General features: G+C 46.4%; 1 protein-coding gene across 1 annotated transcript; it reads right to left on the bottom strand.

Moving 5' to 3' along the window:
* Positions 1-33,565: 33,565 nt before the first annotated feature.
* Positions 33,566-68,032, bottom strand: LOC141116366 (protein S100-A1-like). Its single transcript, XM_073608601.1, has 4 exons — positions 68,010-68,032; positions 67,853-67,930; positions 67,208-67,336; positions 33,566-33,776 (listed from the first exon to the last, which is right to left on the bottom strand). The coding sequence occupies exons 1-4, from the start codon at positions 68,010-68,012 to the stop codon at positions 33,633-33,635; spliced, it is 354 nt and encodes a 117-aa protein (XP_073464702.1). The 5' UTR covers positions 68,013-68,032; the 3' UTR covers positions 33,566-33,632.
* Positions 68,033-72,089: the final 4,057 nt, after the last annotated feature.

Below are 72,089 nucleotides of genomic sequence, written 5' to 3'. Positions count from 1 at the left end.
CCAATGAGGGATGATCTCATATGTAAACATATGAGATCATCTCTCATTGCCGACTCTTCCTCCTCACACAGAGACAGAGTGTGAGGAGGGAGAGCTTCCGTGCTGCAGTGTGAGTGAAAAAAATCAGGTACACTAACACAACACAGTGCCATCTGTCCTCAGTGCCACCTATCAGTGCCACCTGCCCCCAGTGCCACCTGTCAGTGTCACATGCCATTAGGGATGAGCTTCGTGTTCGAGTCGAACCCATGTTCGACTTGAACATCGGCTCTTCGGTCATTCGCCAAATTGCGAACGATATGGGCCGTTCGCGCCAAATTCGTGTGGCGCGTCACGGCCCATAATTCACTGCGGCATCGCAGTGCATTGCTTGCTGATGATTGGCCAAGCATGCACTATGACCCGCATGCTTGGCCAATCACAGCGCCGCCTTAACAGAGAGCCATAATTGGCCAAAGCCAAGGAGGCTTTGGCCAATTATGGCTCAGGGGATTTAGTACACGCCCCACACTATATAAGGCCACCTGCACGGCGGCCCTGTGTAGTGTGTGTTCCGGCGTTCATTGAGAGAGAGAGAGAGACAGACAGTGACATTTGATTTGAGTTAGATAGATTAGGCAGAACAGTCAGTCAGTTAGCTGCACTTATAGTGTATTGTGTATATATATGCATCCCAGGTGTTGCATATATATATATACACTGTATTCAGTTTAGCTAGATCCGTTCCTGCTATCTTCTTACTGACAGGCAGGCTTGTCTTGTTACAGTATATAAAGCTACCTGAAGAAAATTGCTGGTGTTCTTTTGATCCTATTAGTACCACAGTCAGGCAGCTAGACTATTTACAGTTAGTGCAGTGCGTCCTGCTCACAGCAAGTTAGTGGGGTGCGTCCTGCTCACAGTGTTCAGCTAAACCTACAAGTTAGTGGGGTGCGTCCTGCTCACAGTGTTCAGCTAAACCTACAAGTTAGTGGGGTGCGTCCTGCTCACAGTGTTCAGCTAGATCTGTTCCTGTTATCTTCTTACTGACAGGCAGGCTTGTCTTGTTACAGTATATACAGCTACCTGAAGAAAATTACTGGTGTTCTTTTGATCCTATTAGTACCACAGTCAGGCAGCTAGACTATTTACAGTTAGTGCAGTGTGTCCTGCTCACAGTGTTCAGCTAAACCTACAAGTTAGTGGGGTGCGTCCTGCTCACAGTGTTCAGCTAAACCTACAAGTTAGTGGGGTGCGTCCTGCTCACAGTGTTCAGCTAAACCTACAAGTTAGTGGGGTGCGTCCTGTTCACAGTGTTCAGCTAAACCTACAAGTTAGTGGGGTGCGTCCTGCTCACAGTGTTCAGCTAAACCTACAAGTTAGTGGGGTGCATCCACCTCACAGTGTTCAGCTAAAGCTACCTGTAGAAGGTTGGTGGTGTTCTCATACTACAGGCAGGCAGTTGATTTTGCTAGCTGCAGTATCAGTAAATATATATATATATATATATATATATATATATATATCCCAGCTTAGTGCAGCTACAGGCCATTAGTATGTCTGGAAGGCCAAGAAGGAGAGGCAGACAGTCACAAGCCAATAAGAGAGGGCAAGCAGGCTCTGTGTCTAGTGCTGGTCGTGGAGACGGTGCATCCTCATCAGCACGTGGCCGTGGGACACGCTTGGCCTTTTTTTTGGGCAGCTGGCCATGTTGAGCCGCAACATGCGGAAGACTTGGTTGAGTGGATGACCAAGCCGTCCTCATCCTCCTCATCCTCTCTCACCCATGCCCAGGGTACTTTGTCTGGCAAAGCAGCGGCCACTTCCCTCGGCTCAATGTCATCAGTGACTCCGTCCCTAGCCCCACCATGTCCTCCTGAGGAGTCCCTCGAACTGTTTGACCACAGTGTTGGGTACATGCTCCAGGAGGATGCCCAGCGTTTGGAAGGCTCTGATGATGATACTGAGCTCAATGAAGGCAGTAACATGAGCACGGACAGAGGGGGTGCCCAAGAAGGACAGCAATCTGGCAGTCATGCTCCCCCTGCTGCAGCATACTGCCAGGTTTGCTCCAGTGATGAGGAGGGAGGGGATGATGAGGTCACTGACTCAACATGGACCACCTCATTAAAAACAACCTTCTTGATCCCCTTCAATCTGGATTTCGCCCTCAACACTCCGCAGAAACTGCTCTTTTAAAACTCACAAATGACCTACTAACTGCAAAAACCAACGGACACTATTCTGTACTCCTACTTCTGGATCTTTCAGCTGCCTTTGACACGGTTGACCACCCCCTCCTCCTCAAAAAACTTCACTCCATCGGTCTCCGTGACTGTGCTCTTCAGTGGCTCTCATCCTACCTATCCCAACGCACCTTCAGTGTCACTTACAATTCTACTTCCTCCACTCCTCTTCCCTTCTCTGTCGGGGTCCCCCAAGGTTCTGTTCTTGGACCTCTTTTATTTTCAATCTACACCTCTTCCCTGGGTCAGCTGATAGCCTCTCATGGCTTTCAATATCATTTCTATGCTGATGACACACAAATCTATCTCTCCACCCCTCAACTCACTCCATCAGTCTCCTCACGCATCACTAACTTACTAACCGACATATCTGTATGGATGTCACACCACTTCCTCAAACTCAACTTGTCCAAAACCGAGCTTATAATATTTCCTCCCCCACGTGCCTCTTCCCCTGACTTCTCTGTGAAGAGCAATGGCAAAACCATCCACCCGTCCCCACATGTCAGGGTGCTAGGTGTTATCCTAGATTCTGAACTCTCCTTTCAGCCCCACATCCAATCACTTTCCAAAGCTTGCCGCCTCAACCTCCGCAACATCTCTAAACTACGTCCCTTTCTAACCAATGAAACCACAAAGCTCCTGATTCACTCCCTGGTTATCTCTCGCCTCGACTACTGCAACTCACTCCTCATTGGCTTACCTTTAAATAGACTATCCCCCTTCAGTCCATCATGAATGCTGCTGCCAGACTCATCCACCTTACAAACCGATCAGTGTCTGCTACCCCTCTCTGCCAATCCCTCCATTGGCTGCCACTCGCCCAACAAATTAAATTCAAAATACTAACAATAAGTTACAAAGCCATCCACAACTGTGCCCCCAGCTACATTACTAACCTAGTCTCAAAATACCAACCTAAACACCATCTCCGTTCCTCCCAAGATCTCCTGCTCTCTAGCTCCCTCATCACCTCCTCCCATATCCGCCTCCAGGACTTCTCCCGAGCCTCGCCCATCCTCTGGAATTCCCTACCCCAATCTGTCAGACTGTCTCCAAATTTATCCACTTTTAGGCGATCCCTGAAGACTTTCCTCTTCAGAGAAGCCTATCCTGCCTCCATCTAACAACTGCATTATTTTCTCCATTAGCTCATCCCCCACAGCTATTACCCTTTTGTATAACTTGACCCTCCCTCCTAGATTGTAAGCTCTAACGAGCAGGGCCCTCTGATTCCTCCTGTATTGAATTGTATTGTACTTGTACTGTCTGCCCTAATGTTGTTGTAAAGCGCTGCGTAAGCTGTCGGCGCTATATAAATCCTGTATAATAATAATAATAATAAAAAATAATAATAATAACATGGGTGCCCGATAGGAGTGAGGAGGAGGAGGCACATCACCAACGAGGCAGGATGCCCTCCAGGGGCCAGCCTAAGGGCAGCACATTGACTGCATCACACCGCAGAGCTCCGCATGTGCAGGGCGCTGCAGTCTCTGCACGTTATTCCAAAAGTTCTTTGGTGTGGGCCTTTTTTGAGACGAGTGCATCAGATCGCACCGCTGCTATTTGCAACATATGTCTCAATCGTATCTCGCGTGGCCAAAACATCTCCCGCTTGGGTACCACATGCTTGACCAGACATATGTTGACCTGCCATGCAGTTCGTTGGCAAGCGTATCTAAAAGACCCACACCAAAGAACAAAGAGGACCTCTCCTTGCTCCTCATCAGCTGAGATTTCAAACCCCACTATACCTTCAGTCCTCTCTGAGACCTGCACTGAGAGGAATGAAGGTGTAGAATTAGGTGTGTCACAGCCAAGTACTTGTGGGCAATCTGCTTTTGGTACACCGAAGTCAGATTGTACCAGGCAAATTTCCCTGCCCCAGCTGCTGCACCGCCGAAAGAAGTTTGCTCCCAGCCATCTACATGCCCAGCGGTTGAATGCTAACTTGGCAAAATTGCTAGCACTTCAACTACTGTCTTTTCAGTTGGTAGACTCTGCCCCCTTCTGTGAGTTTTTGGAATGTGCGGTTCCTCAGTGGCAGGTACCCAAACGCCACTTTTTCTCACGGAAGGCGATTCCGGCTCTCTACCGGCATGTGGAAGGCAATGTCCATGCCTCGCTGGACAGGGCGGTCAGCGGTAAGGTGCATATTACCGCTGACTCATGGTCCAGCAGGCATGGACAGGGACGTTACCTAAGTTTCACGGCGCATTGGGTGACTCTGCTGGCAGCTGGGAAGGATGCAGGACAAGGTGCAGTAGTGTTGGAGGTTGTTCCGCCACCACGCCTCCAAAATGCTAATGATTGTGACACACCTCTCTCCTCCACCATCTCCTCTTCTTCCTCCATGGCCTCTTCCTGTGCTTTGTCCTCGGAACCAGCAGTGCTCCATAGCCGTTCAAGGGGCTACGCAAGTACGCATGCCAAAAGATGCCATGCGGTGCTTAAGCTGGTGTGCTTGGGGGACAGGAGCCACACTGGGGCAGAGGTTCTGTCAGCTCTGCAGGGGCAGGTTCAGAGGTGGTTGACGCCACGCCAACTTAAGGCAGAAATGGTGGTTTGCGACAATGGCACCAACCTCCTCTCTGCCCTCCGACAGGGACAAATGACCCATGTGCCCTGTTTGGCTCACGTCCTTAACTTGGTGGTGCAGCGGTTCTTGGGCAGGTACCCGGGCTTACAGGATGTCCTGAGGCAGGACAGGAAAGTCTGTGTGCATTTCCGCTGGTCATATAATGCCAGTGCTCGGCTGACGGACCTCCAAAAGGAGTTTAACCTGCCCAAGAACCGCCTAATCTGTGACATGACCACCAGGTGGAACTCAACGTTGGCCATGCTGCAGCGGCTGCACACGCAGCAGAGGTCCATCAATGAGTACCTGTGCGACTATGGCACCAGGACAGGGTCAGGGGAGCTTGTTTTTTTTTCCCCATGCCAGTGGGCCATGATCAGGGATGCATGCACTGTCCTGTCACCATTTGAGGAGGCCACGAGGATGGTGAGCAGTGACAGTGCATGCATCAGTGACACTGTCCCCCTTGTCCACCTGTTGGAGCACACGCTGCGTGGAATAATGGACAGGGCACTTGAGGCAGAACAAAGGCAGGAAGAGGAGGACTTCCTTAGCTCTCAAGGCCCCCTTTATCCAGACAGTGTTCCTGCGTGCCCGCAGATCACACAGGAAGAGGACGAGGAGGAGGAAGATTGTGTCAGTATGGAGGTGGAGCCTGGCACTCAGCATCAGCAGCAGTCTTTAAGGGATCAGTCCCAAGAAACACATGGACTTGTACGTGGCTGAGAGGAGGTGGCTGCGGACCATGTCGTCCTTAGTGACCCAGAGGACTCCGGACCGAATGCCTCAGCAAACCTACGCTGCATGGCCTCCCTGATCCTGCAAAGCCTGCGTAAGGATCCTCGTATTCGTGGTATCAAGGAGAAGGACCAATACTGGCTGGCAGCCCTCCTTGATCCACGTTACAAGGGTAAGGTTGCAGACCTTATCTTGCCATCGCAGAGGGAGCAGAGGATGAAACATCTTTGGGAGGCCTTGCAGAAAGGTCCGTGCAACGCGTTCCCAGAGACTGGGAGGTTACAAACTCCTGTTTCTGGACAACGTGTTGCTGAGGCTTCGGTCAGTCAAAGAAGGAGCGGTGGAGAAGGTGGCCGTCTGACCGATGCATTCAGACAATTTTTTGGTCCGCAGCCCCAAGGTATGATCGGTTCCAGCAACCATCGCCAGCGTCTGTTTTACATGGTGCAGGAATACCTAGGGGCAAGATCAGACTTGGACACCTTTCCCACCGAAAATCCTCTGGGTTACTGGGTCTTGAGGATGGATCACTGGCCAGAGCTTGCACAGTATGCAATTGAGAAACTGGCCTGTCCTGCATCCAGCGTTCTTTCGGAACGCACATTCAGTGCTGCTGGAGGCGTGGTAACCGATCACAGGGTGCGTCTGTCCACCGACTCGGTTGATCAACTGACCTTCATAAAAATGAATCAGTCTTGGATCACCACCAGCTACCAAGCACCTGATGCTGATGTAACTGAATAATTTTTTTTGAAATCTCAGATCCCTTCAAAGAATGCCTATGCTGATGCTGAGTGACATTCCATTAGTAATTATCCTCTTCCTCCTCAATGATCACGCTGATAGCTTGTAAGAACATTTTTGGTTCTGGGCGCCACCACCAGTGCCTAAGGCCCAATTTTTCTGCCCCTGTTTAACAGGGGCGTGTAATTACAATTTTTGATGCAATACTTTGCAGCAGGGCTCGTTCCTGCGTTCCAACTAGAGTGCCTGTGAGGGGTTGCAGTGTTGTGGCACCAGCACCAGTGCCTAAGGCCCAATTTTTCTGCCCCTGTTTAACAGGGGCGTGTAATTACAATTTTTGATGCAATACTTTGCAGCAGGGCTCGTTCCTGCGTTCCAACTAGAGTGTCTGTGAGGGGTTGCAGTGTTGTGGCACCAGCACCAGTGCCTAAGGCCCAATTTTTCTGCCCCTGTTTAACAGGGGCGTGTAATTACAATTTTTGATGCAATACTTTGCAGCAGGGCTCGTTCCTGCGTTCCAACTAGAGTGTCTGTGAGGGGTTGCAGTGTTGTGGCACCAGCACCAGTGCCTAAGGCCCAATTTTTCTGCCCCTGTCTAACAGGGGCGTGTAATTACAATTTTTGATGCAATACTTTGCAGCAGGGCTCGTTCCTGCGTTCCAACTAGAGTGTCTGTGAGGGGTTGCAGTGTTGTGGCACCAGCACCAGTGCCTAAGGCCCAATTTTTCTGCCCCTGTTTAACAGGGGCATGTAATTACAATTTTTGATGCAATACTTTGCAGCAGGGCTCGTTCCTGCGTTCCAACTAGAGTGTCTGTGAGGGGTTGCAGTGTTGTGGCACCAGCACCACCACCACCACCACTACCACCAAAGGCCCAATTTTTCTGCCCCTGTTCAACAGGGGCATGTAATTACAATTCTTGATCTAATATTTCACAGCAGGGCCCATTTCTGCACCCACCAAGAGCAAGTGAGGACTTACAGTGTTGTGGCCACAACAACACCTAAGGCCCACATTTCTGCTGAGTATATAGGGCAGGCCCCTACTTTCAAACATCCAACTTACAAACGACTCCTACTTGCAAACGGAAGGAGACAACAGGAAGTGAGATGAAATCTACCCCTAGGAAGGGAAATTCTCTCCTGTAAGAGTTAATATGGGAAAAACATTTCTCCTTTCCACTGATGCTTTCCAATCCTTGTTCCACAAAAAAACCCAAATTCTCAAAAAACATTTGTTATTGGGACAAAAAGTGAGGTGAAATCTTCTAAAGAGGAGGAAAGACAGCAAAACAAATGTCACGGGGGTGATAACCCTTCCCTATGTTTTCCAAAAAGCTTAAAAAAGATTTTTTGGCTGGAGCTAAACACGTTCAAAATGTACCAGTTCAAAATGACAAACAGATTCTACTTAACAACAAACCTACAGTCCCTGTCTTGTTTGCACCGCCTGTATACTGCTGTTCAGAGTATATAGGGCCTGGTGGCCCCACACCTTTCCTTATTTTAATTTGGGTGCGGGGTTCCCCTTAATATCCATAGAAGACCCAAAGGGCCTGGTAATGGACTGGGGGGTGCCCATGCCGTTTGTCTCACTGATTTTCATCCATATTGCCATGACCCGACATGACATTAAACCCACAAGCAGTTTTAAATGAGATTTTTTCCTTTAAAAATGACATTTGGTGCAGGGACTGTTCTAAACACGGGAAACATGCGCCACTTTACAGGCATACTATAGACACCCCCCAGGTACGATATTTAAAGGAATATTTCACTTTTTTTTTTTTTACTTTAAGCATCATTAAAATCACTGCTCCTGAAAAAACGGCCGTTTTTAAAAGTTTTTTTTGCATTGATACATGTCCCCTGGGGTAGGACCCGGGTCCCCAAACCCTTTTTAGGACAATACCATGAAAATTAGCCTTTAAAATGAGCACTTTTGATTTTGAACGTTCGAGTCCCATAGACGTCAATGGGGTTCTAACGCTCGTGCGAACTTTCGGTCTGTTCGCAGGTTCTGGTGCGAACCGAACCGGGGGGTGTTCGGCTCATCCCTACTGACTAGTACTTGGTTGTCAGCGGTTGGAATATCTCATATCTATATTCAGACTGGGAGGAAGCAGTATAAGACAAAAGCACTCAAGCAGAGTGTGGGACGTTTTGTTACAGTTTATTCTATTTTATTCTGTTCTATTCCTTTATTTGCTATTCTATTTTAGTCTGTTTTACTCTATTCTTTTATTTGCTATTCTGTCCCCTTTTTTTCTATTCAATTTCTTTGTATTCTCTTATTTTGTATTCTACTCTATTGTACTCTATTATATTATATTCTATTCTTTTATTTTTTATGATATTCTTTTCTATTCCTTTATTTTCTATTCTCTTTGATAATTCGAACACTATTTGAATTTGGATTTCGTCAGAAATTTTGGTTCGTCATATTCGCTTAAATTCATTAATTATTGTAATTCGGACATTAAGATACATCCAAATTTCAGAACAATGAACAATTTTCCCCCCGCATCCCAATTTGAAGTGAAACTTGCCACCCATGTCCTTTACTAAATAAATGTGAATGCAGACACAGAATAGGTCAGGATGATGAGTATGTCTATAGGACAGGGAATCCTCGCAGTGAGGATGGATCAGATCAGAAAGATATGGTTAGTATTGTACCCTTTAAATAAACAGACAAACAAAAGATCCACAGTAACTCCCCGAGAAATACCAAAATAACAAGAGTGACCAAGAACAAGGTCCTTCTGCCAAAACTGCACCACATAGAAGGTTCCAGAGTTCCCCCAACTACCGGCAATTATTTGGTATTATCGGTAATAAATCTCCATGTGATATTGGTGGATTTTAATGTCACAATGTTACCAGAAGATTAAAATGAGGGCTTCGGATTTAAGAACTGAGAGTCGGTTGTTATTCAATCTCCCCGATCTCACCCTCTGGAAATAATAATTATAATTATATGATGATTGAACTTTCCATCAATGGCCCGGGGGGGGACATCTTCCTGACCTTTCACAAAGTTCACTCCAAATAAGTTGATAATTACTCCTCACTGTAATCGTGAGAAGAGGACCGGCCACCACAAAGATGGTTATTCAAAGACCCAAAGGTTGTACAATCAGATTACATAGTGTATGGTCTCACTGAAAGGAATCTGAATCCTCACAGTGAGGATGGATCAGATCAGAAAGATATGGTTAGTATTGTACCCTTTAAATAAACAGGCTGTCAGAGAAATAACAGAAACTTTGTTTGCCAATACCGGCATTTCCCTGTACGCCTGCGTGGCAGAATGGCGAATTGGCGCATGCGGGTACGCGATTCAGCGGACCGCATCACGACACAATGGCACACATAGACGTGCGAGTCAGCGGGCCGCGATACGGCGAAACGGCGAAATGGCGTAAGCATGTACGCATCTTAGCCGCACACGTGAGTTCCCCTGGTGGCCCTATAAAAGGCAGCCCAGCTCTCTGGCTTATTGCTGGTTTGTCATTTCAGCTCCTGTGTTCCTGTGCCTTTGTTCTGCTATTGACTCCTGCCTATTGTGACCCGGATTGCCTTGACCACCCTTGAACTTCTCCTGCACCTTGACCTCGGCTTGCTTAACGGATTCCTCTTAAGTCTGCTCCAGTGTTTGAACCCCGGCTTCTCTTTAAAGACTTTGCTACTGCCTGCTCCAGTGTTTGACCCCGGCCTGTCTTGGACTCTCCCATTTGATTGATTCCTGTGTATGACCTTGGCTTGTTTAAACAGACTTCTTTCCTACCGGCTTGCTGTGTTTGACCCCCTGGCTTCTCTACATACTTTGTTCCGGTTGTCTACTTCAGGACCAAGGTGTTGGAGCCCCAGTCTGCTTCCTCTGCCGATAACCGTCTGGGTTTACTCTGCACAGACTTACTACCAGATGGAAGTTCAACACGCAAGCCCCTACTAGTGCCTAGCGACCCATGCCTCTCTGTGCCCGATACCCCCTGTGCCACCTCCAGGGGTATAGCGCACTCAGCTGCAAGGGAAGCCGCTCTCAGCATCTCGGCCCTGGTGAGTACCCTGACAGTACAAACCAGCCATGTCAGAGCCCGATAGAGCTGGTTTTCCCCTTGAGACACTCTGCTAGCAGGTGACAGCTCTTACTCAGGCTGTCCAAAGACTCCAAGATGGCTACTTTCAAATTGAGGGCCGTCTCCAGCACCTGATGTCTGCTCCAGTTCCTTCGGATACAGCCTCAGCCAGCGGGGTGGCCTCTCCCCAAGATCAAGTCACCCCAGCACCTTCAGTTGTAATGACTCTCCCTGAACCCAGAGTCCCCACTCCAGAACAATTTTCTGGAAACCGGAAGAAATTTAGAGCTTTCAAAAATGCTTGCCTATAATATCTAGCTCTTCAACCCAGGACTTTCCATTCAGAATCTGTAAAAGTGGAATTCGTTATTTCCCTATTATCTGAAGAACCACAATCTTGGGCTCATAATCTTCTTGAACAGAAGAGTTCTTTATTAGACTCAGCTGAAACTTTCTTTACCGCTATGGCTCAGTTATTTGATGACCCGCAATGCACAGCTACTGCTGAATCCATTCTGCACACCCTTACCCAAGGAAAAAGACCAGTAGAGGATTACACCGTGGAATTTCGTAAATGGTCTGGAGACACCACCTGGAATGAGGCCGCCCTTAAATACCAATACCGTCAGGGTCTCTCCGAGACACTTAAAGATGAATTAACACGAGTGGATACCCCTGACTCTCTGGAAGATCTGATTCAACTCACCACTAAGCTCGACAGACGCCTGCGGGAGCGCCGTTCTGAACGCTTCCAGTCTTCCCGGCCTACCTGGATGTTACCCCGTGTTCCTCCGGTGCCTGTCGCGGGTCCCTCAGCTTCTACTGACAGTGAGCCCATGCAACTGGGACTGGTCCGGTAACCACTCACTCCTGACGAGAAATTGCGATGGCGTCAAGCCAATCTTTGCCTCTACTGCGGACAAGCTGGCCATTTCCTACGTAACTGCCCTGTGAGACCCAGTAAGTACCGCTTACGGCATGCTATGAACTTTCAAGTTGCTGATTCAACCCAATCTCACCTTATCCTACCAGTCTCATTACAAGTGGCGGAAGAGGAAATTCGGCTGCTGGCTATCGTTGACTCCGGAGCATGTAGCTGTTTCCTGGATGCATCCCTTGCCCAAAGTCTGCACATCCCTCTTCAAGATAAGAAACAGCTCCTTCAGATCTACCTGGCAGACGGGTCTCTACCCAACTCAGGACCTATCACTCAAGAAACCAAGCCCATTCTTGTCTCCACAGACTCTGGTCATCAGGAATTTCTTTGTTTCAACATCATCAACTCACCCATGTTTCCCATCATCTTGGGGTTCCCGTGGCTAATGGCACACGACCCTCAGATCCTTTGGAGTAAAAAAGAAATTCTCTTCAGCATACTGCTCCCAGCATTGTTTTGTGCCAACCTCCAATAAGACTGTCCCCTGTTTGTCCATACAACCAGTGCCAGATATGCTTACGCATGTCCCTGCAGCATATCACGAATTCCTGGACGTTTTTGACAAAAAAAGGCCGATAGCTTACCACCTCATCGGCATTATGATTGCCCCATCGATCTGTTGCCCGGCTCCGAGATCCCATTTGGCCGAATTTTCCCCTTGTCGGAGACCGAGTTGGAAGCTCTCCTCCTCTACATTGATGAAAACCTTGAAAAAGGATTCATTCGTCCTTCTTCCTCCCCAGCCGGGGCTGGTATCTTTTTTGTTGAGAAAAAGGATGGATCTCTCAGGCCATGCATAGACTATAGAGAGCTGAATAAAATCACCATCAAAAATCGATACCCACTTCCCCTCATTCCTGAACTGTTTTAGCGGTTTCGATCTGCCCAAATATTTACCAAATTGGATTTACGAGGGGCATACAATCTTGTTCGGATATGTGCTGAGGACGAATGGAAGACAGCTTTCAGGTCCAGATCCGGTCACTTTGAGTATCTGGTGATGCCTTTTGGGCTCTGTAACGCCCCAGCTACGTTCCAGCATCTAGTCAATGATATTTTCCGGGAATTCCTAGATAACTTTGTCATTGTCTATCTTGATGATATTTTAATTTTCTCTACCACTATAGAATTACATCGAGACCATGTCAAGAAAGTCCTATCAGTCCTCAGAAAGCACGGCCTGTTCTTAAAGGGAGAAAAGTGTGAATTTGAAAAGACTACCATCCAGTTCCTTGGTTTCATCATCACTACTGAAGGGGTAGCCATGGATCCACAAAAAGTTAAAGCCATCCAGGAGTGGCCGGCCCCCTCAGACAAAAAAGGAGTCCAGCAATTTATTGGCTTTGCCAATTTTTATTGCAGGTTTATTAGGGGGTTCTCCTCAATTATCTCTCCCATCACTCAGTTAACCCACCAAGTCAAATTCCGATGGTCCCAGGAAGCTCAAGATGCCTTTGCCAAACTAAAGAATCTGTTCACGTCAGCTCCCATACTTCAGCATCCGGATCCCACTCTACCTTATGTACTTGAAGTTGATGCCTCGGAATCCGCCACAGGAGCCATCTTGTCCCAGAGAAGTGGTATTAAAGCACTTCTCCATCCAGTAGGCTTTGCCTCCCGCAAACTAAGTCCTCCAGAGAGAAATTATAATGTTGGTGATCGGGAATTATTAGCCATAAAGACTGCCCTTGAGGAATGGAGATACTTACTGGAGGGTGCGTCCCAGCCCATCATGATCTTCACGGACCACAAGAACCTGGAGTATCTCCTAACAGCCAAATGTCTTAGGCCCCGACAAGCCCGGTGGGCATTATTCTTCTCCAGGTTCAATTTCCATATCTCCTATCGACCTGGTTCAAAAAATGGGAAGGCGGACGCACTCTCCCGTATGTTTCCAGAGGCCAATGATTCAACAGAACCTGAAACCATCCTATCCTCTCACAATTTTCTTCATCTCATGCAACCTAACCTTCAATCTGCTATTGAACAGGCCTCTAATCAATGCACGGAATCCGAGATATCCTCCTTAGAAAAAAGAGATGGTTTGCTGTGGGCCCAGGACAAGGTTTTCGTCCCCTCCTCTGTAAGGCTTAGAATTTTACAGACTTTCCATGACCACAAAATGGCAGGACATTTCGGAGTACGGAAGACTTCTGAATTAGTTCACCGCTCTTTCTGGTGGCCGGGTTGGAGGCAAGACTGTAAAAAGTACGTTCAATCCTGCATTACCTGCCAACGCAGCAAAGGGTCAAACACTAAAGCTTGGGGCCTCCTTAGACCCCTATCTATCCCTGAAAGACCTTGGAGTGAGGTTTCTTTGGACTTCATTGTTGATCTACCTCCCTCTGAAAATGTTTCCACCATTTTAGTAGTGGTTGACCGCCTCTCAAAGATGGCACACTTTCTGCCCATGATTGGTACTCCTTCTGCTTTGGCTACAGCAAATGTTTTTATTAAAGAAATAATAAGACTCCATGGTGTTCCCCACAACATCACCTCTGATAGAGGAATTCAATTTACCTCAAGATTCTGGAACGACCTTTGTAAATCCCTGGAAATCAAAACCTCTTTTTCTTCAGCATACCATCCCCAAAACAATGGCCAAACAGAAAGGACGAATCAGACCTTGGAGCAATATCTCCGTTGTTTCTGCTCTAGCTCTCAGGATAATTGGTCAACTCTTCTCCCCTGTGCGGAGTTCGCCTATAATAATGCCACACATTCTGCCACCAATCAGACGCCTTTTTGGGCCAACTATGGGTTCCACCCATCTTTTCTGCCAGACTCCATCCCAGAAGTCACAACCCCCGCAGTTCAAGATCGAGTAAACCTCATCCAATCTAATTTTTTACAGATCCAAAAGGCCATGAAGGAAGCTCAAGACAGCTATAAGGAATATTACAACAAAGGGAGAAGAAACAATCCGGAATTTAAGATTGGAGATAAGGTTTGGCTATCTGCTGTCAATCTTAGATTACACTGTCCCTCACGCAAACTTGGCCCAAAATTCATTGGTCCTTTTGAAGTAAAGAGGGTAATTAATCCTGTGGCCTTCGAACTAACCTTACCCAGTACCCTTAGAATCCATCCGGTGTTCCACGCATCCCTACTAAAACCAGTAGTTCCCAATTCTTTCTCAGGAAGGGAGGAACCTCCACCTCCACCAGTGGAGGTAGAGGGTGAAGAAGAATTTGAGGTGGAAGCAATTATGGACTGTAGAAAGAGGGGTAGGCAGACTCAGTATCTGGTGAAATGGAAAGGGTACCCACCAGAAGATAACTCTTGGGAACCTGCCGGTAATATACATGCACCTCGTTTGGTTCAGAATTTCCACAGGCGACACCCAGAGATATTAGCCAGGTTGGGCATCCGGAGGCTGCCCCTCGGGGGGGCACTGTCAGAGAAATAACAGAAACTTTGTTTGCCAATACCGGCATTTCCCTGTACGCCTGCGTGGCAGAATGGCAATTCGGCGCATGCAGGTACGCGATTCAGCAGACCGCGTCACGGCGCAATGGCACACATAGACGTGCGAGTCAGCGGGCCGCGACATGCAAAACGGCGTAAGCATGTACGCATCTTAGCCGCACATGCGAGTTCCCCTGGTGGCCCTATAAAAGGCAGCCCAGCTCTCTGGCTTATTGCTGGTTTGTCATTTCAGCTCCTGTGTTCCTGTGCCTTTGTTCTGCTATTGACTCCTGCCTATTGTGACCCGGATTGCCTTGACCACCCTTGAACTTCTCCTGCACCTTGACCTCGGCTTGCTTAACAGATTCCTCTTCAGTCTGCTCCAGTGTTTGACCCCCGGCTTCTCTTTAAAGACTTTGCTACTGCCTGTTTCAGTGTTTGACCCCCGGCCTGTCTTGGACTCTCCCATTTAATTGATTCCTGTGTATGACCTTGGCTTGTTTAAACTGACTTCCTTCCTACCGGCTTGCTGTGTTTGACCCCCTGGCTTCTCTACATACTTTGTTCCGGTTGTCTACTTCAGGACCAAGGTGTTGGAGCCCCAGTCTGCTTCCTCTGACGATCTCCAACCGGGTTTACCCTGCACAGACTTACTACCAGACGGAAGTTCAACACGCAAGCCCCTACTAGTGCCTGGCGACCCATGCCTCTCTGTGCCCGATACCCCCTGTGCCACCTCCAGGGGTATAGCGCACTCAGCTGCAAGGGGAGCCGCTCTCAGCATCTCGGCCCTGGTGAGTACCCTGACACAGACAAACAAAAGATCCACAGTAACTCCCCGAGTAAACACCAAAATACCAAGAGTGACCAATTATGGTCTATGGCTGCAGGTCCCTCTGCCAAAACTGCACCACATAGAAGGTTCCAGAGTTCCCCCAGCTACTGGCAATTATTTTGTTATTATTGGTTATAAATCTCCATGTGATATTGGTGGATTTTAATGTCTCAATGTTACCAGAAGAATAAAATAAGGGCTTCAGATTTCAGAACTGAGAGTTGGTTGTCATTCAATCTCCCCGATCTCACCCTCTGGAAATAATAATTATAATTATATGATGATTGAACTTTCCATCAATGGCCTGGGGGGGACATCTTCCTGACCTTTCACAAAGTTCACTCCCAATAAGTTGATAATTACTCCTCTCTGTGTAATGGATGTGATTATGAGTGTTATGGTGAAATGCCTATTTCAAATATAACCATATAGATATAAGTGCTTATCTTTCTCTCTCAGCTATCAGCCTTAACCATATTCAATTAGATGTCTGCCAGCTTACCCCCCCTTCATGTGGAACAGAATTGCAAGAGTTAAGAACAAGTTAAAAGAAGATTGCGCCTGTTTTCAAGAACTGGAAACAAGACACCCTATTTAGCTACGATAGTCTGCTATTCCCTTATATAGATATAACCCAGCTAAAAGCTTATACTTTGTCACAATAATGAATATGTATATCTTGCGGTCTGCATACGCTTGTCTTATTTGATATTTGATTTGATAACAAAATATCCGTCTCACGGTATATTAGGCGGGGTCCAGGAAGTAATAAAAGCAGAAGTATCAATCTACTGAACTCGTGTATGTGTCAGTAATTTGCTTCAAGTGTGCACACTTTTACATTGAAGGTTAATTTGGCCAGGGGGACAGAAACAAAAGTCCCGAACGGTTCTGGTTCGGTCCAAAACAACTGTAATAGTGAGAAGAAGACCGGCCACCACAAAAGATGGTGTATGGTCTCACTGAAAGGAATCTTTCTGTGAGAGCTGAGAATGGTCTTCCCCATTAAGGAGATTCCTCCTCTATATTTGCCCTGGTGACCATGATCATTGAAAGTAACTTTGCGTAATTTTGGGTTGTCACCAGAACAGGAATAGAGGGGAAATCTTCCAATGGGGCCACCAAGGATATTCTCTCACATCCTGTTTTGAATGTGGAACAGGAAGTGAAGGGAAATCTTACCAATAGGATGTAGCCCCTCCCCCTTATTTTATCCAAAAACATAACAGAAAAGGTTTTGCCTTTAGTTCTCCTTTATTGAATTTGTAATTTTCATTCATTATTGATTTTCATTCCTTTGTATTTTATACGGTGGATTTGGTTGTTGCCGGGAGACATAGCGGCACCTTCCATAGCCGGCCTCACTTTTGGGGTTTGTACTTCTTATAGCATGCGGCGTTGAGTTGTTGCAGCAGAAACCTCACAAATTTGCTCTTTTGTAATATTTCGACATTGAATTTATCTAATCCAAAGACGCTATAAAATTGAAAACAAGATACGGATACTGACCCTGAGAAGACACAAAGTATCATTACTTCAATATACTGAATACACAACGTTACATTGCACCCTTTTCATCCACCGAGCCTGGGAACTGCAACATAGAAAGGGGGCTTCTCTGCTGAAGAGTTCACCTGGGGCCCCAGAACAATGACACCCTGACACTTGGGGGCCACAGAACAATGCAACACTGACACTTGGAGGTCCCAGAACAATGACACCCTGACACTTGGGGGTTCCATAACAATGACACCCTGACACTAGGGAGCCCCAGAACAATGACACCTTTACACTTGGGGGTCCCAGAACAATGACACCCTGACACTTGGGGTTCCAGAACAATTACACCCTGACACTAGGGAGCCCCAGAACAATGACACCTTTACACTTGGGGGTCCCAGAACAATGACACCCTGACACTTGGGGTTCCAGAACAATGACACCCTGACACTTGGGGTCCCAGAACAATGACACCCTGACACTTGGGGGCCCCAGAACAATGACACCCTTACACTTGGGGGTCCCAGAACAATGACACCCTGACACTTGGGGGTCCCAGAACAATGACACCCTGACACTTGGGGGTCCCAGAAAAATGACACCCTGACACTCGGGGGCCCCAGAACAATGACACCTTTACACTTGGGGGTCCCAGAACAATGACACCCTGACACTTGGGGGTCCCAGAAAAATGACACCCTGACACTTGGGGGTCCCAGAACAATTACACCCTGACACTCGGGGACACCAGAACAATGATACCTTTACACTTGAGGGTCCCAGAACAATGACACCCTGACACTTGGGGGTCCCAGAACAATGACACCCTGACACTTGGGGTTCAAGAACAATGACACCCTGACACTTGGGGTCCCAGAACAATGACACCCTGACACTTTGGGGTCCCAGAACAATGACACCTTGACACTTGGGGGTCCCAGAACAATGACACCTTGACACTTTGGGGCCCCAGAACAATGACACCCTGACACTTGGGGGGTCCCAATACAATGACACCCTGACACTTGGAGGTCCCAGAACAATGACACCCTGACACTTGGGGGTCCTAGAACAATGACACCCTGACAGTGGGGGTCCCAGAACAATGACACCCTGACACTTGGGGTTCCAGAACAATGACACCCTGACACTTGGGGGCCCTAGAACAATGACACCCTGACACTTGGGGTCCCAGAACAATGACATCCTGACACTTGGGGGTCCAGAATAATGACACCCTGACACTTGGGGTCCCAGAACAATGACACCCTGACACTTGGGGGCCCCAGAACAATGACAATCTGACACTTGAGGGTCCCAGAACAATGACAACATGACACTTGGGTCCTAGAACAATGACACCCTGACACTTGGGGGCCCCAGAACAATGACAACATGACACTTGGGGGCCCCAGAACAATGACAACCTGACACTTGGGGGCCCCAGAACAATGACACCATGACACTTGGGGGTCCCAGAACAATGACACCTTACACTTGAGGGTCCCAGAACAATGACACCCTGAAACTCGGGGGTCCCAGAACAATGACACCCTGACACATGGGGTCCCAGAACAATGATACCCTGACACTCGGGGGTCCCAGAACAATGACACCCTGACTGTTGGGGCCCCAGAACAATGACACCCTGACACTTGGGGGCCCCAGAACAATGACAACATGACACTTGGGTCCTAGAACAATGACACCCTGACATTTGGGGGCCCCAGAACAATGACAACATGACACTTGGGGGCCCCAGAACAATGACAACCTGATACTTGGGGGTCCCAGAACAATGACACCTTACACTTGAGGGTCCCAGAACAATGACACCCTGACACTCGGGGGTCCCAGAACAATGACACCCTGACACTTGGGGTCCCAGAACAATGACACCCCGACACTTGGGGGGTCCCAGAACAATGACACCCTGACACTTGGGGGCCCCAGAACAATGACACCCTGACACTTGGGGCACCAGAACAATGACACCCTGACACTTGGGGGTCCCAGAACAATGACACACTGATATTTGAGGGTCCAGAACAATGACACCCTGACTGTTGGGGCCCCAGAACAATGACACCCTGACACTTGGGGGTCCCAGAATAATGACACTTTGGGGTCCATATTATAATGTAAATGATTTTCTTACTTTGACAGTATTCAGCTTCAAATATTCCTTCACGTCATTTTCAGTCAAAATTTTTGGATTTCCTGCCTTCTTTGCTCTCTCATTTAATTCTTCCACTAAACTCTTTATACTCTTCTCCAGCAACAGGGCCTGTACAAAGATATGAGGAGGTTCCATCATCTGATCTCCAACCTCCCCATCCACTAATATTATTATTATACATTTATATAGCGCTAACATATACTGCAGTTCTGTACAGAGATCACCGAGCCAATCACATCAGTCTCTTTACCAGAGGAGCTTACACTCTAATGTCCCCTCCCCCACAGTCACATTTTTCTATGCCTCCTATTAATAACATTTGTATTATTGTCCTCCGCAATGAGGAAAGGTAGGTACTCCCCCTGGTAACGAGGAGAGGTAGGTACTCCCCCTGATAGTGAGGAAAGTTAGGTACTCCCTCTGTATAAATGAGGGAAGGTAGGTACTCCCTGTGACAGACCTAGCCGGGACAGAGGCTGTTGGAGAGGACTGAATGCAAGCCTGTTGCCTTTTGATTATGGGCCCTGGATTTTCAATGGAACAATACTCTTTGTGATGTGAATGAGAAATCCAGTCTGAACTGTACTAATCAGACTCATTTGTATATATATAAATATGTATATATTGTATGTTGTTTGATTCTGTTGGGGACTCTTTGCTGTGAGTTTGTGTCCCTGAAGAGGGAGGGGGGATTCCTCCAGCAGCCCCCTGCTCATAAGACTGATTCATTCTGTTGGGACACATCCTGTGAGGAGATGCTGGTGTCATCAACTCCAACTACCTGTGTTTATGTTAATTGAATGAGCTGATCACATTGTCCTCTATACAATGTAGGAGACGGGACGACTCCTATTGGAGCTGCAGCTATTGTGTTTATACTACTGTGTGAAGCTCGGTGCCCACAAGTCTGTCATCTGGTCTGGGTAAATTTTTTAGTTAATTAGCTCATGTTAATTATGTTAATTAGGTTACAGTTGTATTGTTAGAGGAGGTTCCAACGGCATATAAAGTCTTGTAACTTTGATTCTATATAAACAGTTCATGGTAGCAACAAGCAAGTGTCGCCTTGTTTTGTGCTCAGAGAGGTTGGAATATCTGATATCTGTATACAGACTGGGAGGAAGTGGTATATGACGGAAGCACTCAAGCGGAGTGTGGGACATTCCGTGACACTCCCCCTGTATAATGAGTAAAGGTATGTACTCCCCTTGTATAATGAGGAAAGGTAGGTACTCACCCTGTATAATGAGGAAAGGTATGTACTCCCCTTGTATAATGAGGAAAGGTAGGTACTCACCCTGGTAATGAGGAAAGGTAGGTACTCACCTTGGTGCTGTAGGCACAGAGGAGACTCAGAAAGATCAGAAGACAGAACATTTTGTTGGTGGGTTTGAGGATTGCAGTCTGGGGATGGGGAGAAGAGAACACAATGATGATGGGTGAGGACGGGTAATATAAACTCTCTATAGGTAATATAACTTACCATGGTGATCGATGTGACGGCACACACTATGCTGGGTACAGGTGTGAGGAGACTTTTATATGAACTGAAATCTGGTCAGACCCTCCTCTCCCCACCCCCTTTATGTGTATTATATTCCTTGTGTGGACACACCCAGCTCTGTACTGATACCTCTATACAGGTGATCCACACTCCAATGACTTGTCCTGCAACTTGGGACTGCAAAGTCACATGACAAGTCGTTCCCCATGATTTCCAATGACAACCATTCATATTAGTATGACTTCATGTCGTGCCGACTTCAAAGTAGTCCCTGCACTACTTTGGTCCGACTTTGATGTGAGTTACAAAATTGTGGCAAAATTGCGTGACTTTAGAGTCACGGTAGTGTGAAAGGGGCCTAACTAGCTTGCTAAAACATGACCTGTGAAGGACTTAAACCCACAGTCCTCTTAACCACCCCCTTAGACATAATCAAAAACCCCTCCAATTCTCCCCACAAAAGACGTGACAAGGTGCTGGAGTAAATGGCCTTGACGGCCTTTTATTAATAAAATATAAAATAAAATAAATAACATTTTAAATAACTTTTAAATAACTTTTTAATAATAAACTTTCTCAGTACTTATTAGGGTCTTGGAGGGGAACCCACCCACAGGTCACTGCAAAAACTTTGTAAAAAACTTTTTGGTCTCCAGTCGCAAACCCCAGACTGTGAGACAGTAAACAACCTTCCCCAGTGACCTAACTTTACCCCTTCCTGGCTAACACCTCGTACCCGGAAGGTACATAACAAAGCCCATATTACATATGGGTACCAACCATGTAAAATCACCATAACATAAATCTCCTCCTCCTCACAGACCCAAACCACTGCCACCGCACGCAAGGGGTAAAGCCTTACCCTTGCACGCACCTCCAAACCCTCAAAGCACGCTGTACCCCATCCTGCAATCCTAACACCCAAAGGTCAGTACCTACTTCAGTAAGGTGCACCCCATCACTCCTAAGGTATCTCCACGTATCCACCTCTAACTCCCTGTGTCGCATGGTAACCCCCCATTACGCATAACGAACCTGCTGACTTCCTTGTTTACCTTAACTCGGGCCCTGTCAACCTTTTTATCAGACAACGCCCACCGCCATGTCGTCCTCCCCACTATATCTGACCACACTATAACCATGCCAGGAAATGACGCCTGTAAGCGTAAAAAATCACACTTGATGTCTCGTATAAGATCCCTCATGGACCTAACCCCCATGTCGTTCCCCCCCACATGGAGCACTAAAACATCTGGAGCCTTGTCCCAACGAGCAAACTTGTGGACTTCTGACCTTACCCTGTTCCACAGCATACCCGGAAGCTCGATCCACCTGACCCGTGCCTCCTGTCTCGGGATACCTAGTTGCCTACCGTTCGGCTGAACGTCGGCCCTTTTTGCCCCCCAGAAAACGAAGGAGTGGCCCAAAATCCAAACCAGGGGAACAGAGTCACCTGTAAAGCAAGATTGACAAACAACACAATAAGTAACCCCCAACCTTAAACTCTATACCCTAAATGAAAAACCTCCCAAACTCAAGACTATAATAAATGTGGACTGATATAAAGCCTAAACCTATCTGAGTCCCACCTGCCAATGCGCTTCACTGTTTCAAAACTAAGCCCCGCCCTGGCAGCCTCTGTAGCAGCCCCTATGCGGAAAGAGTGGGATGAGTACCTGGCAGGATCGTGACCGGCCGCCGCTAAACATATTTTGAACACTGCTACAAATTGAAATTTTGACAAGGACGATCCATCTGCATGAATCAAAAACGAGTCCGGCAAAAACGGACGCCTATCCCTGAACCATGTCACCACTGCTACCGGACAAATGTGGGACCCCGCAATCCGGAAAACCTCCAATTGTGCTCCCTTCCCAATCTGATCAGTTTTTGACCTTTTAATCCATATCCTAATCGGTCGAAAACTCCAGATCCTCACATTGAAGCCCCCCTGAGGCCCGTTTGGACGGGCTGACCAATTCACTTACCCGTAACGCCCCAAAAAACGCTAACGCAAAAGCTGGCCGGAATAACGCGCTTTCAAACTCAGAACTACAAATATACGATACCTGTCGAAATAGGCCGTGTAACATGTCAAAAGACACTGGGCGCCGACCATCGCTCTTCCGATGCTCTTTCCTGTAGCCTTTCACTGCTTGTTTCTTCCAGAAATCTTTTGTGTGGTCACGCAGCCCTTGTAACTTAAAAAGAAAGGCCAAACCTGCCAGTTTCTTATCGATGGCAGCTGCCGAGATGCCCCTCTCAAAACCCATATTAATAAAATAAAGAATCGCCTGAGGTACCTCCCGGCCCACAGGGTCGATTTCTAGCCCCTGTAAGCATGCCAACCAGTCTTGCCATACCTTGGAATAAGCGTCCCAAGTGGCCTTACTCACGGAGTGCTGAATCCACCTTGCCACATTCCCAAGGCAACCTTCCACATCCAGTCCGGGCAGGTAACCCACTGCTGCTCCGCGTCTGGTGCCAACTCCCGAAACCTGTCCCACTGAAAACGAGACAGTGCGTCAGCTAAAGTGTTCTCGACCCCTGGTAAGTGTACAGCGTAGATGAAAACATTCAATTTCAAACAGCACAATACTAAATACCTCAGCAACCTGACCACCGGCATGAACTTGGCTGACAAACGGTTAATCACCTGGACAACACCTAAGTTGTCACAGTTGAGCCGCACTTTCAGGTTATGGAAAGACTCCCCCCAAATTTCCATTGCCACCACAATTGGAAACAGTTCCAGTAGAACCAGGTTCTTCAAGAACCCAGCCTCCACCCAAGTAGGGGGCCAGCGGGCAGCACTCCAAGTTCTTTGGAAAACAGCCCCATAGCCCGTAGAACCGGCCGCATCCATAAACAATTCCAGATCCCAATTACTGATGGGACCTGATATCCAAAGAGCACGCCCGTTGAATGATTCCAGGAATTCGTGCCATACCCACAAGTCCTCTCTATGGTCGCTGTTAAGCATCACAAAGTGAGTAGGGGCGGTGACCCCCGCCATCGCTGCCGACAACCGCCGGCAAAAGACCCTGCCCATGGGGATTATTCAGCAAGCAAAGTTTAGCTTGCCCAATAATGATTGTAGCTGCCTCAATTGCACCTTACGCTTCCCAATGGTGCCCCGCATCTCAGCCTTGAGCGCTTCAAGCTTGTCCAACGGCAGACGGTACTCCATTCCCATGGAATCTACCTCAATTCCCAGGAAAACAATGTTGGACATGGGGCCAACTGTTTTTTCCGGCGCTAACGGGACCCCAAAACGCTCTGCTATGTGCTGTAACGTGCCCAATAAGACTGCACAGATGTTGGAACCAGCGGGGCCAACACAAAGAAAGTCGTCCAGGTAGTGGATGACAGAATTGATCCCAGAAACGTCCCGTACCACCCATTCCAGAAACGAACTGAATTTTTCAAAGAAAGTGCAGGAGATAGAACACCCCATCGGGAGGCATCGATCTACATAGTATGCCCCGTCCCATATGCAGCCTGGCAAATGGAAACTTTCCGGGTAAACTGGCAAAAGCCGAAAGGCAACTTCAATATCCGCTTTCGCCATGAGTGACCCCCGACCGTAGCGACGGACCCATGCTATCGCTGCATCAAAGGAAGTGTACGTAACTGCACACTCCTCTGGCACAATCGCATCATTGACTGAACCACCCTTCAGGAAAGAAAGGTGATGAATCAGCCTGAATTTATTTGGCTCCTTCTTTGGAACCACTCCCAATGGGGATACAACCAATCCCGGAAGTGGGACAGAAGTAAAAGGGCCGGCCATGCGCCCTAACTGTATTTCTTTTTCCAATTTTTCTGCCACCACCGTCGGATACGTGAGAGCCGAGCGTAAATTTTTTGCTATGGGAGGTGCAGCCTCCAAGGAACATGGTATTTTAAAACTGCTTGTGAATCCTGAGTCTAATAACTGAGCCGCAATTTTGTCAGGGTACCTATTGAGGAAAGGTCGCATCCTTTCCACCCGCACCGGCGTCGTCCCTCTTGTTCGCAGACTCTCCGCCACGCCGCTTTCCTCTTCTAAAGCACTTTGACAGTGCGTGAGAGCCCCTGCAACCAGAACATGTGTGCTTGAATCGACAGTTTGTTCCGAACTTACAGGTGCCCTCATTAAACTGCCAGCAGAAGCCCCATTTCTTCTCGGTCGGTTGTCCTGGAGCAGCATTACCTCCGACTCCTGCCTGAAAAAACTGGTTCGGAGCCCTCGTAGCGGTCATAAGTTTCATCCACAGGCTGATATCCTTATGATCCCAGCGTAGTGAAGGTCTGACGGCCATCCGTTGCCTGAACTGCTCATTGTATCTCAGCCATGCCACTCCGCCGTATGTCCGGTGCGCCTCACTAATGGCATCCAAATAAACAAACAAAGCTGAGCAATGTTCGGGGGACTTTTCTCCAACCACACTCGCCAAGATAGCAAAAGCCTGCAGCCAATTAGAAAATGTGCGTGGAATCAGCCTATATCGGCATTTTTCCTTGTCCTCTTTCTTCCGCTCTTCCGGTTTCAATCTATCCAGATTGAATTTCTCTAACGGGAGCAATGTGAATATCTCTTTTCCTTCACTTCTGTGTTGAGGTGGGCCCCCAATGGGCCTTCAAAACAGACATAGACCTCACTCTTTGCGGAGTCTGCCAACCTGACCGACTCCGTCTTCTTTTCCCCTGTTTTTTCCTGGCTGTCCAGGACCGAACCGCTGGTTGATGGTCCAATCGGGTCAATCACCGCCGTCCCAGCTCCACTTGCCGGTGTAACCGAATCCACGCTAACCGCGACCATTAGTGTAGGCGTAATCACTGCAGCCGCATCCCTTTCCTGCGGCGTCGCCCACGCCCGCGCTGGTGCCGAATTGTCCCCCTTGGTCGGCTCAAAGCGCTGTACTAAATCCCGCAAACCAGCCAATAAATCCTGCATGCCTGTCCTGCTCGCCCCCTCTCTTGCCTCCCTGGGTTGTTCTGCGGGTGGCCTAACCACACTCCCATCCTGCCAAATTACCATCCCCCGAGGGACTCCTTTTTCTGCTTTTCTCTATTAACTTTTCTAACAAAGAAGTAATAGATAAAGTAGAGCTGCACTCACCAGTGCAGTGCGCTGGTCTCCCCCATCCCTACACTCCGGCCCCTCCGCTGTGTCCTCTTGCCGTCACCTCTTCTGGCTCCTCGAGCCTGCTGATCACTGGGGGGCGGCTGGATCGATCCTCCTCTGGCATTCTGCTGTGGCCCCTGCCCCCTGGGAGCGGAGTCAGGGCTGAAGCGCTCTGGCGGCCTGGAACGGCGTGCACGGGGAGCCTCCATGGCCCCCCCGCTCGTTGAAGCTCTGTCCTCTGACCGGATGGCTGCCACCTGAGCCTGTAGCCAGTCTGCCCCTTGTGCTGCCGCTGCTGCTCTGAGCTGTGTCAGTATCATTGCCGCTGTGAGATCTGCCATATTGAGGGATAATCAGTGGAGCGATGGGAGCGCATGTGAATATTTTCCCCGTCGCTCTCCACTGATGTCACTTCCCCCTTCTTCCTCCTAATCTTCTCCAGCACATCCTGCCCTGCTTCAGCCACTCCCCCTTTTCTTAAAGGGGAAAACAGTGTAAGACAGCGTGACTGTGCAGTCCACACATGTCATGCTGTCCCTGCGCTGATCCCCTTCAGTCCTCTGCTCCGGAACCTCCTTTCTTCTCCCCACTGAGCCCAGCTCTATCTCCACAGGAAGGAACCTTTTATAGTGTGGGGTGAGACTATGAGCACTGAGCCATGATTGGGCAAAAGTCATAACTTTGCCCAATCAGAGCTCTCATGGTGCTCCTTGCCCTGACTGGGAAAAGCCTTGCATCTGACCGCTGGTCAGGTGAATTGCTTTAGCCAATCAGAGCTGTTAAAAATGCAGTGCATTGTGGGATGCTTGGAGAACATGCAAACACCCGAAAGGGCGATGTTTGGGGCTGAACTGATGCTTGGCCTGAACAGCTCATCTAAACACCATGGTCTACAGAACAAGCAGGAGAATAAGAGAGCTTGGTTAGGGTCGATTGACTTCCAGTTGGCTTGTGTTTCTTTTCTTTTGCCGTCAGCCACATCTGGGTTTTACCTGGAGTGTGGTGGCTGCATCATATGACACATTACGGGTAGAGTTGCCACTTCATCCTTTAAACCTGAACACCTTTGCATTACACATGTTCTGAGGCTAATTAAATGCAGATAAGGTACCAAGTGAGTTTAATTACCATCTTGATCAGCCACTGAACCTGTGTAATTAATATGTGTTCAGGTTTAAAGGGATAAGGTGGCAACCATAATCACGGGACAGGAAGCCCGGAGCAATACACAAGGAAATAAGCGGAGGGCGGGCATGACAGGGTTCCCGGGCATGACAGGGAACTTGGTAGGAAAAAAGGTAGTTGTAAAGTGTGTGTGATTGGTTAGTTGGGGGGTTGGGGGTGGAGCAGAGTTAACTGAGCTGTGGGAGAGATCCCGCCCCAGCTCAGTTGTGTTGGAGAGGAACAAGCGTGCAGCATGGCAGCCGTGGAAGATCTGTTTGCCCGACTGAAGGCGGAGGCGGCGTCCAGGGGGCCTGGATGGCTGGAGGGTCGGTTGGTGGCGGCGTTGGGTGAGTCGGACTCAGCGGCCCCGGGGGGAGAGAGCGCAGTGGTGAGAGGCAAGCGATCCAGGCCGACTACTCGCTTCTCGCCCGATGCCACTAGGCCCCTCCCTGGGAAGTCACAGAGGCTTAGGATGAGTGCGGGTAGGCCGGTCTCTGGGCCTCCCGTGAAGCGTGTAGCAACACAGAATGGGGGGGTTACAGTACGGCCGACCCCCCTTCTATTATGGCACATGGGACAGATGAGCAGTGGGAGAAGGCGGGTCAGGTTGCCACAGGGCTGCCCATGAAGAAAGCGGCGGCACAGCACAGAAGAGGACACTCTATCAGTCCCCATCCCCCACGATCGGTAAATGCAGGACAGCAGGGCAGGGCGGGTCGGCCTGTTACAAGGCTGCCTGCTAAGCGCACGGCGGTGCAGGAGGTGGGGAGGGGGGGCACAAGCCAGTTATCGGCCAGGGCGGCGACAGTAACACTACAGATAGGAGAGCCAGCAGTCCTATTGCGGATGCTGGTGAAGAAGGCTCAGGCTCTGAAAGCCAGGCCCCAGGCCGCCATACGGCAGGGGTGGGTCTACAGCGGAGGAGGAATGTTGCTGCGGCAGCCGGTCACTCAGGTGCGGTGGTCGGTGGCCCCAAGAGGAGAGATAGGCAGGAGGGGGACACTGGCAGTGGCTGCAGGCGGCACTGCACGGAGGAGGTTGTTCAGCCAAAAAAGGCGAGCAAAAAATCGGTGGGCGGATCTTCAGCGTGGAGGAGGAGGGAAAGGCTCAGCAGATCCTCAGCATCCAGTGATGAAGCTGCTGGAGGGCCATCAATGATCGGTGCAGAGATGGGTGAATACAGATCGGAAGGTGAGCTGTCGCAGTCGGACAGCGATGGGCAGCGAGAATAGTCGGTGGCGGTGGAGACGGGACCATAGGCTGGTGGACTTCCTCCCAGGCATTGGGGTAAGAAGAATTGTAATGATGTATGTGATGTGGGGTGTGATGGGGGGGGCGGGGGGTAGTGGGGGAGGACAGGGCTCAGCGGGGCGGTCCGTAACGACCGTGCCTGTGAATCCGGCCGCGTAGGTAGCAGACTGCGCATCGGCGGATGCAGGGCTGCAAGGGTTTGTAACGGGTTTGAAGGAATTATTGAAAAGGTTTGAGCCAGGGCCAAGCGGGAGTCAGTCTCTGGCGGCAGCATGGGTTGATCCAGGGGAGGGGCGGGGGAGCCGAGAGGGCTTGGTCCCAGACACCGGGACTCCTTCGAGGCCTATTGAGGAGCGAGCGGCGCCGGCGACTGTGGTCGCGGGGGTGGCAGTGCAGGCGGAGGTTCCTAAGACAACTGAAGGGGCAACGGGTGAGGGGGCGAAGAAACAAGACTTAGTGCGGTTAGCAGATGCTGCAAAATGCGAGGTGTATGTGTGCTTTGAGGGGCCGCTAGGGGCGCATTTGAAGCTAGAAGTGAGGGAAAAAATTTGGAAAGGGGAGTATGTAGAGATTTTTTCGCTCTTACCTCTGGAGAAGTTTAATTTGGATAGAGTTAAGCCGGAGGATAATAAGAAAGAGGATGAAGAAAAAAGAAGGTATAGGCTGATACCCAGGACATTTGCGAACTGGCTGCAGGCTTTCGCGATCATGGCCAGTGTGATAGGGGAGAAGAATCCTGAGCACTGTTCGGCATTATTTTGCTATTTGGACGCCGTTGGAGAAGCTTATAGAGTCTATGGGGGCACGGCATGGCTGTGGTATGATGAGCAATTCCGACAGCGGAGGGCCATCCGCCCAGCATTGAGGTGGGACCATAAGGACATCAGCCTATGGATGCGCCTCATGACTTCGGCTAGGCTGACGGGTCAGTTTTTTCAGGGGGGGGCGGTGGATCAGCCAACTCCGGACAGTTGGCCACAACAAAGAAAGGGGTTTGTTGGCAATTTAATGAGGGGTCCTGTAGATTTGGAGGGTCGTGCAAATACAAGCATGAATGCTCCGGTTGTGGGGGGGGACACCCGGTGTCGCGGTGTTTCAAACACGGAAAGGGCCGTGCTGGCGAGTCTGTTGCTAAAGGGGACAACGCCGGTGAAAGTGGGAAGGATGGAGCCCTTCCTCGATAGGTACCCTGACAAGGTGGCAGTGGGGTTGTTAGCCCAGGGTTTTTCAGAGGGGTTTAGAATCCCTTCTCGCTTGGTCGATACACCACCGATGTCTCGCAATTTGAAGTCAGCGTTGCTACATGGGGACGTGGTTAGGGAAAAGTTGCAAAAAGAAGTTAGGTTGGGCCGCATGAGTGGCCCTTTTGCAGAATTACCGATTCCGGAGTTAGTGGTGTCCCCGTTAGGTGTGGTGCCAAAAAAAGAGCCTAATAAGTTTAGGCTGATACACCAATTGTCATACCCAAAAGGGGGGTCGGTGAATGATGCCATTGACCCAGAGGAGTGTGCGGTATCTTACACGTCCTTTGATGCAGCGGTATTTTGAGTTAGGAGGTATGGGCAGGGGGCACTGTTGGAAAAAGCGGACATAGAGTCGGCCTTCCGTTTGTTACCGGTGCATCCGGAGAGTTTTCGTTTATTAGGTTGTTGTTGGCAGGACGAATTTTATGTAGATCGTTGTTTACCTATGGGGTGTTCGATATCCTGCGCTCTGTTTGAAAAGTTTAGTTCCTTCATTGAGTGGGTAGTACGGGACATCGTGGGATTGATCTCTATCATCCACTACTTGGACGATTTTCTCTGCGTGGGTCCCCCTGGATCGGGAGTCTGTGCGGTCTTGTTGGTGACGTTGGAACATGTTGCGGAGAAATTTGGCATCCCGCTGGCCCCGGAGAAGACAGAAGGTCCAACTACGGAATTGAGTTTTTTGGGTATTATTCTAGACACCAAAGCAATGGAGTGTAGGCTACCCGAGGACAAGTTGACGGCGTTGCAGGAGGAAATTAAGGGACTAATCGGAAGGAAAAAAGTTCAACTAAGGGAGTTACAATCATTACTAGGTAAGTTGAACTTTGCGTGTCGAATTTTGCCTATGGGAAGAGTATTTTGCAGGCGGCTGTCTGCAAGTACGTCGGGGGTGGATTCGCCAAGGCACTATATTCGTTTGTTGAAAGCTCACAGGGATGATCTGAAAGTTTGGCACACGTTCCTGGCTAAGTTCAACGGCAGGGCGCTGTGGATGTCAGGGCCAGTGAGCAACTTTGATCTGGAGTTGTTTACAGATGCGGCGGGTGCAGCAGGTTTCGAAGCCTTTTTTCGGGGTAAGTGGAGTGCGGGGCCATGGCCACAGTCGTGGAAGGAGGCAGGTCTGCTGAAGAACATGCTCCTGTTGGAACTGTTCCCGGTGGTGTTAGCAGTAGAGTTATGGGGTGAGTTGTTTAGGAATTTAAAAGTTAGGTTTCATGGTGACAACTTGGGAGTGGTGCAGGTGATTAATAAGGTATCGGCAGCGTCACCGCCAGTGATTAGGTTACTTAGACACCTGGTCTTGAGATGCCTACAGCTAAATGTGTTTATATATGCTGTGCACCTCCCAGGAGTGGAAAACGTAGTGGCTGATGCACTGTCTCGCTTTCAGTGGGACAGGTTCCGGGAGTTGGCGCCTGGGGCGGAGGAAGAAGGGGTCCCGTGTCCAGACTGGCTGTGGAGGATTGCCTTGGAGGACTAACAGACTGGATAAAACGGTCGGTGAGCGATACGACGTGGGCTGCATACAACAGGGTATGGCAGGAATGGGTATCTCTGCTGAGACAGGTGCAGGTAGGACAGGAAGAACAGGATCTCCGGTTGTTAGTTTTATACTTCGTCTCCAGGAATTTAGAAGATGGGGTGTCGGTGTCGGGGATGGAGAAGAAGTTGGCAGGTTTGGCGTTTTGGTTGAAATTTCAAGGTTTACCGGACTTTACAAAAGATTTTTGGGTCAGGCAGGGTATGAAGGGTTATAGGCGGGCTAAGCCAGGGAGGGACTCCAGGCGGCCTGTTTCGTTCCAGTTGTTGGGTCAGATAAGATCAACCGGGCCAGGAAGAAGGTCAACAAGGAGGTTAGCAGTTTTGTAGTGAGGAATGGAGGGCTGGCCATACGGCACCTGGAATTAGAGGTAGATACATGGAGATATTTGAAGAGCGATAGAGTACACCTGAATGATGTGGGGATTGATTTGTGGTCATTGGGCCTGCAAGATGGGATACAGCGAGCTTTGAGGGTATGGCAGGGCACACAAGGGTAAGGTGTTACCCTGGTGTGTGCTGTGGCGTGATGTTGGTCTTTGCGGGTGAAGGATTAAACCCCAGCTATGTAAGAGATCGAGACCCATCGCTAGTATGAGGCCCGTTGGTGAGATTTCAGCTAACAAGGGTTTTAGCTTGAATTGGTTATTGGGGCACTGCGGGCTATTGGTTGTTTGTCTCCGAGCTAGCTTGTCAGCTGGAGGCCTAATTTTAGTATAATACCGCAGTGCCTGAGTGTTTTTGAGTTTTAAGTTTGGTGGGTTTTTCCCTGCAAAGACCAACGGATTTTGTAGGAAAAAGCATGTTTCAGGTGTTTACAGGATTATGTTACTGTTGAGTTAAATTATTATTATTATTATTATTGGTTTATGTTTAATAAAGATTATTGGCTGCTACGGCCAATATTTTACTCCATATGGTTGTGGTCTCAATTATTGGGGTAGAAGGTTGGGGGATGCAGCGATGGGAGTAGTTGGTAAAAGGGGGTAAGCAAGTGACATCTGTTATACAATAGTCATGCATCCTCTATTTGAAATCAAGTGGGACATTGTGTCGGTGCTTGAACACGGAGTCCATGTTCCTCTAGAACTTTTGTGCCTGCAGCTCCTCTGAAAGGTACTGAAGCGTTCCTCTACAACTGTAAGACCTTTAAACCTCCGTAGCCCCCTGCAACTTCCACTAATATACACAGCAGTCCCTTTTGTGCCTTGCCATCCCCATCTGCCATCCATTGTCTGCAGCACCACCTCTGCACCCGCAGTCTCCACTACATCCACAGTCTGAACCTGGGCTACACCCAATACCAGGGCAAGACCTTCTAGAACCCAAGAAAAATGAAGCCAAAATGTGCAGTGTTGAGGCAGGTGAAGCTTTATATTTGCACCTAGAGTGGCCGGGACGGCACAGGGAACATAATTGGCCACCACTGTCCACCAGGCCTAGTCTTGACACTTTCCGGTCCATGGAAAACCGAATAGAAAAGGGAAAAAGATATGACACGTTTTCACCAGTGTTGTTTAGCTATCAGGAGCTTTGGGAAGCCAGGTTTTCATTAATGTTATTGGAACCAATTTTGGTTTTATCTGTAAACTAGTTATAACTCATAAAAAGTGCAAATTGTATTCTTTTGTAAAGTGACTAGAATGAGGTCTGTGGTACAGATTCTGGTTCTGTCTATTTTTGTTATGTGACAGATCACTGTGCTGGTTCTGTTCCCCCAATGCCTATTATGACTAAATCTCAATCATGTAACTATGATAGACCACCCCCATCCCGTCCTGCAGATATACAAGCCTTCTCCGTCTCACTGATAGGGACTACAAGGATTACACCGGGACTACACCGTATGATGTCAGCCTAATGAGGATGTTTTTTACTCGGGATGTATGATTTTGGCAAACAGGCTCAATAAATCTTTATATGAGCATCTTGCTGTACCCAAAGGTCTACCGCCTGCTCCTGTTCTCCATTCCACAAGATAAATAAAACCAATACTTACTGGGAATTAATGAATTGTTCTGCCTGCTCTTCTAATAATGAATGCCGGAGATCCGGGACCTCAGGCGAGTTCTGAACAATCGGTGATCTTTACCTGAACAAACTAATAGTCACAGTACAGTCCGGCCTCACAGTACATCTCATCCTCATTGAACTGTTTATCTGCGTTTGTCAACATCAACGTCACGCCACACGTCGATGTTTGTCTGTAACCCGTAATGTGGCCTGTACATAACAGAATGCATCTAAAAACCCAAGAGAATACGGGACATTACATTAACAAAAGGGTATAAGCCCTGTCACTTGGGGGTCCCAGAACCATGGCACCTGGACACTTGGGGGTCCCAGAACCATGGCAACTGGGGGTCCTAGAACAATGACACCTGGACACTTGGGGGTCTCAGAACAATGACACCCGGACACTCAGGAATATTGGTATTGGATTATGGTCATTGGTATTCTATAGATATATTGATGCAGAAAACAGAAACACAGAAGCATTTAAAGGATACATTTCTAGTTTATTGAGACGTCAGTCTTTGTACAAGGGTCTCCTCCATGGCGGTGGAATGAACGGTCGGAGTGGCTCAGCTGCTCTCGCAGAAGAAGGTGTTGCAGGCCACGGTCAAAGAGGCCACCAAGATGACAAACTCCTGAAAGTCCACCTCCCCATCTCCGTTCTCATCCAGCTCCTTCAGGATCCTGTCCACGGAGGTGGCGTCTTTTTGCTCCTAGAGAAGGAAGACTTAGATTTAATCAACCATCGTTTTCCCATCTTTCCCCGGTTCCTGCCTACATTACACCGAGATTCCGTTCTAGAAGAGTATCCCACAGGAAATAAAAAGTGTATCTCACAGGTGATAAAATGTAATTAGATTTGAAATTTGAGGCTTTCGTGGTAAAAATTCTACACATCTGTTTTTTTCATCTTTGTAGTTTGTGTATCAAGATTATGTGGTCCTCTTTAGAATTAGTCAACGCTATGCAACCCTCAATATATTTTTTAGATAATGATTTTTGAATGTCAGGTATCAGCAAAAAGACTTTTCAGAGGGTTCCCCAATCACCAATTTGGCTGTTGATTGTGTGTGACTTGCTTTAGAAAGTAACTACATGCAGTATCTGGAGTAGAGTTAAAAGATATTACTTTTTATGTATTTATTCTGGAGTCCTTGTCCCTTTAGAGCCGGTTCACACAGGGGGGCTTCAAAGTCACCCGACTCTGAAACACCCCCGTACAGCCCGACCTGCAAAACTACTTCTGTATAGAAGTCAATTCAAGCCGCTCTGAAGTTGCCCCAAAGTAGTACAGGAACCTTTGAGTTGAGTTTGACTTGAGTCGCTCCTATTAGAACGGTTCCATTGTAGAGAATGGAGCGCGACTTGTCAGGCCGCTAAGTCACCTGACAGGTCACCCCTGTGTGAACAATGTCTTTCTTCTTGTCACTCTTCCATAAAGGGCAGATTTGTGGAGAACACGACTAATAGTTGTCCTGTGGACAGATTCTCCCACCTGAGCTGTGGATCTCTGCAGATCCTCCAGAGTTACCATGGACCTCTTGGCTCTTCTCTGATGAATGCTCTCCTTGCCCAGCCAGTCAGTTGAGATGTTCAAAGCTTGGGATATTCCTTTATAACCTAACCCTGCTTTATACCTCTCCACAACGTTATCCCTGACCTGTCTGGTGTGTTCGTTGGCCTTCATGATGCTGTTTGTTCTCTAAGGTTCTCTAAGAAATCTCTGAGGGCTTCACAGAACAGCTGTATTTATACTGAGATTAAATGACACACAGGTGGACTCTATTTACTAATTAGGTGACTTCTGAAGGCAATTGGTTCCACTAGATTTTAGTTAGGGGTATCAGAGTAAAGGGGGCTGAATACAAATGTCCCCCCCCACACTTTTCACATATTTATTTGTATCATTTATCATTTTCCTTCCACTTCACAATTATTACCTCTGATGTATGATGATGATGAGGATCAGATTAGGTCCCCCTTCCTAGTAGTGGGTTGACCCTCTTTTGCCTTCATTCTTGGTGGCATAGATACAACAAGGTGTTGGAAACGTTCCTCAGAGGTTTTCCTCCATAGTGACCTGATAACATCACACAGTTCCTGCAGATTTGTCGGCTGCACATCCATGATGCCAATCTCCTGTTCCACCACATCCCAAATGTTTTCTATTGGATGAGATGTGGTGAGTGTGGAGGACATTGGAGTCCAATGACCTCATTGTCCAGTGGTGAGATGATTGGAGCTTTGTGACATGGTGCATTATCATGCTGGAAGGAGCCATCAGAAGATGGGGACACTGTAGTCATAAAGGGATGGACATGGTCAGCAACAATACTCAGGTACCCCATCCCCCACACCATTACACCCCCACCACCAGCCTGAACCGGTGATATCCCATCCCCCACACCATTACACCCCACCACCAGCCTGAACCGGTGATATCCCATCCCCCACACCATTACACCCCCACCACCAGCCTGAACCAGTGATATCCCATCCCCCACACCATTACACCCCCCACCACCAGCCTGAACTGGTGATATCCCATCCCCCACACCATTACACCCCCACCACCATCCTGAACCGGTGATATCCCATCCCCCACACCATTACACCCCCACCACCATCCTGAACCGGTGATACCCCATCCCCCACACCATTACACCTCCACCACCAGCCTGAACCGGTGATATCCCATCCCCCACACCATTACACCCCCACCACCAGCCTGAACCAGTGATACAAGGCAGGATGGATCCATGCACCAAATTCTGACCCCACCATCTGAATGTTGGAGATGAAATCCAGACTCATCAGAACAGGCAATGTTTTTCCAATCTTCTATTGTCCAATTTTGGTGATCCTGTGCCAATTGTAGCCTCAGTTTCCTGTTCTTAGCTGATGGGAGTGGCACCCGGTGTGGTCTTCTGCTGCTGTAGCCCATCTGCTTCAAGGTTGGATGTGTTGTGCAGTCAGAGATGGTATTCTGCATACCTTGGTTGGTTATTGGAGTCATTGTTGCCTTTCTATCACCTGGAACCAGTCTGCCCATTCTTCTCTGACCTCAACAAGGCATTTTCCTCCACACAACTGCCGCTCACTGGATATTTTCTCTTTTTCGTTCCTTTCTCTGTAACCCCGAGAGATGGTTGTGTGTGAAAATCCAAGAAATGCTCAGACCAATCCGTCTGCCACCATCAACCACGCCACGTGCAAAGTCACCAAGATCCCCTTTCTTCCCTTCCCTTCCCTTTCTAAAGTGGTATATATATATATACAGTATATAGTACATTCACATCAGTCACTGCCCTCAAGGATCTTACAGTCTAAGGTCCCTAACTCATATTAATACATACATTGGGGCTAATTAACCTCCCAGCGTGTCTTTGCAGTATGGGAGGAAACCCACACAGGCACAGGGAGAACATGCAAACTCCAGGCAGGTAGTGCCCCCTGGTTGGGATTTGAAGTGATGACCCCGAGTGCTGCCAGGTAGAAGTGCTAACCACTTATCAACATTGGAAAAGACTAAGAAATTACAAAAAATGGACTTTGTAGGCACACACGTAGGATAGAAAATATTAGAATTTTTAATTGGATAAAGTTATAAAAGGTAAAATGTAGAAAACATAAAAAGAACAGACATCATACTAATGATGACATAGAATACATGACCCCGGGGACTCCAATAACACCTCCAAATATTATCATCTAATCCAGTGGGATGAGAAATAAGATCCGGTATAACCAGTAGCGGCATCCAAGAGGAATAAAGTGCATGGAGTAGTTGAGTCGCAGTGTGAGGTCACAGGAGGATTTTCCCCTCTACATGTTTCACACAATTGTGCTTCTTCAGGAGATTACAGATCTGATAAACATGGAAAAAACATCAAATAAGTATATATATATATATAACATCCTATCCAGTACATAAAGCAATATAAACAATGAAATGGTCATTTCAATGGGATCTAGCAGGATGGAGCCCAAGTTCGGTGACCACCGGGGGAGGGGGGGCAAAAAACAACAATCCTCCCATGGGGACGCAGCCACACATTACACAAACTAATAAATTAACCACTTCAGCCCCGGACCTATAAACAAAAAAAGAGCGACAATTTTGGAAAAAAAACAATATTTTTTTACTTTTTGCTATAATAAATATCCCCCAAAAAATATATATTTTTTTTTCTCAGTGTAGGCCGATACGTATTCTTCTACATACTTTTGGTAAAAGAAAATCGCAATAAGCGTTTATTGATTGGTTTGCACAAAAGTTATAGCATCCCTAAAATAGGTGATAGTTTCATGGCATTTTCATTAATTTTTTTTTTTTGGCGGTGATCAGCAATTTTTATCGTGATTGTGACATTATGGCGGACACATCGGACACTTTTGGCGCTATTTTGGGACCATTCACATTTATACAGCGATCAGTGCTATAAAAATGCTATAAAAATGCATTGATTACTGTGTAAATGTGACTGGCAGTGAAGGGGTTAACCAGGAGGGGGCGCTGAAGGGGTTAAGTGTGTCCTAGGGGTGTGTTCTAACTGTGGGGGGAGGGGCTACGTGTGACACGATACTGATCACCGCTCCCGATTACAGAGAACTGTGATCAGTGTCCTGTCACTAGGCAGAACGGGGGAAATGATTGTTTTACAGCATTTCCCCGTTCTTCCTCTCCGTGAGACGATCGCGGGTATCCCCCCAGACATCGAGTCCACGGGACCCACAATCACACTCACGGAGCTCATGGCGCCCGCCAACAATGCCGCGTCTTAAAGGTCCGTGACATTCTGCCGACGTATATCGGTGTGAGCCAGTCGGCAAGCGGTAAAAAAAGTTTTATGCAAGATATATTCCATAGAAATAGATACTTACATAATATGAAGATTTTTAAGGTAATACATTGTAGGGGTCATGTATGAATAAATCACACAAAGAATCCCCAATATTGAAATAGTAAAATTCTGTAAAACAAAAAAAATAAGAAGGGAAAGAAAAAAGATAATCGGTATGGTACCTAGAACTATGTATATACATTATGTATGCCAAAAAAATTATATGGCCAGTAAATAGAGAATATTGGATATATAAGGTATAAAAAATATATAAGATATACAAAAAAAAGCAGAGGGCTTACCAGGGGCTAAAAAGGCCTATAGATAAGAATGGTTGATAACATGAGAACCGGGACTTGTATTGTGTAAACGCACTTTAGATAGAGGCTCGTCTATCACCGCCGTCTAAGCTGGAAATTATCACTGTAAAATATATTAATGTTAGGGGTACAGTATTTATTTTTTTGGTATACATAATGTATATACATAGTTCTAGGTACCATACCAATTATCTTTTTTTCCCTTTCTTATTTTTTTTGTTTTACAGAATTTTACTATTTCAATATTGGGGATTCTTTGTGTGACTTATTCATACATGACCCCTACAATGTATTACCTTAACCACTTTAGGACCGAGCCTCTTTTTTAGATGTGGTGTTTACAAGTTAAAAACATTTTTTTTGCTACAAAATTACTGAGAACAACAAATATTATACATTTTTTTCTAACACCCTAGAAAATAAAATGGTGGTCGTTGCAATACTTTCTGTCACACCGTATTTGCGCAGCAGTCTAACGAGCGCACTTTTATTGGCAAAAAATACACTTTTTTGAATTAAAAAATAAGACAACAGTAAAGTTAGCCCAATTTTTTTATATTGTGAAATATAATGTTACGCCGAGTAAATTGATACCTAACATGTCATGCTTCAAAATTGCGCCCCGCTCGTGGAATGGCGTCAAACTTTTACCCTTAAAAATCTCCATAGGCGACGTTTAAAAAATTCTACAGGTTGCATGTTTTGAGTTACAGAGGAGGTCTAGGGCTAGAATTATTGCTCTCACTCTAACGATCGTGGCGATACCTCACATGTGTGGTTTGATCACCGTTTTCATATGCGGGCACTACTCACGGGTGCGTTCGCTTCTGCGCACGAGTGCGTCGGGATGGGACGCTTTAAATATATATATATATATATATTTTTTTCTTATTTATTTTACTTGATTTTATTTATTTTTTCACTGTTTTTTTTTTAAATGGGTCACTTTTATTCCTATTACAAGGAATGTAACCATCCCTTGTAATAGGAAAAAAGCATGACAGGACCTCCTAAATATGAGATCTGGGGGGTCAAAAAGACCTCACATCTCATATTTGGACTTAAATGCAATAAAAAAATTGGCATTTGAAAAAATGACAACAGAAAAATGTGCCTTTAAGACGTATGGGTGGAAGTGAAGTTTTGACGTCGCTTCCACCCTGCTATAGTATGGAGATGGGTGGGGGCCATCTTCCCCTCACTCCTCTCCATACACAGCCACAGACAGGTCCCGATCCCCTCCGCCACTGCCGACGGCTCCGGTAAGCGGTGGAGGGTGCGGGAGAGCAGTGGGAGGGGGGCGGCACCTCTCCCGCCACCAAAAACGGTGATCTTGAGGTGAATCCACTGCAGAGACCACCATTATCATAAACAGGACCGCCGGCTCTAAAGATGGATACTGCCGACGTTCATCTAAATGTGGACAGCAAACACAATCCAGGGAGTTATTTTGTTTTCTGAACGTTCTTCTTACATAAACTGAATGTGTCCTGTGTTGGGCTACACAGGTGATAAGTACAAGAGGGTTAGTGTGAGGATTGCAGATCAGATTAGTATTAGGGTTACAAGAAGCAAAAATGGAGGAAGAGGGGGCAGGCGGGACTTTTAAGGTACCAAGGGATAGAATAAGCAATCAATTTAGAAAAACATCAATTTTATTTTAAGAATTCTTTAAAATCGCAATAAACATTTACAAGGATCACATATTATTTCTTTTGACGTGTACAACCACTTCCTTCTCTACATGTTTCACTCAAAGGAGCTTCTTCAGGAGATTTTTGAAAATGTTGCATGAAGTAATATATACTATAAGAAAAACAACAATTGTAAATGATTATGTTTGAAAATTGCCATGAATAAAATCACATGACATGTCAATAGGACATGCCTATGTATATTTAATAGAAAAACAATATTCATACATTATACAAAATAAATTTTATACAAAATAATGATGAACTGAAGATGAATGCCTACAGGATGCTTGTGTTCAAGAAGTATTCATTATTGATTCCTAAACTGAAGCCAGGATTTACAAAATGAGAAGACCTTTGGTAACCAGAGAGAGAGGATAAAATACCAACATGTTGGATATGGTTGTCAGATATGGGGACTCACCGAGGCCGAGAGGCTGAGAGCGGTAACCTCTTGTGACTAAGCGCACTCCACTCCTGGAGATGGTACAGGGGGTGAAGGGCACAAAGAGGCATGAGTCACCAGCAGGCAGGGCAGGTATTGTGTAAAGGTCACCGGGAAGGAGACAGCTGTGCAGGACTGGGAGATGCTGAAGCTCAGGGAGGTAGATGAGCAGCTAGTCCAACAACAGGCCGGGGGTCAAACACTGATGACTGGCAAGAGTCTCTTAGATGGGCAGAACAGTCTTGTGCTGGAAACTGATAGCAGGTCTGTAAACAGGCTGATGATTAAATGCTGATGACTGATAGGAAGTCCATAAAACAGGCTGAGGGTCAAACACAAGTAACTGGAGGCAAAGTCTGTGAGCAAGCCAGGGGTCAAGCACTGGAGACAAATAGCAGAGTCTGAGAGCAGGCCGAGGGTCAATCACTGGAGACAGAAAGCGATATCTGTAGACAGGCCGAGGGTCAAACACAGGAGGCAAGTAGGTCCAAGAGGCAAGCTGAAGGTCAGATGCAGGAAGAGATCAGCGTAAGTCAAGGTCAGTCCGGGTCACAACGGGTAATCAAGAATCAGGATACAAGCAGGAAACACACAGGAAGCTGAAAGACAATCCAGTAACTTGGCCATGGCACAGAGTGGCTTTTATAGGCAGTGGGAGGCTCAAGTTGTGCGTGCGCTATTGCGTACGCTCATTCCCATTCTGCTGAATTGCGCACGTGCATTTGCCGTTTTGCTGTATTGCGTACGCGCATTAGCCCTTCCGCTGTATTGTGCCCAGGGATGAGCCGGGGTGCCGCTCTACTGCGCATGTGCGTAGGAAAGCGGTGATATTGGCGAGACTGGTACTTGCTTCTTTCCTGACAATGGTTCAAAATAATAATACTAAAGAGTATAGGGTAGTGAGTAGGGCAAAAACATTTACCTCAATTCTAGATAATGAAAAGAATAGAACCAATTTGATCTTCCATCCCTAAAATGAGGGGATGATCTGATGATACTGACAGTAAACAGGAGGACCGAGAATGGTGAATGCCGCCCCTTATTTTTATCCCCACAGTGCCCAGAGACGCACCCGTGGCATGCTTGCTGTTGGGTTCTACTGTTTAGGGAAGGTCCCAAAAAGAATGGTTGTAGGAGGGAGAAGGCGGCGGGATGGAGAGAGGCATAAATGGTGTCATTCGTACATCTTACTCTGATAGGGAAACATTACGAGAGAGAGAGAGAGAGAGAGAGAGAGAGAGAGATGCTTCGCTGTCTCCCCCCTTCTCCCTCCTTCAGCCATTCTTTTTGGGACCTCCTCTACACTAGTAAGTACTCATTGGAACTTATACTTGTGTTTAGCCTTTCATTGTGGGGACTGAATTTCCTTGGTGTTCAGCAGTGTTTCCAACCTACCAGATTGAAATTTACTGACACAACACCCAAAATTTACTGGTTACAAAATGACAGTTTTAAGTGCAAATTTCAATATTTAGGCTACAAACAAGTAACAAGAAGCACGGCACTGGATTGAGAGAGGCACCATGGCTCTCTCCTCTTCCTCCTTCCCCTGCGCACTCCGGTATCTCTGCTGTGGCTCCTTAGCTGATGTTCGGGGAGGGAGGAGGAGAAAGAATGGTGAGGCAGAAAGCTCTGCAGTCCCATAGCCAAGTGCCCCCAGCACCCACGTGTCCTCCGGGAACCGGCACCGCCTATTATTGTGAGTGACAGGCAGGCAGGCAGGGAGAGGTGCTGGCTGCCTATCACAATTACACTCCACAGAACCGACAGACCCTAGATGGAGGGACATTTGTGTAGACAGAGCCACGCTGATCTGAGGTCTGTAAATGTAGGAAGGGGAGATATACACGGGGGGTTACATTAGGGGGATTACACAGGGCAGGTTACATTAGGAGAATTGCACAGGGGGTTACATTAGGGGGATTACACGGGGGGAGGGTTACATTAGGGGGAATTACAAGGGGGAGGGTTACATTAGGGGGGTTACATTTCAAAGAAGTGCGTTCCAGCACCAGGATGGCTCCCGGTGATCGCATGGTGGCTGCTCGGGGGTATAATACAACTGCCAGGAGCACCCCAGGACCTAAGCTTCCAAGGAACCAGGGGGAACGATGTGAGGTTCACTGTTGGTCTTGCCATCAACTGGGTCATCTGGCGGCCCAGTGCCCAAGTTGGGAAGAATCAACGGCGTGCGACATGGGTCGCGGTCGCTCCATGTATGCCCATGCATTATGTGCTGCAACCAGCCTGAATTCGCATGAGTGTGTGGTGAATGGTCAGTGGTCAATGGACAGGAGTCGGTAGCACTCCTTGACTCTGGGAATGTCGTCACCCTGCTCTGATTGGACAGGTTGCCAAGAAAGCTGGTACTAAGGGAACAGGTCGGGGTCATATGTGTGCATGGTGATGTTAAAAAATATCCTGTGGCCTGTGTGACCCTGTGTACACCAGCAGGAACTAATCGGGCGAGACTGCCCCATGTTTTAGGACTTCTGTGAGCAAAAGCTCAAAGGTTCCGGGTTTTCCCCCAAAAAGCAAGAACCCACAGAGGTGGTAAATAATACTGTGTTGCAGGAGGTTGTTACTAAGGATCAGTACCAGGTTGCTGAACCTGCAGGAATTGAGCCCGGTCCTCTGCATGTGTTTGCAGGATTGGAAGCAGAAAGTACCTCCTCTGCGCCAGATATGTCAGATCTCAGGGGCTCCCAGGAAGAGTTGCTTAGTGCTCAGATGAGGGACCCCACTTTGATCCCCACCAGGGAACAGGCCACAGTCTTAAACAGTGAACCACAGCAACCTGGGGCGGATGTGCAGTTCCCCCATTTTGCTGTGATTCATGACTTGTTGTACCGAGTAACTAAAGTCGATAAAGAAGTGTTGGAACAACTGGTGGTACCCAAACCTTTTAGGTCTAGGGTGTTACATTTGGCTCATAGTCATGTACTTGGGGGTCACCTTGGAGGGGCTAAAACTTAGGAACGGGTTTTACATGTTTTTTTTGGCCCGGTGTATATCAGGAAATGAAGGACTACTGTGAGTCCTGCCCTACCTGTCAAAGAACCGCTCCAACTCCACCATTTTCGCAGTCTGCTGGTACTGCTTCCAATTATTGAGGATCCCTTTGATCGCATAGCCATGGTCTTGGTAGGCCCCTTACCCAGGTCTAGAGGACACTAATACATTTTAGTTGTCTTTGACTATGCCACCAGGTATCCCTTTAAGAAATTGCTCATCCAAGGTCATCGCATGGGAGTCGTAATATGTTCCTGAGAACAGGGCTCCCAAACGAGATCTTGACAGACCAAGGTACCCCGTTCATGTCAAAAGTGATGAAGAAAATCTGTAAACTGTTTAAGATTAAACACTTGCGGACTTCAGTGTATCACCCACAAACTGGAGCGGTTCAACAAAACCTTAAAGGGAATGCTAAAGAAAGCAGTTGAGCAGGATGGTCGGGATTGAGATTGCTTGTTGCCTCCCTTGTCGTTTGCCATGAGAGGTACCCCAGACCTCCACAGGATTCTCCCCCTTTGAGTTGGTTTATGGGAGACACCCCCATGGACTACTGGACATAAGGAAAGAGGCGTGAAACAAGAAGCTTCCCTGTATTGGAGTATGGTAGAACATGTCTCTCAAATGCAGGACCGAATAACAAAAGTTATGCCCATAGTACGGGAACACTTGCAGGCTGCGCAAAATGCCCAGAGTCGTGTATACAACCGATCTGCCAAGGTTAGAGAGTTTAAACCTGGGGATTGGGTGCTGGTGTTAGTTCCTACCGTGGAGAGTAAGTTTCTCGCCAAGTGGCAAGGACCCTTTGAGATAGTTGAGGGTGGGCAAGCTCAACTATAAAGTCCATCAGCCCACCAAATGTAAACCCTACCAGATTTACCACGTCAACTTAATCAAACCATGGAAAGATAGACAGGTTTTGACAGTCAATCTGAAGGTCCCAGAAGATCCTAACGCTCAGATTAAGAAGGTAGGGATTGCAGAGGCTCTCTCCCCTTCTCAAAACAGTTTTTGCAGAGGAATCGAGACATTTTTTCAAACCTGCCAGGCCTAACCTCGGTAATTGAGCATAATGTCATCACAGACCCTGGCGTTCGAGTACACCTCAAACCCTACCACATACCCGAAGCTCGCCGGAATATTCTCTCGGTCAAGTTTAAAGCCTTGTACACACAATCATTCATTCACAATCATTGAAACAAGAGGTATAGGTTAGGACTTTATATGAGACCATGACCATCCGGTACACAGGTCTCCATCCAATTATATCTGAGAAAAATAAGGGGACTAGGGGAAAAAAGGGGGACAATGGGGACTTTATATGAAACACATCACTAGGGCAGGCTGAGTCATCAGATGTAAAAAAATGTAAATTTATTGATACCACATGAGAAACAAGTTGCAATAGATGATACTCGCATATAGTCAATAGATAAGGTACAAAGTATGTAAAACATGGCAGTAGAACATATAATAGTAGCATAGTAACATGTTATACATTGTAACATAGGTAGATTGCAGCATCATCAAAATTACACCCCACATGTGTATACGTAATTCATATTGTATTAAAATCCAACTGATGGCTAAAACACTAAAATGCCCATGATAGATACATATTCGTTGTGACATGTCAAGAAGTTATGAATGTTCAGTTGTATTGCTCGACGCGTTTCGTGGAAGTTTGTCCACTCATCAGGAGCAGCTATCTGGAAATATCTAGAGTAACGTATAAAGTAGTAATTAATAATATTTAATTACAACAGGAAGAGGGGAAGCAAAACCGCTAGTCCTAACACTCTTACCTGTAGATATAGGGTATAATAGTAGTAGGGCATATATAGGAAAGTTCATGATGGTAGGAGATAACCAGGGGTGGACACAACAACCCCACGGGAGCTGAGGAGGCAACCAAGAGGCGGCAGGGCGAGGCAGCTCAGGACGCCGTAGAGCAATGGGTAGTGAAAAAGTTCACCTAGGTTTCCAACAAGGTGGTGTAAGATAGAGCATTGACCCAAGGTAACTGTAGATAAATAAAATAAAATACGTATAGGTAAAAAACAAGTAATGTTGGATGACCACTAGGTGGAAGATCAAGTGTGGGACAAGGTGAAGTGACAGTGAAGTGTTTTACATACTTTGTACCTTATCTATTGACTATATGCGAGTATCATCTATTGCAACTTGTTTCTCATGTGGTATCAATAAATTTACATTTTTTTACATCTGATGACTCAGCCTGCCCTAGTGATGTGTTTCATATAAAGTCCCCATTGTCCCCCTTTTTTCCCCTAGTCCCCTTATTTTTCTCATTCACAATCATTGGTCAACAAAACCGTGGACTTTGGTCCGAAGGGCGTTGGCCCAAACTTGTCTTGCATACAAACGGTAAGGAATTGTAGGCCAACAAATACAAATGTAGTGACATACTCCTCCTGATGCTAATTTCGTGTTAGTGGAAGTTTAGTGAGTGTTGATTTGCGCTTTTCATTTTGCGCTTTTCATTTCACGCTTTTCAGTTTGCGCTTTTCAGTTTGTTTCTTAACGGCCGTTCGTCAACCAGCCATGTTGCAGAATCGGATGAGATAACGTGTTATTTATTATTGGCCTTGGAGTTATTGCTTTGACATTGTTTTTTTGGTTGAATAATGATTTGATTTCGTATATTTTCTATAATTTTGGATGCATAGAATGCACTTTTTGGTTAAGTTCTATTGGCAGATAGCATGTCTATTTTTATTTGTTTTCTTTTTTAGTGCACAATAAAAAAAATTGTGGAGAATAATACTTGGCTGTGTGTTTAACTTCAAATGACAGTTTGGGAGTCGGCAGTTACATTTAAAGAAATACAATGTAAAATTGACAAGGGACACCAATATAGTTGTATCTTTGATCTTAAAAACTACGGGATAATGGTAATGTGGTAACTTGCCCAAATAAAAAAAAGCATAATAATATTATTCTTGATATCACTAGAAAAAAAAGCCTTTGAAAATTTGTTTGCAATAACTCCATCAGTATCACCGGCAAAGCAGCTTCATTATTATCCCATTAAAGAAGAAGAGAATTGTGCGCTGCATTTCCAGATTTCATAATTTGCCACGAACGCCAGTTTACAAGACCAACCGCTTCCAGCTTGTTCCTTGCTTCCTAGCATGCATGTTTGTACTTTGGACTTTTGTCTGACGGATTTGTGTACACATGCTCAGAAAATCCAACAACAGACATTTGTCTGCAGAAAATTTAAAAACCTGCGATCCAACATTTGTCCGCGGAAAATCCGACAATTGTCAGATGGAGCATACACACGGTCGGATTTTCCGCCAACAGCCTGTCATCACATATTTACCTTTGGAAAATCCGATCGTGTGTACGAGGCTTAAGAGTATGTTGGACCTTGGGATCACTGAGGAGTCTTCAAGTAGCTGGTCCAGCCCTATAGTCCTTGTACCCAAGCCAAATGGAACCTGGCGGTTCTGCAATTTCACAAGTTAAATGAAGTCTCCAAGCCAGGCGCGTATCCCATGCCCCGGGTTGATGAGTTAATCAAGAGATTAGGACCGGCCCGGTACATCACCACTCTTGACTTGACCAAGGGATACTGGCAGATCCAGCTTTCCTAAGAGGCTAAAGAAAAAAACTACATTTGCCACACCAGAGGGGTTATGGCAATATGCCCGAATACCGTTTGGGTTACATGGGGCCCCAGCCACTTTCCAGAGGGCCATGGACTTTGTCCTGAGACCTCATAAGGAATTCTCAGGAGCCTACCTTGATGACATTATCATCTTTAGTCAGGACTGGAAAAGTCACATACCGAAGGTCCAGTTGGTCTTGAATGTGCTCCGAAGGGCGGAGTCCACAGTAAACCCGAAAAAGAGCAAGGTTGGGTTGGAGGAGGCCCACTACCTGGGGTATGTTGTAGGCAGGGCTGTGATTAAACCCCAACTAAACAAGGTGGAGGCTATCCAGAAATGGGCCCCGTCCACTCACAAAGAAATAGGTGCCTTCTTTCCTTGGCATTGTGGGCTATTATAGGATGTTTGTCCCCAACTTTGCCAGTCTAGCAGCGCCTCTGACTGATCTCACCAAGGGAAAGAATGCAACTGTTGTTCAGTGGAGTGCAGAAGCAGAAGCAGCGCTCTACCGGTTGAAGCAAGCTTTGTGCCAGGAACCAGTGTTGGTAGCTCCCGACTTCCAAAAAGAGTTCCTGGTACAAACAGGTGCCTCAAAGTTGGGTCTGGGTGCAGTACTGTCCCAGATGGTTGGGGGGGTGAGCACCCCGTTGTGTACTTGAGCCGGAAGCTCATGCCAGCTGAGAGGAATTATTCCATTGTGGAAAGGGAGTGTCTCGCACAGGGGCATACCTAGTGCATTTGGCACCCAGGGTGGATCCTATATCTGGCATCCCCCACCTTAAAATGTAAATACACCCCACTGTGCCCCTTGCATACATCTGCACCCTTTAATATCTCCTTGTCACTACTGTGTACATTACACAGCACCTCTGGACCCCTTTACATTACACAGCACCTTGCACCTAAGGAACTCTTTACATTACACAGCCCTTGTACCTCTAGACCCCTTTACATTACACAGCACCCTGCACCTTTGGACCCCTTTACATTAGACAGCACCCTGCACCTCTGGACCCCTTTACATTACACAGCACCCTGCACCTCTGGATCCCTTTACATTACACAGCACCCTGCACCTCTGGACCCCTTTACATTACACAGCATCCTGCACCTCTGGACCCCTTTACATTACACAGCACCCCACATCTCTGGACGCCTGTATGTTACACAGACACCCCCTTAACAGCTCTGGACCCCCTGCATTTTATACAGACCCCCCCTACAGTGCAGACACCCCCTAAAGTGCAGACAGCCCCCATTCAGTACAGACCCTCCTACAGTGTAGACCCCCTACAGTACAGACCCCCCTACAGTACAGAACCTCCCCTACAATACAGACCACCCTAAAGTGCAGACCCCCTACAATGCAGACCTCCTACAATACAGACTCCCCTACAGTGCAGACCCCCCTACAATGCAGACCCCCCCTACAGTGCAGACCCCCCTCTACAATACAGACCCCCTACAGTGCAGACCCCCTCTACAAAACAGACCCCCCTTCAGACCCATAATGTACCTTGGGCATCGGCTCAGATGATCAGCGCGGGACCTGATCCACAGTACGTGTAGACTACACGGAGGAGGTGGCTTCACTGTATGAGACAGCCGAGACAGATCAGAGCTGCAGCGCATCCACGAGAGAAGGGGATCATTGTGGGGCCCGGGTGCGCCGACGGGTGTCACTCGGGTATCACTCTGGTGCGGCAAACATCCCCCCATTTGCAAAGCCACTACAGGCTCTCCATGTGTGTACTGTGTTCTTACCTGCCGCTGCCTGTCACCGTGCCGTGCCACTGCGCTGCTTAAATCCACCCACTGTCTCCGCTTCAGTCACGGAGGGGGGGCGCCGGCTTGACACCCCCCACTCCCACTTAGTACGCCACTGGTCTAGCAATAAAATGGGCTTTGGATACACTCCGCTTCTACTTGTTGGGCCGACCCTTCAAGTTAAAGATCATGTACCCCTTACATGGATGGCCCAAAATAAAGACAAAAACTCCAGAATCACCTGGTGGTTCCTTGCTCTACAGGACTTCAAGTTTGTAGTGGTACATAGACCGGGAAAGGTACAACAGAATGCGGGACTATTGCCACTTGATTGGTGGTGTGCAGACCCCTGGCCTGGAACAGGGGGGATATGTAGAGGGTCAGCCTGTATTTCTCCTGAGGTTACCTGTGGGTTTTTCTTTGTATCCCGAACAGTTCCTGTGGCAGATCTTTCTTGATCTACCTGATCTTGGCTTGGTATCAAGAGATCCTCAAATGTTCCACTTCTTCTTATTTGATTGAACAGTACTGACTGGCATATTCAAGGCTTTGGATATCTTTTTATATCCTTTTCCATCTTTTTAAAGTTTCACAACCTTGTTACGCAGGTCTTTTGACTGTTCTTTTCTGCTCCCCATGGCTTAGTGTCTAGGCTGCTTAGTGCATCCATGTGAGAGCTAACAAACTCATTGACTATTTATACACAGACACTAATTGCAATTTAAAAAGCCACAAATGTGGGAAATTAACCTTTAATTGCCATTTTTAACCCGTGTGTTCCTCCTTCTGTGTCTGTAACAAGGCCAAACCTTCCAGGGTATGTAAACGTTTGATCAGGCCATCTGGGTGATTTCTGTTATCACTAGGGTTTAAAAAGGATCCAAAAAACTAATGTGATAATAAATGGCTTCGTGTGATTACTATCCTTAAAAAAAATATATATATTTTTTTTGGCTCGATCAGTCATATTTTCAATATTAATGCCAGAATTTCACAATTTCTGCCAGGGTATGCAAACATTTGAGCACAACTGTATATATTGTATATTGTCTCATACTATGGTATGCTCTCTGCTGGGTCGTTTGGGGGTGTGGCTGTATTCCATTGTTCTATTGTGTCTGTTTGCCTTGGGAGAAAGTATTATGGGATGTGTATGTGTATTTGCTGTGAGGAGGGAGGGGGGAATTCCTCCAACAGCTCTCCCTGCTGATTGGACAGTCTACTCTGCCCTGAATGCAATGGGAGGAGGTATTGTCCCGAGTGTTACCTCTGTGTACCCGTGTTTCAATAAACAGTTCATGTTCAGGATTTCTCCAGAGCTTCTCCCATCGTTTGGAACTCCCTACCCCAATCTGTCCAACTGTCCCCTAATCTATCCATCTTTAGACGATCCCTGAAAACCCTTCTCTTTAACCACTTCCATACCAGGCACATATGCACCTTCCCGCCCAGACCAATTTTCAGCTTTCAGCACTCTCACACTTTGAATGACAATTACTCAGTCATGCTACACTATATCCAAACAAAATTTTTTATCATTTTCTTCTCACAAATAGAGCTTTCTAAAAGCATAAATTGCACATATCCTTTCTCAACCACCTATTACAATTTTGAAGGCCCTGGAGCACCAGGGCAATGGAATTTTACACAAAATAACCCCATTTTGGAAAGCACACACCCCAACATATAATCTATGAGGCATAATGAGTCTTTGAACTTTTCATTTTTTTCCAGAAGTTTTTGGAAAATGTGGAAAAAAAAATGAAAATGCATTTTTTTTACACAAAGTTGTCCATTTTTAAGATATTTCTAACACATAGCATGTACATAGCAAAAATGACACCCCAAAAACTCCTCCTGAGTATTGTGATACCACATGTGTGAGACTTTTACACAGCCTGGCCACATACAAAGGCCCAACAGTAAAGTAGCACTTTCAGGCGTTCTACAAGCATAAATTGCACATATCCTTTCTCAACCACCTATTACACTTTTGAAGGCCCTGGAGTACCAGGACAATGGAATTGTCCACAAAATGACCACATTTTGGAAAGCAAACACCCCAACATATAATCTATGAGGCATAATGAGTCTTTGAACTTTTCATTTTTTCCAGTTTTTGGAAAATGTGGAAAAAAAATGAAAATACATTTTTTTACACAAAGTTGTCCATTCATAAGACATTTCTTTTTTTTTTTTTTTTTCCTTCAATATTTTTTATTAAGTTTTGCAGAAATAAACATGTTACAAAGCAAGAGAAAGAAAAAAGAGGATAACACAGTATACACAGTCAAGAAATAACTTGGTGAAGTAACCTCTGGTGTTGTTGAGATCATTTGGGCCATATGGACCAATAGTTGTCAAATGTTGTGCAGTGTAGGGAATTTATTGCAATAAGGCATTCAAAGGTGTAGTTTCTGTGCACATTTTTGGTAATGTCTGATAGGTTTATGGCTGTTGTGGACTTCCAGTTGCGCAGTATTAGTAATCTCATCTCTAATAATATGTTGGTTATGACTGGTCTGAAATCTACGTGGAATTTGTCTATATTTAAGTGAAGAATTGCTAGAGCTGGATCTGGGGCTGTAAGCATTCCTGTTAGGGATGATATCAATTGGAATACCTGGTTCCATAGACTTTTAACTGTAGGGCAATGCCAAAGCATGTGAAGAAGGTTCCCAATTTGACCGCAAGCCCTCCAGCAGTGTGGTGATGACCCAGGGAAGTAAGGTGAGATTCTGTATGGCGTGTAGTGCCATCTGTTTGCTAATTTAATTGTTAGTTCCCAGTGGTTAACACAGTGGGACGCTCTATGCGTTTCTTTAAATGTGCGTTGCCATTGTTCTTCTGTGAAGGTAGTGTTTAGATCTTTTTCCCATTTTGTCATAGCTGTAGTTTTAGTAAATGTATGTTTGTCTTTAATGATGTTGTAGAAGAAAGATATTCCTTTCGTGTCTTGTTTGCTCTTAGAGTAGAATTGCCATATTTTGTATGGGATGGAAGTTGTCGGGTGAGAATGCGATTTTAAGAAGTGTATGATCCTTAAGCATGTGAATAGGCTGTCGTTAGAAAGGTTGTATTGTGTCTTAACTTGTTCTACAGACTTGGTTTTGGTTCCTATGTAGAAGTCAGAGATATGTGTTATACCTTTATGCACTAGGTCTTTGATGTTCATCATGGGTATCATTGAGTTTAGTAGAGTTAAAGGTAGGTCATATTTTGTGTCAGTCTTGTCTGTGTGGTTATGTTCCAGTAAAAATCTCCAGGCTCTTAAGGATATCTGCATAGGGGGTGACATTTGTTTTGTATCCCATGGTATCCACCTGTCACTCATAGTTAGGCATGTCAGGTTGTTGGTCGGTGCTAATGTTGTTTCTATGTCCACCCACAGTGGTGCATCAGGTTTTTGGAACCAGTGCTTGAGTTGGTACTGCCCAATAGTAGTCAAATATGTCTGCCAGTCCAGCCCCCCCTGCCTTTTTGTGGAGGGTGAGTTTATTTCTAGAACACCAGCTTGGTTATCAGCGGAACCACATTAACTTTGACAAGCGTTGAAGTTTTGTTGGTGATAGTAATTCCTAAATACGTAATACTGCCTTTGCTCCAGGTGTAGGGTAGCTGTGACTGTAGAGCAGCACGTGTCGAGGGTGTTATTCCTACGTCCAGTATCAATGATTTAGAAAAAATAATCTTATAATAAGAAATATTCCCAAAGTCAGTAAGTATTTTGTGGGCTTGTTTTATAGACTTGAGCGGATTGGTCAGAAGTAGGATTACATCATCCGCAAAAAGATTGATGGTATGTGTGCTAGTACCAAGCTGGAAACCTGTAACCGAGGGGTGTGTTCTTATCGCTTCTGCTAAGGGTTCAATCATTAAGTTGAATATGGTCAGAGATAGGGGGCACCCCTGTCTAGTACCATTGGTAATATTGAATGGTGTAGATAGAAAGCCAGCTGAGTAAACCTGTGCTGAGGGACATGAATATAGGGCCATAATGGCCTGTAATATGGGGCCTCTGAAGCCAAATTTGTTCAGGGTCATTTCCATGTAGGTCCAGTGGACTCTGTCGAACGCCTTCTCTGCGTCAATAGATAGCAGCAGAGAAGGCGTTCGATTTTTCTCAGCACAATGTATCACATTAACAATTCTCCTGGTTGCAATCAAGGTTTGTCTCCCCCTCACAAAACCCATCTGGTCGCCGCTTTATAATTGTGGGGATAATATTTGTTAGTCTTTTGACTAAGAGTTTGGCATACATTTTGGTATCCGAGTTGAGAAGGGAAATTGGTCTAAAGTTGTCCGGAGTGTTGGATTCTTTGCCTGGTTTCGGTATTGTAACTATTTGTGCCTTCAGCATTTCTTGAGGTAAGGTGGCAGACTCAACAGCTTTGTTATATACTGTGGAGAGATGTGGAGAGAGGGTGCATTTAAATAGTTTAAAAAAATTCGTTAGAAAACCCATCAGGTCCAGGAGATTTCCCATTTGGAAGCGTGTTAATAGTTAGTTCTATTTCCTGGATTGTAAATTGGTGCATTTAAGGCTTCAAGTTGGTGCTCAGTGAGAGTAGGTAGGTTTATGTTCTGCAGGAAAGTTTGAATGTGTTCTGCGGTCGGTTGGGGTGTTTTGGGATCATTAATTAGGTTATATAATGAGCTGTAGTAATCAGCAAATTGATTCACTATGTCTTGTGGATTTGTAATTTTGTGGGATAACGTAGGATGTTTAAGGTATGTAATCCTTGTCTTTGAATGGATTGCCTTAAGTCTGTTTGCTAGGTATTTGCCTGCTCTGTTGGCGTTTGTGTAATGGGTTAGACGTAGGCGCCTAGGATGTTTGTCGTATTGTTGAGACAGTAGTTCTCTAAGTTTCTCTCTGAGGCTATTCAGAGTGTCAGATAGTGGTAATGTAGGCGCTATCTTGTTTTTGGATTCTAAATTATTAATTGATTTTAGAATGTCATTAAGCTGCTGTCCCCCTTTTTTTTCATTAGCCTCTAGTCGTATGAGAATACCTCTCATGTAGACCTTATAGGAATTCCATAAAATGTATGGGTCATTTACTGAGCCTACATTGTCTGCAAAGAAATTGTTTAGGTGCTGGGAAATTGATTTAGAGGTGTGTGATTCCTGGAGTAGTCTAATGTTGCAGCGCCAGATGGGGGGTGAGGAGGAGACTCCCCGTTCTATTATAGACATAGATATGGCAGCGTGGTCTGACCACGTTATGTCATGTATATTTGTGGTCTCCACATTTTGTAGAAGCCACTTGTCCATCAAAAACATATCTATACAGGAGTATGAGCAATGCCTATTGGAGAAAAAGGTGAAGTCTTTTTCATTGGCATGGAGGCATCTCCATGCGTCAAACAGTTCCTCTTTGTGAAGAAGTGTTTGAAGTGGTGGGGTACCCTTGGGTTTGCCTGATGAGGTGTCCAATACTGGATCAGATGTCACGTTGAAATATCCACAGATCAGGACATTGCCATATTTCATAGAGTTTACTTTGTGGATAACCTTCTTTATGAACCGAATTTGGTGTGAGTTCGGTGCATATATCGTGAGCAGGGTATATGGTTTGGAGTTGATATCCCCAGTTACAATAATGTATCTGCCTCAGTCATCAAGAACAATGTTCTTGGGTTGGAATGAGAGGGAGTTTTTAATGGCTAACATGACACCTCCTTTCTTATGGTTTGGTGTGCAGGCCAGGTATATGAACGGATAATCCTTATGCTTACAGTGTGGGTTGTTATCGGTTTGAAAATGCGTTTCTTGGACGCAGAGAATGTCCGCCTTTTGTTTGTTAGCTTCCTTCCATAGAGAAAATCTTTTTGCCGGGTGGTTTAGACCACAGGCGTTAATCAACAAGCATTTGATCGTCATTGTAAGGATCGTAGTATGTTTGGTAAGGCATTGTGGTGTGGGTACTCACTGTGACCAGGTATTTGGTAGGATGCAGCTGCCTTGTTGAGGTCACTTCGAACTGAATTGCGTATTTCAAGATGAACAATAAAAAGAAAAACAACAGAAAAAAAAATAAGAAAAGTCAACACAGGTATCATAATAAATGGATCTGAAAAAAAACTGATCCTAGTGCAGACGTAACTGCTACAGATGGTGTAGGGGTGTTGAAGAGTGTTCAATAAAGAAGCTCTTCTCCAGAGATAGATGTTATGCTTACGGGTCATTGCTATGAGCTTCCACCGGTATTCTTCTTTGAAGAGCGCTTGTGGGTTACAGTTTGCCATTCATTTTGTATAATAGGCGGCCCTGCAGGGAGTGAATGGAGGGTGGTTTGATCAGGGAGTATATTCCATCTCCGCAGGGCAGCAAGCCCCTCTTCTAATGTGGATACTGTAATGGTGGCCCCATTGTGGGTAATGGAAAGCTTTGCCGGGTATTTCCATTTGTGGAGGATTTTATGGTTCCTCAGTGCCTTTGTGATTGTCATCACGTGAGGCTTGCAATATTTGATCCTTTATGTGATAATAATGTACTCTCAGCAGTACATCCCTGGGTGTGTCAGCAGGGAGAAAGGATGGTTTGGGGACCCTGTGAATCCTATCCACAAGAAGATCTTGTGCAGTTGCTGCTGGCACTAAAGTTGAGAATAGGGTCTGGGCGAATTGCAATAGCTGATTAGGGGGAACTGCTTCAGGTATACCCCTCAATTTGAGGTTGTTCCTCCTGGACCTGTCCTCGAGGTCCGCCAGCTTGTCCTTTATCCATGCAATGTCTTCCCCCTGAGCTGTGTGTGCCTCCACCATTACATTATATGATGAGGTATATTCCTCCATCGTGTGCTCTACCTGATGCACTCTGTGGCCTAAGGTTTGCACCTCCCTCTTGCAGTCATTTATCCCTCTGACCCCTGCAGGGATGATCTCATGGACAGCAGCATGTCCTTCATGATGGTGTCTGACACTGGTCTGTCTGCTGTGGGGAAGTCTGTGATGGGATCCCTGTCCTGAGTGCTCTGTGTTGTGATGGTGCAGTGAGGCCCGCTTACCTCCATTACAGGAGGTCTGGGTGGAGAGTGCCTCCGCTGTTTGGATTTCGCCGGACTTCTCGTTGAGGGACTAGATGTGCCCAAGGATGATTCGCTGGGTGGGTCAGGTGCGTTGGTGGAGGCAGACGATAGCCCTTTGATGCCGCTGCAGGCTCCATGCTCTGGCCTGTTCCCCAGAGCGCTGCCCCCATTTTGCTGAGGCTCCCGCGTGGCATAGTAGCTCGTAATTTTTTGTGGCTGCTGCGGGTTCTTGCGGTTTCTGGGCATCTTGTTTCGATCACCTTGGTTTCGCCGGCTGGATGGTAGTGTTTGGGGTCTTAGATGGCACCGGTGTGCTCTGATGGCTTCGGATTATCTCCAGTGGACGAGCGGAGCTCCTAGATTAAGCATTCATCTTGGAGACCGGTCGCCACGCCCCCTCTTCATAAGACATTTCTAACACATAGCATGTACATAGCAAAAATGACACCCCAAAATGCATTCCGCTACTCCTCCTTAGTATGGTGATACCACATGTGTGAGACTTTTACACAGTCTGGCCATATACAAAGGTCCAACATTGAAGTAGCACTTTCAGGCATTCTACAAACATAAATTGCACATATCTTTTCTCAACCATCTATTACAGTTTTGAAGGCCCTGGAGCACCAGGACAATGGAATTGTCCACAAAATGACCCCATTTTGGAAAGCAAACACCTCAACATATAATCTATGAGGCATAGTGAGTCTTTTGAACGGTTCATTTTTTTCCAGAAGTTTTTGGAAAATGTGGGGAAAAAAAATGAAAATGCATTTTTTTACACAAAGTTGTCCCTTTATAAGATATTTATAACACATAGCATGTACATAGCAAAAATAACACCCCAAAATACATTCTGCTACTCCTGAGTATGGCGATACCATATGTTTGAGACTTTTACACAGCCTGGCCACATACAGAGGTCCAACAGTGAAGTAGCACCTCCGGGCATTCTAGCAGCATTAATTACACATATCATTTTCTGACTACCAATCACATTTTTGAAGGCCCTTCATATTTCTAACACATAGCAGGTACATACCAAATAACAAAAGATTACCTGTGGTTTTAGAAGTGCAGTGGTCCACAGAGGAGAGCATCGGTCCAGGCAGCAGGCAGGAATGAGGTCAGCGACAGCAAAAGCAATCATCCAGGCAGCAGGCAGGAATACTGTCCATAGTTCATACAGGCAGAGATACTGTCAGCACAACCAGAGCACAGCCAAAGCACAGCCAAAGTACAGGTCCAGGTAGCAGGCAGAGGTGTCCTGGCAGAAATACTGTCCAAAGTTAGTAGATGCAGCAGGCAGATAAATGGTCAACACAGCCAAAGTATTGGTCCAAGCAGCAGGAAGAAACATGGTCCATAATGTCATGGGTCTTTACAGGCAGCAATATGGTCAGCACAGCCAAAGTATTGGTCCAGGCAGCAGGAAGGACCATCAAGCTTAGGGCCAGGGGGGACAGGGGTAGAGGCTTCTTCCACCCAAATTGCTTTGAAGCCTCCGGGCAACCAGACTAGTTCTGGGAGGACAGAAAATGAAAAACTGGTTTTCTCTACTCAGAACGCTATTCTGAAGCCCCTCACATATGTGAGACCCCTGTGTACTGAAGTAGATGGCCAAAAGATCAGTCCAAGTGGCAGGCAAAAACATGGTCAATTAACAGGCCAAGGTCGGTGCATGTGAAAGTCAGAAACGTGGTTTAAATTGGCAGGCAGAGGCATCGTCGGTAAACAGGCTGAGGTTGGTGCACGTGGAAGTCAGAAACGTGGTTTAAATCGGCAAGCAAAGACATCGTCGGTATACAGGCCAGGGTCAGTTAATTAACATGGTAGCAGGCAAATGGGGAAATGGTAGTCTGTTAATAATAAGGGGAACTAATATTGGATAGATGTATGATAATTTTTGAAGCAATCTCCAATGCACAGGCCAGGTTGGGAGGGACATTGGGGACAATAATAGCTGGTATCTCTTCTTACTCCTCCTCTGCTGCATACATGGCATTTCTTTTGGCATCTTCTTCCAGATTCTGTGGGGGGAATGTGATAGGGAAAGTGTTGCTCATGAAGTCGACTCACGCTATCAGAACGAATGCTTACTGGGGCGGGACCTTGTTGGTAAATGAGGGCAGTGACAATATCTTCAATATACTTAAGGTAGGTGATTTGTTGGTTTTGAGTTGCTTTTTGGTAGCAGACAAACAAATTAAAAAGGGCCCTGTGAAACAGGAGAAAAGCAACTTTCTTCTACCAATAACGGGACTTTCTGGTTGATAAATAGGGCTGTAGCATCTGATCGTTTAAATCCACTTTTCAGTCATCCACTTGTCAGATCTTCAATGCCAAGGACTGAATGTGTCTGTAGTGTGGTTGATCGCTTGCTGCAAGCCTCTGGTCCCCCTTGCTGAGTGCTTTGATCTGCTGGACGGAGCATTCCTGCTTGTCTTTCTCCTGTGAGGAGGTCGATTGTGTTATCTCCATTGAGTGGATATCCTTATACAAGATGGTTTATAGCTTGCCTCTGGTAAGCGTGCATTTCTATAGGTGGTGGATTTTTCACTGGGTGCTCTTCGATGAATTTTGATTTATCACCATTGGACATTGATTTGGTTTCGGGGACCTCTCTCTCTGGTCATTGTTATTTATTTCTATAATTTATGTCATCACAATTGATTTTGGTTATTTACCATCTGATACCGATTTGGTCTTGGGACTTTTTTCTCTATTCAATGTCACTAATTTATTTTATGTCACCTTAATTGATTGATTGTTTATGAATACTTGTATTTAATTTAATTTCGCATTTTCTATATTTGACAATGTTTGTTATACTTTCTGTAGTATAATAATTTAATTCTGTAGCGCGGTTCCTATATATTATTTTGATTTGGTTATTTGTGTATGCCTCACAATAGAACTGCAGCTTAATTTAATATTTCATGCTTGTGAAGCGCGGTCATTTTTTACATTTTTCTGGTTGATAAATAGGGCTGTAGCATCTGATCATTTAAATCCACCCCCCATGTACATATTATAATCGTGGACACATTCGGGCTTTACAATGGGGCCGCCTCTTCTTTGGGGGTGTCATTGTGGATGGTAGAGAGGATGTGGTCATCTTTCTTGTCCCTCCACTTCATGGCCAACACCTCCTCGTACCTCATGAATGCCGATTCTCCGTTTTGCAAATTTTTGGTCAACAAATTTTGTGGGAATCCCTTCCGTTTTTTTTTAAAGTACTGCAGGCCGGGTTTTTTTTTACTTTAAAGGTGACGAAAAAGGGGCAGGCTGGTATAATAGTTGTCGACATATAAATGGTATCCTTTGTCGAACAGGGGGTATGCCAGCTCCCAGACAATTTTACCACTGGTTCCAATATATGTGGGGCAATCATGGGGCTGGAGCTGGGAGTCTTTGCCTTCGTAGATCCGGAATGTGAAGACATATCCAGTGGCTCGATCGCATAATTTATTTAATTTCACCCCATACCTGGCTCTCTTGCTTGGTATATACTGCTTGAAGTGCAGTCGGCCAGTGAAATGTATGAGGGACTCGTTCACACAATTTTTTTGGTCTGGGGTAAAAACGTCTCTAAATCACTGGGAAAAGGAATTGATTAGGGGGCGTATCTTATACAATTTATCATGGCTGCGATGATCTCGGGGAGGGCACTGTAAATTGTCATTGAAGTGGAGAAAACGCATAATCATGTCGTATCTTGTTCTGGACATGACAGCGGAATATATGGGCATGTGGTGGATGGGGTTGGTGGACCAATATGCATGGACTTCGTTCTTTTTTGTAAGGCCCAAAAATAATTTAAATTCGTCCGGTATTAGACGTCGCCACTGGAACATGTGGGCATAGGAAGAATTGGGGTTGGCAGCAATAAATTGGGATGCATACAGGTTACTTTGATCCACCATATTCTGCAGCAAATCTTGTGGGAAAAATAAAGAAAAATAATCAAATTGAGAAAAATTTGTAGTGTCAGGCTGCACACCTGGCTGTGCAGTGAAAGGGGGATGATAGCGGATCCTGAGTTGGCAGGCAACCATAAGGGGTTTGCCAGGGCATTGGGAAGGTAGGACTGGGGCTGGGTTCTTCGGGTTAGGCGTGTGATTCCAGTGCTTGTACTGGGCTCCTCTTCCTGGGGTCTGCCGCTGCTGGTGGTGGCAGATCTCCTGATCTTGGTCCTGATCTCATTCTTTTGGGAGGGACGGTGTCCTCTGAGGACTTGGACTCTGATCCACTATCCTCCACTGGCTCGTATTCTGAACCAGAATCGGATGATGGGAGCTCCCCGCTGCTCTCATAATCTCACATGGTAAGAAGGGCATATGCCTCCTCAGGTGTGTAAACCCTTTGCAACATTATGGTAGTACTTTTTTGGCAGGCCTATGTAATGGTACTGCTGGCGGTAGTGGTGGTACCGATGTGGTATTAGTGGCGGGCCTGTGTGGCGGTACAGGTGGCGGTATGGGTGGTGGTACCGATCATGGAACAGGTAGCGGTACCTGTGGTGGTGGTGGTACGGGTGGCGGTACGGGTGGTGGTACTGGTAGCAAGCCTGTGTGGCGGGCCTGTGTGGTGGTATTGATGGTGGGCCTGATGGCGGTACTGATGGCGGGCCTGATGGCGGAACTGGGGGAACTGGCGGTGGTACAGATGGCGGTACTGGTAGCCTGTGTGACGGTACCAATGGCGGTACTGATGGCGGTGGGCCTGATGGTGGTACTGATAGTGGGCCTCATGGCAGGACTGGCTGTGGTACCGATGGCGGTACTGGTAGCCTGTGTGGTGGTACCAATGGCGGTACTGATAGCGGTGGGCCTGTGACAGATGATTGACAGATGGGCTGATTGATTGACAGGTGGGCTGATTGATTGGGTGACTGACAGATGGGCTGATTGGCTGGGCTGATTGATCAGATGGGCTGATTGACAGATGGGCTGATTGACAGATGGGCTGACTGACAGATGGGTTGATTGAAAGATGGGCTGGGCTGTGTGACAGGTCCTCTTTATTGGTGGGGTCATGTTGTGCACAGTATACAGACAGAACACTGATATCTCACTTACTGATCCCTGCTCTCTCCTCACACGATCGGTGTGTGAGGAAAGAGCAGAGATCAGATGGTAACTGCTCCTCTGTGTTTACATTTGTGATTGGCTGTTATTGGACACAGCCGGTCACATGGTAAACAGCCAATTTCATTGGCTGTTTACCTTGATCGGGGAAGCGCTGTGTCCAAGGGACAACCGCCTTCCTCGATCCCTGCCCTGCACTCCTCCGGTGGCGCATACAGTGCGCGCCGCCGAGTTTGTTATGACATGTGATCGGCTGTGACATTGACACAGGCGATCACGTGGTAAATGGCCAAAATCACTGGCTGTTTACCGCGATCGGGGAAGCACTGTGTCCGCTGCACACTAGGGGGTCATCCTGATGGACGTCATATGAGGCCCAGTCAGGATAACACAACCACCGCCCGGCCATCATCTGTTATGGGCCGGGTGGGAAGTGGTTAAAGAAGCTTATGCTGCTTCTATCTAATTCACTGTTTCATTTTCTCCATCAGCTCATCCCCCACAGCTATTACCTTTTGTATCAATTGACCCCCCTCCTAAATTGTAAGCTCTAGTGAGCAGGGCCCTCTGATTCCTCTTGTACCAAATTGTAATGTAACTGTAATGTCTGCCTTCATTTTGTTAAGTGCTGCGCAAACTGTTGGTGATATATAAATCCTGTATAATAATAATAATAATAATAATAATGTTCAGCAGCCAAAACGAGTACTGTCTAGTTCTTGGTTGTCAGCGGTTGGAATATCTCATATCTATATTCAGACTGGGAGGAAGCGGTATAAGACAAAAGCACTCAAGCGGAGTGTGGGACGTTTTGTTACAGTTATATTCTATTTTATTCTGTTCTATTCCTTTATTTGCTATCCTATTTTAGTCTGTTTTACTCTATTCTTTTATTTGCTATTCTGTCCCCTTTTTTTCTATTCAAATTTGTTCTATTCTTTTATTTTGTATTCTGCTCTGTTTTACTCTATTCTATTATTTTATTTTCTATTATATTCTTTTCTATTTCTTTATTTTCTATTCTCTTCGGTAATTGGAATACTATTTGAATTTTAATTTTGTCAGAAATTTTGGTTCATCATATTCGTTTAAATTCATTATTATTGTAATTCGGAAATTAAGATACATCCACATTTCAGAATAACGAACAATTTTCCCCCCAAAATTCAATTTGGAGTGAAACGAGCCGCCCATGTCCATTACTAAATAAATGTGAATGCAGACACAGAATAGGTTAGGATGATGAGTATGTCTATAGGACAGGAAATCCTCGCAGTGAGGATGGATCAGATCAGAAAGATATGGTTAGTATTGTACCCTTTAAATAAACAGGCAAACAAAAGATCCACAGTAACTCCCTGAGTAAACACCAAAATAACAAGAGTGACCAATTATGGTCTATGGCTGCAGGTCCTTCTGCCAAAACTGCACCACATAGAAGGTTCCAGAGTTCCCCCAACTACCGGAAATTATTTTTGTATGATTGGTAATAAATCTCCATGTGATATTGGTGGATTTTAACATTACAATGTTACCAGATGATTAAAATGAGGGCCTTGGATTTCAGAACTGAGAATTGGTTGTCATTCAATCTCCTCGATCTCACCCTCTGGAAATAATAATTATAATTATATGATGATTGAACTTTCCATCAATGGCCCGGGGGGGACATCTTCCTGACGTTTCACAAAGTTCACTCCCAATAAGTTGATAATTACTCCTCCCTGTAATCGTGAGAAGAGGACAGGCCACCACAAAGATGGTTATTCAAAGACCCAAAGGTTGTACAATCAGATTACATAGTGTATGGTCTCACTGAAAGGAATCTTTCTGTGAGAGCTGAGAATGGTCTTCCCCATTAGGGAGATTCCTCCTCTATATTTGCCCTGGTGACCATGATCATTGAAAGTAACTTCGCAAAATTTTAGGTTGTCACCAGTGGAGGAATAGGAGGGAAAATCTTCCAATGGGGCCACCGAGGATATTCTCTCACATCCTGTTTTGGATATGGAACAGGAAGTGAAGGGAAATCTTACCAATAGGATGTAGCCCCTCCCCCTTATGTTATCCAAAAACTTAACAGAAAAAGCTTTGCCTTTAGTTCTCCTTTATTGAATTTGTAATTTTCATTCATTATTAATTTCCATTCCTTTGTATTTTATACGGTGGATTTGGTTGTTGAAGGGAGACGTAGTGGCACCTTCCGTAGCCGGCCTCAATTTTGGGGTTAAGGGTGATTTAATGTGGCGATGTGATGCATCGGAATCCTCACAAATTCGCTGTATTGTAATTCTCTGTCTTAGTTTTTATCCAAAAATTCAAAAGTCTTCAGAACAAAATACAGATCCTCTTGATCCTCAGAAGACACAAACTATCATTCCTCCAATATACTGAATACACAACATTACATTGAACCCTTTTCATCCGCCGAGCCTGGGAACTGCAACATAGAAAGGGGGTTTCTCTGCTGAAGCGTTCACCTAGGGCCCCAGAATAATGACACCCTGACACTTGGGGGTCCAAGAACAATGACACCCTGACCCTTGGGGGTCCCAGAACAATGACACCCTGACACTTGGGGGTGCAGAACAATGACAACCTGACACTTGGCGGCCCCAGAACAATGACAACCTGACACTTGGGGGCCCCAGATCAATGACACCCTGACACTTGGGGGTCCAAGAACAATGACACCCTGACACTTGGGGGCCCCAGAACAATGACACCCTGACACTTGGGGGTGCAGAACAAAGACACCCAGACAATTGGGGGCCCAAGAACAATGACACCCTGACACTTGGGGGTCCCAGAACAATGACACCCTGACACTTGGGGTACCAGAACAATGACACACTGACACTTGGGGGCCCCAGAACAATGACACCCAGAAACTTTGGGGCCCCAGAACAATGACACCCTGACACTTGGGGCCCCAGAACAATGACACCCTGACACTTGGGGCCCCAGAACAATGACACCCTGACACTTGGGGGTCCCAGAACAATGACACTCGGACACACAGGAATATTGGTATTGGATTATGGTCATTGGTATTCTATAGATATATTGATGAAAAAAACAGAAACACAGAAGCATTTAAAGGATAAATTTCTAGTTTATTGAGACGTCAGTCTTTGTACGAGGGTCTCCTCCATGGCGGTGGAATGAACGGTCGGAGTGCCTCAGCTGCTCTCACAGAAGAAGGTGTTTCAGGCCAGGAGCACAGAGGCCACAAAGATGGCAGACTCCTGGAAGTCCACCGCCCCAACTCCGTTCTCATCCAGCTCCTAGAGAAGGAAGACTTAGATTTAATCAACCATCGTTTTCCCATCTTTCCCCGGTTCCTGCCTACATTACACCGAGATTCCATCCTAGAAGAGTATCCCACAGGAAATAAAAAAGTGTATTTAGTTTGGAAATTTGAGGCTTTCGTGGTAAAAATTCTACACGTCTGTTTTATTCATCTTTGTAGTTTGTGTATCAAGATTATGTGGTCCTCTTTAGAATTAGTCAACGCTATGCAACCCTCAATATATTTTTTAGATAATGATTTTTGAATGTCAGGTATCAGCAAAAAGACTTTTCAGAGGGTTCCCCAATCACCAATTTTGGCTGTTGATTGTGTGTGACTTGCTTTAGAAAGTAACTACATGCAGTATCTGGAGTAGAGTTAAAAGATATTACTTTTTATTTATTTATTCTGGAGTCCTTGTCCCTTTAGAGCCGGTTCACACAGGGGGGCTTCAAAGTCACTCAACTCTGAAACCGCCCCGTACAGCGTGACTTGCAAAACAACTTCTGTATAGAAGTCAATGCAAGCCGCTCTGAAGTTGCCCCAAAGTAGTACAGGAACCTTTGAGTTGAGTTTGACTTGAGTCGCTCCTATTAGAACGGTTCCATTGTAGAGAATGGAGCGCGACTTGTCAGGCCGCTAAGTCACCGGACAGGTCACCCCTGTGTGAACAATGGCTTTCTTCTTGTCACTCTTCCATAAAGGGGAGATTTGTGGAGAACACGACTAATAGTTGTCCTGTGCACAGATTCTCCCACCTGAGCTGTGGATCTCTGCAGCTCCTCCAGAGTTACCATGGACCTCTTGGCTGCTTCTATAATGAATGCTCTCCTTGCCCGGCTGGTCAGTTTAGGTGGACGGCCATGTCTTCATGAGATGTTCAAAGCTTGGGAGATTTTTTTTATAACCTAACCCTGCTTTATACTTCTCCACAACTTTATCCCTGACCTGTCTGGTGTGTTCCTTGGTCTTCATGATGCTGCTTGTTCACTAAGGTTCTCTAAGAAATCTCTGAGGGCTTCACAGAACAGCTGTATTTATACTGAGATTAAATGACACACAGGTGGACTCTATTTACTAATTAGGTGACTTCTGAAGGCAATTGGTTCCACTAGATTTTAGTTAGGGGTATCAGAGTAAAGGGGGCTGAATACAAATGTCCCCCCCCCACACTTTTCACATATTTATTTGTATCATTTATCATTTTCCTTCCACTTCACAATTATTACCTCTGATGTATGATGATGATGAGGATCAGATTAGGTCCCCCTTGCTAGTATCGGGTTGGACCCCCTTTTGCCTTCATTCTTGGTGGCATAGATACAACAAGGTGTTGGAAACATTCCGATGATGATGGGGATCAGATTAGGTACACCCAGAGGTGATCCTCATCATCATCATTATACATCAGAGGTAACCCTTTCCTGTCCAGAGTGTACCTACTAGCTAGGTTCCCCTTGCTAATAGCGGGTTGGGCCGCTTTTGCCTTCATTCTTGGTGGCATAGATATAACAAGGTGTTGGAAACGTTCCTCAGAGATTTTGCTCCATAGTGACATGATAACATCACACAGTTGCTGCAGATTTGTCGGCTGCACATCCATGATCCGAATCTCCTGTTCCACCACATCCCAAAGGTGCTCTATTGGATGAGATGTGGTGAGTGTGGAGGACAATGGAGTACAGTGACCTCATTGTCCAGTGGTGAGATGATTGGAGATTTGTGACATGGTGCATTATCCTGCTGGAAGGAGCCATCAGAAGATGGGGACACTGTAGTCATAAAGGGATGGACATGGTCAGCAACAATACTCAGGTAGGCCGTGGTGATTAAACCCCATCCCCCACACCATTACACTCTCACCACCAGCCTGAACCGGTGATACCCCATCCCCTACACCATTACACCCTCACCACCAGCCTGAACCAGTGATACCCCATCCCCCACACCATTACACCCCCACCACCAGCCTGAACCGTTAATATCCCATCCCCCACACCATTACACCCCCACCACCAGCCTGAACCAGTGATATCCCATCCCCCACGCCATTACACCCCCACCACCAGCCTTAAAAAGTGATATCCTATCCCCCACACCATTACACCCCCACCACCAGCCTGAACCGGTGATATCCCATCCCCCACACCATTACACCCCCACCACCAGCCTGAACCGGTGATACCCCATCCCCACACCATTACACCCCCACCACCAGCCTGAACCGGTGATATCCCATCCCCCACACCATTACACCACCACCACCAGCCTGAACCGGTGATATCCCATCCCCACACCATTACACCCCCACCACCAGCCTAAACCAGTGATATCCCATCCCCCACACCATTACACCCCCACCACCAGCCTGAACCGGTGATACCCCATCCCCCACACCATTACACCTCCACCACCAACCCGAACCGGTTATACCCCATTCCCCACACCATTACACCTCCACCACCAGCCTGAACCAGTGATATCCCATCCCCCACATCATTACACCCCCACCACCAGCCTGAACCGGTGATACCCCATCCCCCACACCATTACATCCCCACCACCAGCCTGAACCGGTGATACCCCATCCCCCACACCATTACACCCCACCACCAGCCTGAACCAGTGATATCCCATCCCCACACCATTACACCCCCACCACCAGCCTGAACCGGTGATACCCCATCCCCCACACCATTACACCCCCACCACCAGCCTGAACCGGTGATATCCCATCCCCCACACCATTACACCCCCACCACCAGCCTGAACCAGTGATATCCCATCCCCCACACCATTACACCCCCACCACCAGCCTGAACCAGTGATACAAGGCAGGATGGATCCATTGGCCAAATTCTGACCCCACCATCTGAATGTCGGAGATGAAATCCAGACTCATCAGACCAGGTAACGTTTTTCAAAATCTTTTAGTTTCACCCTGACACTTGGGGGACCCAGAAAAATGACACTTGGTTGTCCATATTATAATGTAAATGATTTTCTTACTTTGATAGGATTCAGCTTCAGATTTTCCTTCAGCTCATTTACATTCAAAGTTTTTGTATTTCCTTCCTTGTTTGCGATCTTATTAAATTCTTCCGCCAAACTCTTTATATTCTTCTCCAGAAATATGACCTGTACAAAGATATGAGGAGGTTCCATCATCTGATCTCCAACCTCTTCATCCACTAATATTATTATTATACATTTATATAGCGATAACATATACCACAGTGCTTTACAGAGATCACTGAGCCAATCACATCAGTCTCTGTACCAGAGGAGCTTACACTCTAATGTCCCCTCCCCCACAGTCACAGTTTTCTATGCCTCCTATTAATAACAAATGTATTATTGTCCTCCGCAATGAGGAAAGTTTGGTTCTCACCCTGTATAATGAGGAAAGGTAGGTACTCACCCTGGTATTAATGGAGGTAGGTACCCCCCTGGTAGTGAGGAAAGGTAGGTACTCCCCTTGTATAATGAGGAAAGGTAGGTACTCACCCTGGTAATGAGGAAAGGTAGGTACTCCCCTTGTATAATGAAGAAAGGTAGGTACTCCCCCTGTATATGAGGAAAGGTAGGTACTCCCCCTGGTAATGAGGAAAGGTAGGTACTCCCCCTGTATAATGAGGAGAGGTAGGTACTCACCTTGGTGCTGTAAGCATAGAAGAGACTCAGAAAGATCAGAAGACAGAACATTTTGTTGGTGGGTTTGAGGATTGCAGTCTGGGGATGGGGAGAAGAGAACACAATGATGATGGGTGAGGACGGGTAATATAAACTCTCTATAGGTAATATAACTTACCATGGTGATCGATGTGACGGCACACACTATGCTGGGTACAGGTGTGAGGAGACTTTTATATGAACTGAAATCTGGTCAAACCCTCCTCTCCCCACCCCCTTTATGTGTATTATATTCCTTGTGTGGACACACCCAGCTCTGTACTGATACCTCTATACAGGTGATCCACACTCCAATGACTTGTCCTGCGACTTGGGACTGCAAAGTCACATGACAAGTCATTCCCCATGATTTCCAATGACAACCATTCATATTAGTACGACTTCAAGCCATGCCAACTTCAAAGTAGTCCCTGCACTACTTTGGTCCGACTTTTGATGTGAGTTACACAGGCATTCCCTAAAATCGCAGCCACAAAATTGCGTGACTTTAGAATCATGGTAGTGTGAAAGGGGCCTAACTAGCTTGATAAAACATTCTTCTCACCACTGAGCCCGGCTCTATCTCCACAGGAAGGAACCTTTTATAGTGTGGGGTGAGACTATGAGCACTGAGCCATGACTGGACAAAGTCATAACTTTGCCCAATCAGAGCTCTCACAGTGCTCTTTGCCCTGACTGGGCAAAGCCTTTCACCTGACCGCTGGTCAGGTGCATTGCTTCAGCCAATCAGAGCTTTTAAAAACACACTGTGCGGCACACAAGTGCATTGTGGGTCGCTCGGCGGGAGAACATGCAAACACCCGAAAGGGCGATGTTTGGGGCTGAACTGATGCTTGACCCGAACAGCTCATCTAAACACCATGGTCTACAGAACAAGCAGGAGAATAAGAGAGCTTGGTTAGGGTAGAATGACTTCCAGTTGGCTTGTGTTCCAGTGTTGGTGTCTTTTCTTTTTGCCAGCAGCCACATCTGGGTGTTACCTGGAGTGTGGTGGCTGCATCATATGACACATCACGGGTAGAGTTGCCACCTCATCCCTTTAAACCCGAACACCTTTGAATTACACGGGTTCTGAGGCTATTTAAATGCAGATAAGGCACCAAGTGAGTTTAGTTACCACCTTAATCAGCCACAGAACCTGTGTAATTAATATGTGTTCGGGTTTAAAGGGATGAGGTGACAACCATAATCACAGGACTGCATCCTCTATCAAGTGGGACGTTGTGTCAGTGCTTGAGCATGGAGTCCATGTTCCCATAGAACTTTTGTGCCTGCAGCTCCCCTAAAAGGTACTGAAGCGTTCCTCTACAACTGTAAGACCTTTAAACCTCCGTAGCCCCCTGCAACTTCCACTAATCTACACAGCAGTCCCTTTTGTGCCTTGGCATCCCCATCTGCCATCCATTCTCTGCAGCACCACCTCTGTACCCGCAGTCTCCACTACATCCACAGTCTGAACCTGGGCTACACCCAATACCAGGGCAAGGCCTTCTAGAACCCAAGAAAAATGAAGCCAAAATGTGCAGTGTTGAGGCAGGCGAAGCTTTATATTTGCACCTAGAGTGGCCGGGACGGCACAGGGGACATAATTGGCCACCACTGTCCCCCAGGCCTAGTCTTGACACTTTGCGGTCCATGGAAAACCGAATGGAAAAGGGAAAAAGATGTGACACGGTTCCATCAGTGTTGTTTAGCTATCAGGAGCTTTGGGAAGCCAGGTTTTCATTAATGTTATTGGAACCAATTTTGGTTTTATCTGTAAACTAGTTATAACTCATAAAAAGTGCAAATTGTATTCTTTTGTAAAGTGACTAGAATGAGGTCTGTGGTACAGATTCTGGTTCTGTCTATTTTTGTTATGTGACAGATCACTGTGCTGGTTCTGTTCCCCCAATGCCTATTATGACTAAATCTCAATCATGTAACTATGATAGACCACCCCCATCCCGTCCTGCAGATATACAAGCCTTCTCCGTCTCACTGATAGGGACTACAAGGATTACACCGGGACTACACCGTATGACGACAGCCTAATGAGGATGTTTTTTACTCGGGATGTATGATTTTGGCAAACGGGCTCAATAAATATTTATATGAGCATCTTGCTGTACCCAAAGGTCTACCGCCTGCTCCTGTTCTCCATTCCACAAGATAAATAAAACCAGTACTTACTGGGAATTAATGAATTGTTCTGTCTGTTCTTCTAATAATGAATGCCGGAGTTTCGGCACCTCAGGCGAGTTCTGAACAATCGGTGATCTTTACCTGAACAAACTAATAGTCACAGTACAGGCCGGCCTCACAGTACATCTCATCCTCATTGAACTGTTTATCTGCGTTTGTCAACATCAACGTCACACCACACGCCGATGTTTGTCTTTAACCCATAATGTGGCCTGTACATAACAGAATGTATCTAAAAACCCAAGAGAATACGGGGCATTACATTAACAAAAGGTTATAAGCCCTGACACTTGGGGTCCCAGAACCATGGCACCCGGACCCTTAGGGGTTCCAGAACAATAACACCCGGGGGTCCCAGAACAATGACACCCAGGGGTCCCAGAACAATGATACCTGGACACTTGGACACTTGGTAATCCCAGAACAATGACACCCGGACACTTGGGGATCCCAGAACAATGACACACAGACACTTGGTGGTCCCAGAACAATGACACCCTGACACTTGGGGGTCCCAGAACAATAACACCCAGACACTTGGGGGTCCCAGAACAATGACACAGGGACACTTGGGGGTCCCAGAACAATGACACCCTGACACTTGGGGTCCCAGAACCATGGCACCCAGACCCTTAGGGGTCCCAGAACAATAACACCCGGGGGTCCCAGAACAATGACACCCAGGGGTCCCAGAACAATGATACCTGGACACCTGGACACTTGGGGATCCCAGAACAATGACACCTGGACACTTGGGGATCCCAGAACAATGACACACAGACACTTGGTGGTCCCAGAACAATGACACCCTGACACTTGGGGGTCCCAGAACAATAACACCCGGACACTTGGGGGTCCCAGAACAATGACACAGTGACACTTGGGGGTCCCAGAACAATGACACCCTGACACTTGGGGTTCCAGAACAAAGACACCCTGACACTTGGGGTCCCAGAAAAATGACACCCTGATGCTTGGGGTCCCAGAACAATGTGTTGCCTTATGGGATTATGTGAAATCTCCATTAATCGCTGTAAAATATTGCAATTAGAAATATATTTCAGTTGGAGGGAAATATATTTAAAATACTGAGTGTTGTGTTGGTGTTATTGTAATTAGTTCAACTTCAAAGGTTGGCCTTTTGTTCTCCCTGAGAACATCTTCCCTGGGTAGTAAACAACAGCTTTCTTTGACTCATCCAATCAGGCTGTGCCCAATATACATTTACTAGGTACAGTGACCAATTAGGGAGAATTATATTAGCCACACTACAGAAAGGAGGGGGGGGGGATATAATGCTTTGTGACCAAGCTAACTCACTCTTTGGTGTGGGAGCAGACAGCAGTCACCATGGGCTGACCTGAAGCTAACAGGTAATCTAATATACTTGTATTTTATACTGTACTGTAAATATGGGTGTCGTGGGTAATTTGTAAATACCATGTAAGCCAGGAGACCTACACTGTACATTGTGTTGTAAATACTGTCGGGTGTGTACTTTGTACAGATTATGTAACCCTATTAATAAATGTGTATTGCGGAACGAACTACCTCTTTGTTGTAAGATCTCTCAGATCTAGATATGTATATGTCCATACTACTACAATGATTGAGGTGTATGCACAAAATACAGAACTAGTCAACAAAATGGCGACCGGCGAATGGACAGAAAAATTTGGTGGTCTCTTTCAGCAATATCTCAAGGGGTTGCAATATCTACAAAAGGCACACTTTGAAAGGGTTTTTCATTTGAATGCTAAAAAATGAACATTGGGTGCTCTATGTGCTCGATATAGAAATGGGCTATAAGAAATAGCTGTGTTCTACAGTGTGTAATTAATAGGGAGCCTACGAGGAACACATAACTTTTGTTAAAAGCTAAATATAATATAGAATTGGTACATGAAGAGTCCAGATGCATTAGAAGGAGATGAAAAGAGTTGTTGCCCAATGTTTCTATGCATGAAGATTCAGTCTATTTAAAACATTTTTGAATGATGTTTCCTGCATGTAT

This window comes from Aquarana catesbeiana, linkage group LG13, assembly GCF_042186555.1.
Source record: "Aquarana catesbeiana isolate 2022-GZ linkage group LG13, ASM4218655v1, whole genome shotgun sequence".
In the NCBI taxonomy this organism is placed as follows: domain Eukaryota; kingdom Metazoa; phylum Chordata; class Amphibia; order Anura; family Ranidae; genus Aquarana; species Aquarana catesbeiana.
Note: the sequence above shows the minus strand (reverse complement) of the source record. Positions and strands in the feature narration are given on the sequence as shown.

What these genes read in the sequence shown, in the direction of transcription:
- LOC141116366 (XM_073608601.1), bottom strand. An exon ending in TCTATGCTTACAGCACCAAG is followed by an intron (nt 67,337 to 67,852) that starts GTGAGTACCTAC and finishes ATCTTTGTACAG; the next exon opens with GTCATATTTCTGGAGAAGAA. An exon ending in TGAAGCTGAATCCTATCAAA is followed by an intron (nt 33,777 to 67,207) that starts GTAAGAAAATCA and finishes TTCCTTCTCTAG; the next exon opens with GAGCAAAAAGACGCCACCTC.